General features: G+C 32.5%; 4 protein-coding genes across 4 annotated transcripts; all 4 read left to right on the top strand.

Moving 5' to 3' along the window:
* The first annotated feature begins 27,100 nt into the window (after window positions 1-27,100).
* Window positions 27,101-30,764, top strand: LOC131634501 (SWR1-complex protein 4-like). The gene is made up of 11 exons (XM_058905170.1): window positions 27,101-27,139; window positions 27,244-27,321; window positions 27,736-27,801; window positions 28,441-28,500; window positions 28,617-28,673; window positions 28,940-29,069; window positions 29,204-29,271; window positions 29,423-29,515; window positions 29,623-29,664; window positions 30,413-30,562; window positions 30,744-30,764. The coding sequence occupies exons 1-11, from the start codon at window positions 27,101-27,103 to the stop codon at window positions 30,762-30,764; spliced, it is 804 nt and encodes a 267-aa protein (XP_058761153.1).
* Window positions 30,765-30,871: 107 nt separating this feature from the next.
* Window positions 30,872-32,677, top strand: LOC131634524 (SWR1-complex protein 4-like). The gene is made up of 7 exons (XM_058905193.1): window positions 30,872-30,968; window positions 31,321-31,416; window positions 31,561-31,647; window positions 31,787-31,841; window positions 31,945-31,979; window positions 32,104-32,187; window positions 32,313-32,677. Exons 1-6 carry the CDS (start codon window positions 30,903-30,905, stop codon window positions 32,158-32,160), a joined length of 396 nt encoding a protein of 131 aa, XP_058761176.1. The 5' UTR covers window positions 30,872-30,902; the 3' UTR covers window positions 32,161-32,187; window positions 32,313-32,677.
* A 7,207-nt stretch (window positions 32,678-39,884) lies between these two features.
* LOC131634522 (uncharacterized) lies at window positions 39,885-45,764 on the top strand. Its single transcript, XM_058905192.1, has 5 exons — window positions 39,885-40,310; window positions 40,452-40,570; window positions 40,648-40,836; window positions 40,914-40,965; window positions 45,493-45,764. The coding sequence occupies exons 1-5, from the start codon at window positions 40,014-40,016 to the stop codon at window positions 45,604-45,606; spliced, it is 771 nt and encodes a 256-aa protein (XP_058761175.1). The 5' UTR covers window positions 39,885-40,013; the 3' UTR covers window positions 45,607-45,764.
* A 1,188-nt stretch (window positions 45,765-46,952) lies between these two features.
* On the top strand, window positions 46,953-51,563 carry LOC131634500 (uncharacterized). The gene is made up of 2 exons (XM_058905169.1): window positions 46,953-47,918; window positions 49,802-51,563. The coding sequence occupies exon 2, from the start codon at window positions 50,952-50,954 to the stop codon at window positions 51,561-51,563; it is 612 nt and encodes a 203-aa protein (XP_058761152.1). The 5' UTR covers window positions 46,953-47,918; window positions 49,802-50,951.
* Window positions 51,564-72,089: the final 20,526 nt, after the last annotated feature.

Here is a 72,089-nt window from a genome sequence, read left to right as displayed (position 1 = left end):
TCTCTTGTAATCCCTTTTGCAAATTAACCATTCAAACACCCTCTATATAGCATATAGACACTTATGTATGCATTAGAACCTAACTGAAACACATAAATCAAAATCTCCATATCTCACTTGTTCATCTCTGCAAGTCGAGGTCTCCAGAAAGATTGAACCACTTTCAGTCCAAACTAAGCATTGCTAAAGCTTCTTGGGAACTCAGGGAAGCTAACTGGATCATTGAAACACTCCCAGAACTGCTTTAAGTCCATCCTTGATTTCCAGTTGCAGAGGTAAGTAGCTCATCCTTGATACCAGATTGTTAGTTTTGATGTGCTGAATAAAAGCCCCAAGGTTTTAGGGATTGATTGTACATATTAGTCATTTAATTTTAGTTTGAAGTTTTAGGGTTCATCACGTTTTTCTTGAAATTAGTGAGCTACAATTAAAATCAATGAATGAATGATACATGGTTAGATTCGTATTGAAAAAATGAACAACTTCCATGTTTGTATCTTTGAAAATGGTTGAGCTTTGATGATGTTGATTTTCCAGAAAAATGGTGAACGTGAGGTTGAAGATGAAGTTGGTTTTCAAACTTCATGAACTTAGTTTCTTTTAATTTTAATGATATGCGTTTCTTAACTGACTTCATCGTTTGATCCAATGGCAAGAATATGTGTGTTAGGGCGTTAGTATATGAGGGCGTGAGTTCAAATCCCCCCTTTTACACTTTTGTTGTTTTATTTTCATTTTAACCAATTACCACTCATTTTACTATTTTATGAACTGATTGGGCCTTATGATCAAATGCAAGCACCTGGCCCAATGGCTAAGGTTTTGAGTTGCAACCTTGAGGGCACAAGTTCAAGTGCCACCAAATGCAAACCTTAATTTTTATCACTAGTTTATTTCACTTTTATTTCAACTTTAAATCATTAAAAATAGCAAAAATATTTATTTTTACTTAATTTTTTTGCACACTTCTCATTTATCTTGTCTATTTTGAGAATATATTTTAAAATCCCGAAAATATTTATTATTTGGTCATTCAAAAATCCTTTTAAAATCAAATTCCTTTTAATATTTTCACCAAGTAAAATTGTATATACCTTTGTGTGAATTAATTAAGACTAGGTTTAAGTCTATCTTGATGACACCATGTTCCCTTAAGTCAACCCTCTATTAGGGTGTAGCTTTAATCTACTTTTAAAATTAATTAGGTTTAGGAATCAACTAAAACCCTAATTTTGACTTGTGATCTTCAAGCTTCACCATGTTAATATAAGTTATAGCTTTGATCCCCTCACTTATATACTTGTTCATGTACTTGTTGATTTACATCCTTGTACATTTATACTTTGTTTTTGTTATTATCTTTGTATATATACATTGTTTACTAACCCACATGCATTGAGACATTTATTCATCATCACATCATATTCATACATACATGAAATGATATTGAGGTATGTCATCTTTTTATTCATTCAACTTTTATCTTTGAGTTTATACCTTGATATATTGTTGAAATCACCCCTTGATTGTATCCATAATACACATATTATCACACACACACTTGAGATATTCATCATGAATGATTACTTGAGGTGTTGCCTAAAACTCCAAAGGAATGAGAATGGTATTGACTAAAATTGTCAAGGTACTCAATCTCTTTTTCAAACTCTTTTACTTTGTGCTTAGTATTGTTAAAGCTTTGCACCCCACTTGTTTTGAAAATGATTTTGTATTGTTAAATTTCAACCCTTTTAAACTCAACTCTTGGTTTTGTATTGTTAAAGCTCAACCAACCTCTTTTATTAAACCTTAGCCTTGTATTGCTAAAACTTGGCCTCCTTTTAAAACTTGTTAAGTATTGTCAAAGCTTAACATTTTAAAAAAACCTGTTGAGTATTGTTAAAGCTCAGCACCCAAAAAGATTTTGTCACTTGGCCTTTTATTTTTCTTTTAAGGGGAACTACAAAAGCTCTGACTTCCCTATTGCACTTAAAGGGTATGTAGGCCTAAGATGCGATGTCTTATCAAGCTCACTTATAAAACCTTCTTTTCTCATCCTCCCACTCTATTTAAACAAAAAACACAAAGGCATTTTATGACAATAATAAACAATAAAAAGGTTCATATGGAGTAACGTAGATGTGAGGGGTGCTTAAAACCTTCCCCTTGCATAACAAACCCCCGTACCTAAATCTATGATAAGTTTATTAGTTTTGATTTTAAAAACTTCTCTGGGTTTTATTTTTCTCTTTCTCCTATTTCATTTGGAAACAATAAAGCTCGGTGGAGACTCTGTTTAAAATATATGAGCTAAGTCAATCAATGGCTTTAGTCTCACAAATTTCACCGCTACAGAAAAGTGGTGACTCTGCTGGGGAATATCATTATTCATAAGAAGGGTTAACCCCATTTTTATTGTTACTATTATTATTGTCAATAAACTGCATATGTGAATACTTGTTACTTTTTGTGGCTTGTATTGGGAAAGGGCTTGATTCCCCATTGTGGTGAGATAAATCCTAACCCGAATTTGAGTGCACTTATGATAGAAGATGGTAAAGTCATTTTGATATCAAGGGAGTAATCCTAAAGAAGTCAATTTGAGATCCATCGCTCAGTGGAGACCTCTTTGAAAGTCATCTTTGTTGACCAAGTAATTGGAAATACATCGTTACGTTCAACCTGGGAGCTCTAAAAGCTAGGGACCTAGAAACATTTTAACCAATCTTGGCCATTAGGACGTGGTGTGGAAACTATATTTGGATTCAATTCTAGAATGGTTGTTACACGATACTACACTCGGATGAGGTTCTCTTGGAATATTATCAAAACAAGCAAGTGAATTGCAACATTTATAATATCCAAGTTGAACTGCTTGAGACTGAGAACTTTTTAGAACCTTGTTCCGTAGGTACAAAAATAACTATAGTACACACCTTTGGGATGGGTAGACCTCTGGCTCCATGCTCGTGACTTTAAACCTTTAAACCCCATGTTTTTACTATGTTTGCATTGCATCCCTTCATGCATCCATGCATTTTTAAAACCAAAATATCTTTCAAGGAATTAAAAGAAATCATTTTTGTAAACATTATAGGAATGGAACTTCAAAGAAGAAAAACCATGAGGTACACTTTCAAGAGTTTAAAGGTAGAAGAGTTGAAAGAAACCTTTGCATTTCTTGCCCTCCAAATCTCATATGTAGTTTCAGCTATCGCAATTTTTAGCATGCTTCTTTTCCAGCCGTTCCTTCTCGTTTCTTGTATAAGCCACCTCTTTTTAGAACTCCAACAAATAGGGTTCCTGTTATAACCAAGTCACGCCATAATTTTTTGCCAATGTTCCTTGTTTTAATACAGTCAAAGAACATGTGCTCCATATATTTTACTTGGTCATAGAACACGCATATGCCATTAGTCATTATCCCAATTTTCATCAGCCTATCCTTTATTGCAATTTTACACCTATGAGGATTAACCAGAGATTAAATATCTCTCTTGGCCTATCATAGTAGCTGAATAACATTTTCTTCCACTCTACTTGCTCTATGTCACCTCTCAACGCTTTATACATGGTTAAAGTGTTGTACATTCCTGTTTGAAGGACTTCTTCCCAGTATTGTGTTCGTTCCACTTTCTCTCTACATTTTAGAATACACTTTAAAATCCACGAGCATTTTTGTGTAGGTTTCCATGTATTTACCTCTTGGTTCTTGATGTAGTATGCATTGATCCATTTTACCCAGAGCTTATCAGCTTTTCCTTGAATGTTCCAGAGGAGTTTTCCCATAGTTTCCTGATTCCACTCCATGACTTATGCTATGTTTAATCCCGCTACATTCTTTGGGTTGCAGACTTTGTCCCATGCCACAGATGATTTTCTCGATATCTCATCTTTTCCACTATAGAGAAAACTTCTACAAATAGCCTCAATTTGTTTTATGACTTTTTTAGGAATGGGAAATACCTGCATCTAGTAGTTTTCTACAGCAAATAGCACACGTCTAATCAGGTAATGTCTATATGCATAGCTTAACAACTTTGTAGTCCAGTGTCTAATCTTTGCAACCATCATAACAATTAAGGGCCTACACTGATGGATAGTCAGTTTTCTACTTGATAGTGGGACCCCAAAATATTTGAAAGGTAGTTTACCATTAGAGAACTTTGCGACTTCTAAAATTTTCTTCTACTCTACTTCTGAAACACCTCCAAAATATACATTGCATTTTATAGGGTTTGCTGTTAAACAATGGATTCAGAGAAGTTTTAAAACTCCTTCATCATGAGCTGTACCGATATGTCATCTCCTATAGCAAAAAGGATTAAATCATCTGCAAAAAAATATGAATTAGTTGTAATCTCTCACATTTTGGATGGAAATTGAAGTCTAGTTTGTTCTGAATATTCCTGAGGCATATATGCAAATATTCCATGATTAATACATATAACATAGAGGATATGAGGCCCCCTTGTCTAATACCCCACTTAAATTTCAAGACTCTAATATGTTGATCATTGATAGGATACTTGTAGGATATTATGGTGACACATATCATAATCGATTTAATGAACTTTAATAGGAAGCTCATTTCTCTCATAATTGTTTCCAATGTTGGCCATTATACTATATCATATCCCTTTTGCAAGTCCATTTGGATGGAAAATCTGGGAGATATATGTCTCCTATTATACCCTCTTAAAAGCTCATGTGCCATGATGATATTATCATGGATTACATTGTCTGGTACAAATGTTGCCTAACTATCAACCACCACATCATTAATCACCTTATTTAGTCTAGAAGTCAGAATTTTTGAGATTATCTTATATAAAGTGGTGCTGTAAGCAATTGGTTTCATCTTCTTCATGGTTGTTGCAGTGGTATTCTTTAGTATAAGGGTTGTTAAAGCACAATTGACTGCAGTGTAGAGTCTGTTATGTTCGAAAAAAACTCCTGAACAACTGCTCTAATATCCTTTTTTATCACATTCTAGGAAGATTTGAAAAATTTTGCATTAAAACCATCCACTCCTGGTGCCTTGAAGTCACCTCTTCCCTTGAAGGCGTCCCATATTTCTTGGTTTGTGACTGGTTAAACCAACCTTTCTCTATGGGCCTCTTGTAATTGGGGTCCATGTGTGAGAGCTGCAATGTCTACCTGTTTTAATCTTATGGAGGATTGTCCCACTAGGTGTCCATAAAATCTTTGCACTTCATTCTCAATTCCATTTGGATCAATGATCACATGTCCATCCTAGGTTTCTAGCTTTTGAATTCCTATCTATTTGTTTTTCCCTCTTACAATGGCATGAAAATAAGCATTGTTTCCGTCTTCCATATTCAGTCAGTTGATATTGGGTTTTTGTACAAGGATTTGTTCTTCCATGTAAGTAACTCTAACTAATTTTTTAGACTAGTGCTTGACACTTTCCATTTAGTTCTGATTGAATAGGTCTCTAGCCAAAAGTTGTTCTGCTTGTGATAACTTTTCTCTATTCTCTTGGATTCTCTTAATCCCTGCATTTGTTTGTCTAATCATACTACTCAAGAGTGGTTGTAGTCTCTTGAGTTTTCTCCAGACAATATACACTGGTCTACCTCTCTCTTATACGTTCAAGCTATTAGTAATTATTGGTAGATAATCCTGATTATCTACAATACAATTCAAACATTTAAAGTGATGTTTGTACCTGGTTCCTACAGCGTTTTGCCCAATTATTTGCACTTTGATGAGAGCATGGTCATATATATATGGGTGGTGAGTACTTCAATAACACAATGAGGGTATTTGAAGAACCATTCTCTGTTGCAAGTGGCTACATCAATTATGGAGTAAATCATCCCATTTGTTTGTCTTTTGGACCAAGTAAAATGATTGTGTGTTGTCTCATTTTCATAAAGTTCCACTTCTTCCATCATGTGCTCCAAGTCAGAATGCTTAGCTTCTTGAACATTGTTGCCCCCAATCATGTCCCCTTACCTTAAGCATATTGTTGAAATCTCCCAATACAATCCAAGGCCCCTAAATTCCCCTAGCACATTTCTTGATATCCATCCAAAGTTTTTTCCTATTGTGAAGTTGATTCTGAGCATAGATTATTGTCACCCAATTGGTGATCTTTCCCTCTGCATTATGAACTTCATAGTGAATAAATTGATCTGAGCAATCAATCATTCTCACTTCCATGTTATTTCTTTTCCATATTATCCAAATCCTACCATTAGGGTGGTGTATGTAGTTGTCTAACCAATTCCAATCACTCTAAAATCTCATTCTTACTCTATTAACATTGTTGATTTTTACTCTAGTTTCCAGTAGGGAAGCACAAGACACTTGACATTTTTTGATATGTGCTAATACTTCCACATGTCTTGCCTTTTTATTCAGACCTCTAATATTCCATGCTTAGAATTAAGGCACTTTTTCATCATTAGACTCCGAGCTCTCACCTATTCTCAATATTTCAAAACCACTTTTACATCCAAGAAAGATATTTACTATCTTCATTGGATTGTTCCCCTCTATTTTCCTTTCTTTACTCTTTTGTTTTGATCCTATTATTGTGAACTCTGGTTTTCTTGCATCAGCATTATTTTCTTTGTTTTCTCCTTGTGTCTCAGTTGCACTTGTGTTGTCATGTTGTATGGCCTTGGCTGTTTTTTCCATCCATATTTTCTTATTATGCTCTTGTTATTTCTTTATCTGCTTGATCTTTTCTTTGCATTCAAACCCAACCTTTTCTTAAGTTGTACAAAATCACTACTACAAATAACACATCTAACATCAGTTGTGAAATGCATTTAACCTCGACTACCCAGGCGAGGTAACGAAGGGCAACATGAAAAGCTATAACTTTACACGTCAGTGTTTTTAAAACCGAGATTATCAATTAAAAGGTCATTGGTTCGATCCCTAGAAACTGCATATTTTTATTTTCTAAATTTTGTTGTGTGCTACATACATCTCTCAGTTGTATTTAAAGACCGAGGTAATAAGGTATTCATTTACCTCGGTTTTAAGTAATAACCAAGGGGTTAAATCTCATTTTTGCCTGTATTATTTTCACTGGCCTGTATCATATTTTACCTGTAATATTTTCACTAACAAGTATTATTTTTTGTTTGTATCATTTTCACTGTCCACTATCATATCATTATAAATATATTAACCAATGAATACCTAAATTGGAATATATCATATCATTTTAAACCAAATGTACAAATTTACATTTTCTCATCAAGACAAAATACACACATTTACATATTTGCACATAAAAGTTAAAAAACCCTTGTACATATACAAATTAATTAAGATTATAACAACCAAGAAAAACTATTGTTGTCAAGATTCATAACAAGATAAAAAGACATTGGCCCAACGTTATTGGATGTCATTCATATCTTCTTTTGAGTATGGTGTTTTCTTGTTAAACTCTTATAATTAGAACAAAATTTAAATTATGATAAGATAACAACAACAACAACATGAACTTACGAAATATAAATATGTGTATATATGGATTAATTTAATACCTTATGTTTCATCCATTCATTTGTAATGCCTCCGGAGACAATACGTAGCATATATTTTATTACATAGTACCCACAAGAACGGTCGTCAAGTTGTTTTCGCCACAACAAATAATTTTCATATATTTATATCACACTAATACAAATAAATAATATAATGTACAAAACCACAAGTAATATACTTACTTGGGTAAACATTGCTTGACTTTTTACCAAGTAAATATTTTTTCATTGCAATATTTCCCTCTGTCGCTCTACACATGTCAGCTAAAATTAAACATGAATAAAAAAAATTTTAATTCAAAATTTAAAATTTGAGTATTAAAAATAATACCACTTACTTATTCAAAGTGTTAACCACAACATCGGGCAGTCCAGAGTGCAATGAGCAAAACACAACTATACTATTTTTCTTGGGACATATAATAATTACTCCCTCCATTTCTTTTTAAGTGTCGTTTTAGCAAAAAGCTCTTCAACCAAGATAGTGGATTGTTGTATTTATTTTTCCTATTATACCCTCTTTTATTTTCTCTTTCCAAATAAATTCAATCATACACTCTTTTTTTTTTCCAATAACTAATTGAGAAAATAATTATTTTTTTGGAAAATGTGAAGTGAAGTTATTGAAAAAGTAAGGGTATAATTGATAAATTATAACATTAAACTATAAAAACGACACTTAAATAAAAACAAAAAATTTCTTCTAAAACGACACTTAAAAAGAAACAGAGAGAGTAGTTATCAATGTTCACTGCATAAACATTTAGAATAATTAATAATATGTATAAAATTGATTTATAAATGAAAACACAAATTAATATATACTTACTCGCGGTAAAACGAGACTAAAAAAAATCTTTGATGTTCCCTTTCAACTTGTCTTGTATGTAAACAAAGATATTGTGTCTTGGCAAACCGCGAGTAAGAGAAATCTGCGATGGATCTAAGATACAATACTTGTTTAGAATATTCCTTTCGTCACAGAACTCATGGATGTACGTGTAAAATCAAATCTTTATGTTAAAGTACAAGAACGTATGAATATAAATAGAAATCAACATAAAAACTATACTTATGAGCACCAAATTTGTATTATGGAATTGTCTAGGTACACATATCCCTTTAAAAATTCATGTACAGAAATCTTAGAAAGTACAAATAATGATATGGATCATGACTTAATTTAATATCTAAGCATGGGTTTTCAATACTCTCAATCATCATTTCTAGTTTTTAAGCGCTATCTTGTTTTGGTGGTGTGGGTTCAATACTGCCTTGGTTGGTAGAAAAACTTTCTTTCACGCTCCTACCACACGTAACTTTCTCAACTACATTCTCGTGCATTTCCAATTGATTTGAGTTTGTGTGGCTGAGTTGACCATACGAATTCAATTTCTGCATCATAAAACAACATAAATACAATACAAAATTAATATACGCAAACAATAATAACAACAGCATACAACTTATACCTCAAGCACATCGCGGGTACACTTCTCGGACATCTTGATCATGAAATGAATACACCTCATTTGGAGGCAGTTCTTTATCTTTTTCATGTTTAATATAATCGTGGGTGAGCTATGTCTTAAAACCCCTCCAATACTCACCATAATATGTAAGCAATTTTTTTTCATGCTCTTATCATCTAGACTAACAATGAACACATCTTATGTTTACACAATAGAGATGTTATTAGTATCAAACAAAAAATCCATTCCATATATACTCAATGCATAAAATTCAAAATAAACACCATAATATCTTGCCATATAGTATCTTTCAAGTCATCATCAACGTCGTGCCAACTATCTAGCAAAATAATCCCTTTACTTCTACCTAGGTAACGCAATGTAAATCATAAAATCTTCAGCATGTTCACCAAAAACCTTGTCGGTTTCTATATCAACTCTAACCGGGTAGCGAACACCAGTTTTCTGGGCTTTTTTCACCTTGGTATACATCATGGCACCTCTACTTTTTCTTTTATGTTTTGTATTAATAGAGGTTGCAGCATATGTTGTATGGGAGGTGATTGTCGAATCGACCATGACTATCAAGAGAGAAACTAATGTTTCAGTGAAAAACAAAATGATCACGAGAAACTATTTCAGTGAATCAAAAAACCTGAATCAAATAACGTTTCAGTGAAAAACAAATGAAAAATTAAAATGATCAAGAAAAACTATTTCAGTGATATAAACCTCAAACGTGATAACGAAGAACAAACGTACAAGTGATATAAACTATTTCAGTGATATAAACCTTAAACGTGATAAAGAAGAACAAACATACCTCAAACAACTTTTTGTTGGAATATAGATGATGTTCGAGTTTTGATGAATATCTATAAGAAGAGTTTTGATGAGAGTGACGATGAAAATCGCCTAGGGTTTTTGTGAAGAGAATGACGAAATAACGTTAGAGCGTTGATAGGTAAATGAAAAGTTAGAAATTAGCTATTTCTATGAAGTATTTCATGCAAAATAAGTGTCACGTCGGTTTTATAAAAAAACGACGTGACAGTATTAATTAAAAATATAAAATATAAAAAACACAATAGCGTCATATTTTGGGAATTCATTTAAAAGATATATCATGTCGATTTTTGATGGAAACCGAGGGGTTTGAATATATCAAATAAAATATCAAAATAAGATTTTGAAAATAGTATTTTGAAATTGTTTATGCAAAATATATTACCTCTCAGTTGGAACATGTAGCCGAGGTAAATACTAATAAAAACTAAAAAAAATAACAAAGATAAAAATGAAATTTGGAAAGGCGCCAAGTGAAAAATACTAATTAAACAATTGAAAAAATACATAAAACGCAGCAACTGGGTGTCGATACGAGCTCCCTTATAGATATATTCTCTCAGCTTTCTTAAAACCAAGCGAAAAGGTTGTTTATTTTTATAAAAAAATTAAAACATGACGCTCTCAGGACCTATACCCTTGTTTTTCTATTGTTCGAGGTGTAATCTTCGTCATAAAAGTGTTATTTGTAGTAGTGAATGGTGGCTTCCACTCATATTCTACTTGCTGCATAATTTTATTCCCTTTTGCGTCCCTGATGGCTATGTAATCTTTCAGATCATGTGTTATATCTACTTCAATAAGCACTCTAGCATATGATACCTTTTTTTTTATTGTACACTCATCAGTCATCATTGGTTTCCCAATTGCACTAGCAGTTTTTCCTATGGGTTTCTCCACCTAGAAGACGAATGGCAGTTGGGGAAACATCACCCAAATTGGTAGGACTTTTAGCAAATCATTTTCAGGCTAAATTCAAGTGTTTATTCCTGTAAAAACATAGGCTTATGGTGTATAGTATAGGGCCTTTCATCAGAATTGCATCCCTAACTACTTTTGATCTAAACCTTATAATAAAGTATTTATCTTCTTTGTAGTATAGTTCAGGTAAAGATACAAAATTCCATACATTCACCATGATTTTCTTAACTGCATTCATTAAAAGTACTTCTCCTAGGGTATACATTATCAACGTATTTTCCCAATATTTCAACTCCGAGACTATATATATAGGGGATGTATCAAGTAGGAGGGTTTTTAAATAAGAGATAAGAGGATTCAATGCTAACCATTAGATTAATCAAGAGAGAGAAATAATAATTATAATAATATTTTAATAAATAATTTAATTCTCTCTCTTGATTAATACAATGGTTAGCATTGAATCCTCTTATCTCTTATTTAAAAATTCCTCCTACTTGATACATCCCCTATATATATATATATATATATATATATATATATATATATATATATATATATATATATATATATACACTCAAAGAGTAAGTTATTATAACTTACTCCACATCTTGACCATTTATTCTTTTTAATCTAATGGTTAAATATATGAAAGATATTCTTACTCCAAGAGTCTTACTCCACATTTTAATAATTAATTCTACTCAATCTAATGGCTAAAAATAATAAACAATTAAATGTAAAGAGAGACAATAATACTCATTAATTTTAACCATTAGATTGAAAAGAATTAATGGTCAAGATGTGGAATAAGGATTGACAACTTACTTTTGGAGTAAGAATATCCCTCGTCATATATATATATATATATATATATATATATATATATATATATATATATATATATATATATATATATATATATATATATATATATATATATATATATGACGAGTGATGTTCTTACTCCAAGATTAAGTTATGAAGACTTACTCCTCATCATGACCATTGATTCTTCTCAATCTAATGGTAAAAATTAATAAGTATTATTTTTCTCTCTCCATATTTAATTACTTATTAATTTTAACCGTTAAATTCAAAAGAATCAATTGTCATGATGAGGAGTAAGTCTTGATAACTTACTCTTGGAGTAAGAATATCCCTCATATGTGTGTGTGTGTGTGTATATATATATATATATATATATATATATATATATATATATATATATATATATATATATATATCAGGGCCGGTCCTGGCTTTTTAGATGCCCGAGGCTAATAATAAAAGCGGACCCTATTAAAAAATTAATCAAATAACCTTTGATTTTTATCATATAATAACTTTTTTAAATATTCAATTATGAAAACAAATACTAATTTAAATTTGACTTTAAAGAGAGTTTATTCTCATACAGTTTGGAGTCCTTGTTCCAGTTTAAAAAACGAGTTTCGAAAAGTAGAATGGAAAGAATTTAAAAAGAGATATTTCACTTAAAGCGTAAATAATATTAAAAATTATAAGAATGTTTAAAGTTCTATCAAAAATATTTAATGATAAATGAAAATGAACATATAATAAATATTTAAATATAGAATTATAAAATATTAATATATCTAAAATTTATGTTTAAAAAAATTATTAAGAGATTTAAATAAAATATTATGAGAGAATTGATGTTAAGAAGTAGATGGAAAAGATTGATATTGCTTGAATGGTGGAATGATGCTAGAGGAATAATGCTCCTTTTATGATATAGTAAATATTATATATCTTAATTTGAAGAAAAAAAAAGTTAACGAGTGGGAAGGAAGTATTGTTTTTTTTTTTAATTTTAAAAATATCAGTTTTGGTAAAAAACTACATATATTAACATTATGTATGGCTGCTTCAAGTATCGAACACGTGACCAACCTAGCACATCTCAAACGCTGTTGCTGCTTGGACAATGCAATTTAAGTATCCAAAACCTGAACAATTATATATACTATATTTATTATATTATTACTTAAAGCCCATAATCCAAATTTGAGGCCCTAATTTTTTTGAGGCCCTGGCCTGTGGGCCTGCTTGCCCTGGCCCAGGACCGGCCTTGATATATATATATATATATATATATATATATATATATATATATATATATATATATATATATATATATATATATATATATATATATATATATATATATATATATATATATATATATATATATATATATATATATATATATATATATATATATATATATATATATATATATAAAACAAGGGTAGTGCTAACGAGTGTCTCCGGAGCACTGGTTAAGAGATTAAAAAGGTAATTTGGGCATTATTTAATAGATTAAAAAGATTTTTTTTTACCTAATCTATATATATATATATATATATATATATATATATATATATATATATATATATATATATATATATATTCAATGCATTGAAAACACAAATAATTAACTTTTCTAAAAAATATTGTGTATTCAATGCATTGAATCTAGAATATTTTCTTTATTTGGAATGTTTAACCAGTGTCCCGGGGGCACTCGTTAGCATGACCCTGTAAACAAATATATTAAGTAGTGACAATTTTTTGGAAGCCACGGCGGCCGTCCTTTCTTGCAAGTCGGAATCCTATAAGTTCAAGTTTCTCGGGATTGCGATTGGAGCCAATCTATGGAAATATTGCACTTGGGTTCCCCTTTTGAACAAGATGAAGAAGCGTTTATCGGGTTAGAAAAACCAATTTCTTAATCTCGGGGGAATGATTACCTATTGAAATCCGTTTTTTGTTCTCTTTTTATCTTCACTATGTCTTTCTACAAAATATCGATGAAGGTGATTAAAGATTTTACTAGTATCCAAGGCAACTTTTTATGGGGCGGTTTGGAGGGAGCGAGAAAGATCCATTGGGTGAGTTAAAAGGTGTGTTTACCGTTGGAATTTGGTGGCTAGGAATAAAAAAAAATTGGATTTTAATTTGGCTCTTTTTAACAAATGGAGATGGAGGATTTTGCAAGGCTATGGCAACCTTTGGTACGATTTATTGAAAGCTCGATACGACGATATTTCCTTGAAGACTTTTTATGGTGATGGTAGTGGTTTTGCTCCACTTTCTCAATCTATTTGGTGGAAGGATATTATCAAGATAGGTGCTTCACCTAGTAAGGATCTGATGATGGCTTTGTGTAAGTTTGGGTTGGGTAATGGCTTTCATATTCCCTTTTGGGAAGCTAATTGGTTGCAGGAGACTAGTTTTTGTGAGGAGTTTTCGGATCCTTTTGCAATATCTTGCTTGAAAAAAGTGTCGGTAGTTGGTATTGGGGGTCGGCGCGACAATGTGTGGTTTTGGAGAAATTTTGGCATTAGGGATCTCTTGTTGAATCCGGTTGAATGAGCGTCGCTCACATCTCTATATGCAAAATTAGGAAGTAACGGGGTGGTGGAGTCCTATCATGACAAGGTGTTTTGGACCGTAGACTCGGCCGGAGCTTTTTTGGTATCTTCTTGTTATGACTTTTATGCTACTTTTCGTACTCCTTTTGGGCCCCGGAATAGGTATGATGATGTGATGTGCAAGGTTTGAAATTTGGAGGTTCCTTACAAAATCAAGGTTTTTGGTTGGAGGCTTTTTATGAATAGCCTTCCAACAAAGGATCTTTTGAAGACTAGAGGTATTGTCTTTCCTTTAAATAGTTTAAAGTGCATTTTTTTGTGGTATAGATTTGGAGAGTATGAATCACTCTTTTTTCAATTATAAAGTGGTGAAGATTATTTGGAATGAGATAGCTCTTTGGATAGGTAAACCGGTTGTAGTGGCAGAAGAGTGCTTCTCGAATTTTATGGATTGATACTCTTTTTGTAAAGGAAAGAAAGTTAAGGAGGACAAATTGGAAGTTGTTTGGCTTGCTACTTCTTGGTTTATTTAGCTATTACGTAATGGTATATGCTTTCGGAATGATGGTTGAAATGTCGATAATACAGTCTGAAATATTAAGATTTTGGTTTGGAAATGGACGGTTCTAGGAGAAATTATTAATTCCAACTTTAGCTTTTACGAATTTAACAAAGAGCTTTTACTATTTCTTTCGTAATTTATTTGGTTGATTATTTCTGTCTTTTTTGTAAGATTTTTTTTTTGACAGAAAATAAATGATATTCATTCATTCAAATCGATAGAGTACATCGTTGCAATACAAATTCAAAATCGCCAAAAACAAAAAGGATGAATCTGCGAACAAATCCACAGCATCCATGTTAATAGCATAAAACGGCAAATTGCATATGCCTACAAATATTAATGTATTGACTGTATTGAGATGTCCGAAATATTCATGCTTCCGGATATGTAGCGTTGACGGCACCAAAGTCATTGATTGAATCTGCACTAGATCGAAACTAATCTTTCAACCTGAAACAAATGAACACCGCACAAAAACGGAAAAACAAAATACCCGCACAAAGACGAGAAATCAAAATACACCACAAGAATATGGGAAATCAAAACAAACGATGACCCACGAAATCACAAAAAAGACAAAAAGAAAAGGTGTGAAAATCACTCATTTAAGTAATTGATAAACAAAAACGATTTGGAGGGGTGATTTTGGATCAAAATTGATCCTAAATCACCCCTCTTTGAGAGAGAGGAAGGAAAAAGAAGAAAAGTGACGGCTAGGGTATAAATAGGTTAGAGAATTTTTAGTTCTCCCATTTATATCATCTTAAATCACCCCTCTTTTTTGTAAGATTATTTTTCCGTTTTATTGTATAAATAGGTTGTAGAATTTTTAGTTCTCCCATTTATATCATCTTACTTAAAAAAAAAACTTGATCCGCATTATATTAAGTTGAAAACAATTTTAATTTTTTTAATAATTATATCAATTAATGTTATAAGATTTTAATATTTTAAATAAATAGCATGTCAAATTTTACATTATTAAAACCATTGACAATAGCACGTCAATGTCACTTCGTAAATGAAAACATCAATTACATGAAATGGTTGGAAGACTAAAAAAATCTTAAAAATGGTTAAGTTAGTGAATTAAAAGATTGAGATTTAAAATTTAAAAATCAAAACGTTAAACAAATTGAAATAAAATACCGAAACATGTTCTTAAGCCTTTTTAAAAGTACTTAGTATTTATTCTTTTTATTATTTTATCTTACTTTAAACTTCTTTTTTTTGGTTACAATCTTACTTTAAACTTTTGAATCGAAACAAATAATAATTTTTAAACAAAATCTAATACTGCAAAAATAGAGAAAAACCAGTAAACAATATTGATGTACGTTCCATTGGATTTGACTTCTATAGAATGATGTCTAACATAACACATACAGACATTAGTGCACCAAAACAAGTTATTCATATTAATGTGAGACGACGTCAGCTTATGCAGAATAATTTGCAGTAAACGTTTACATTTAATGACGTCCAGTCACAGTCACATCCATAATCATTAATTTCTCTTAATCACATCGGTGCAGTTATTTGTTTGTAGTAATATACTGGTACTGTAGTTAGGTGCATTGGCGGTGGTTGAATCTTAATGGCATAACAGAACCGATATTGAGTTATTACTATATTGGAAAATTTCTTTGGCCACCTCCCTATGGGGGTCACCCCCAGCGAAAATTCCAAAATACCTCTGCTTCGGAAGTTTATTTCCGAAAGCGTCTTTTTTTGAAAAAATTGACTTATTTCGGAAGTTCACTTCCGAAATACTGCGATTTCTGCAGATTTATCAAAACACTCCCCCTCCCCCAATCATTTACCCTAAATCAAAACAAAAAGTGGCAAAGGCGAAAATTTGTGCAAACAGAATTCCAAAGCTGCATCAAGGCTCCAATCACACTGCTAAACAACATTCAAAAGCCCTCAATCCTAACACTTTGTAAGTTTTGAAATTTTTAGAACTATTATTCAAATGCATGTTATTTAGGGTTTTAATTGCATAAATGATATATGGTTAGGTTGTTAGTAGTATTCAGGTTGTTTAGAAGCATTTTGATTTGGTTTGAAGTTTGGTTTAGGGGTCTGCCATGGAAGTTGCAGAAAACTCCATCGCAGGGGTGTTTCGGAAGTTCATTTCCGAAAACACCTCCATCCCAGTTTTCGGAAATGAACTTCCGAAATGTATCAGAAGTTCAAATTTTTTTGTTTTTTATTTTGTCTATGCATATTAATCGTTTTCAATTGTTTACAGGAACATGTCAGGCAACCAACCAGCACGCAGGACTGCGTCTTCTAAAGAGGGCGCTAAGGGAAGAAAGGGTTCTTCAAAGAAGGAGGTGAAAGAGGTGAAGGAGGTGAAGGAGAAGAAGAAGCTTTTGACTGGTTCTGCTTCTCGTCCCCTGGGGGTCCATGGCTCGGACGTGCAGGCTCAGCCTTCAGGCGTGATCAACGCTGATGGTTCTGATACTGAGTGGGATGAGGATTGGTATAATTATCTTCATTCGGAGGAGTTCGCTCGTCGGGAAGAATAACGTGTTTTTATTTTGTTTGATGTGTATTTTGTAACGCTCGTCGGGCAGAATAACATGTTTTTGTTTTGTTTGACGTGTTTTGTTTTGTTTTGTTCTGATTTCGGATTGTATCGCACAGTGTTTTTTTATTGGATTTATCATGTTAGATTTTGGAAGTGGTAACCGGGGTCGGAACATATGACGGAGGAGGTGGATGTTCGGAGGAAGAAAAATCGGAGGTACGTCCACCGCGAGACAAAGGAGCCAATCAATGTAAGCTATAGTTTATCATTATCATCTGGGGACGTCATTTCTAAAAAATCAAGATTAAAAATAATAAGATTTTTTTCCCAATTTTTTGTAATGACGTCCCCTGATGATAATGATAAACTATAGCTTACATTGATTGGCTCCTTTGTCTCGCGGTGGACGTACCTCCGATTCTTCTTCCTCCAGACATCCACCTCCTCCGTCATATGTTCCGGCCCCGGTTACACCTCCTCCGTCATTTGTTACTTACAGTAGTACGTATTTTTATTAAAAGAATAAAAGAACCTTTTGAAATTTGGAAGCCTTTTTTTCTCCCCACCACTCTCTCATCCCCCCCCTACCCGTGTTCAACAATATGTAACTTTAATTTTATGTAATATTATCGTTGTAATCTTCACCCGATTAAATAAAGCGAATTGTTGTTGTTTTTCATTTTATTCTGTCCAGACATATTTTCGGAGGTTCATTTCCGAATTCTCCAAGGGGGGTGCGTTCGGAGATGAACTTCCGAAACACCACATTTTCTGAAAAGTAACTTTATTTCGGAGATGCATCTCCGAAATCAATATTTTATATTAAAAAAAACGCGTTTTCGGAGATACATTTCCGAAAACACCTTTTTTAAGGAAAAAAGTACAGTTTCGAAAATGAACTTCCGAAACAAGGGGTATTGTGGTAAATTCACCAGGGGTGGGCAAGAAGGTTAGGAGGTGGGTGAAGAAATTTTCTTATATTGACATTATGGCTGCCCAATATGTCGATTTAGGTCTCTAATTTGAATTCAAAACTTAAATTCAACTTAAATTGTAGTTTTATTTTTAATTTTAATGGATAAAATTTCAGTTTTGAAGATTTCGATTAAATCGATTTAGTGAATAAATTGAATCAGTTTAATCGATTTAGTGAAGATCTATTTTAGTTTCTCACAAAAATTACACAATCCAAATTAATAAAATGACTCTAATTTAATATCTTTCAAAATTTAACCAGACCATAAATTATTTCATATAATTAAATGTCAGTCAATTGATTACGGTAGAAATTGATTTGTCTATTTGTAAATGATAGGGCAGACTCCTTCTGGTAAAGAGTGTGATTTTGGCTACTACTCAATACTGGATGACTTGTTTCCCACTCCCAAAATTTGTTCTAAAAAAGATAGACAGTATCTGCTGATATTTCGTCTGGTCAGGTACTGATAGTAATACATCCAAGAGTCCTGTGACTTGGAAAACGGACAGCAAACCCATTACCCAGGGTGGCCTAGATGTGATAAACCTTGATGTTTGGAATGATGTTTGTATGTTGAAATGTTTATGGAATATTTATAGAAAAGCTGACAATTTGTGGGTTCAATGGGTGCATATGCACTTTATAAAAAAACAAAGATCCATTCCTTGTTGACATTAGATCCCATTGGTCCTGGTTGATTAAAACTATTCTGGGATATCGCGAGCTTGCTTATCATTTTCATCATGATTGGGAAAAACAAATGCAAGAGAGAAAGTTTGTGACGAAGAAGATGTATTTGAATAGTTTGGAGGATACAGGTACCGTCCCGTGGTGTAGTCTGCTTCAGCGTAATCGAGCAAGGACAAGGGCAGTGATGAATCTTTGGCTGATCTGTCATGGTCGTTTGCCCACGAAGGATAGGTTAATAAGATTTGGATTTATCCAAGAATCGCAATGCAGTCTGTGTGAGACAAGTAATGAAACTCTTGATCACCTTTTCTTTCAATGTGTGGTCACAAAGCAGGTTTGGATTCAGGTTTTTGATTGGCTTAATATTCACCATAATCCAACAAATTGGGATGCGGAAGTCCTTTGGTTGATTCATAATACTGACAGGAAAGGGTGGAAGGCTATGCTTCTCAAAATGGCCTACACAGAAATACTATACGAAATATGGTCCTTTAGAAATGAAGTCGTATTTCGTCAAAATGTTCATAGAAATATAGTTGATACTATAAAGGAAATTATAGTTTATAGGGGCAGGTATACGAATAAGCTGAAAAAGCATATAGCTACTTTACTGATGTAGTTTACCCTATATTTGTTATTTGTTTGGTTGGATCCAAGCGATCACCATGTACTTTATTGTTTTTGAATTAATACAATTCCCTTTTGATTAAAAAAACAATAAAAATTGATTTGTCTAGTTGTTATTGATAGTCACTTTACTAATTGTAGAAATTGATTTGTCTAGTTGAAAATGAGAATCATTGTATTAACAATAAAAATTTAATTCTAAATGATAGTCACTTTACTAACATAAAAAATAATTTGTCTCGATGTAAATGATAATCATTTAATTAACAATAGAATTTGTTAATATTAGTATAAAATCATGAAAATTATTTGTCATGAATATATACCGGCCTAGTGGTAAAGACACCTAAATGTCTTTTAAAGACCCTTGATTCGATGATTGGGAGAGACAAAAATGGGTCTTCACCCTTTAAGTAAATCCATAAAAACCACTCTTTCTTTTATAAAATTCATAAACTTTTTTTTAATTAAAAAAAAATCAAATTTTAGAAGAACGTAAAGAAAAATTATTTTTAATCAATGAAAAAAATTATTATTACGTGATAATATTTCAAATACCATTTGATAATAATTTTATCATTATCTTACTTTAAACCACAAATTAAATAATATTCAAATTTTCATATTACGTATGTATTCTCGTGAGTATACAATACCACAATTAAATTATAAAAATAATAATATGACAACATTATGAACTCCTTTTTTACATTAAGTCAGTCATATAGTAATAGAAATAAATAAAATAAATAATAATTAGATTTTGTTGGTTTCGATTTTTAAGAGAGACGGACCTGAGGTGGTGGCCATCATGGAGAGAGTGGTTAGCGAGGCAACGAATGCGGTGAGATACATGAGGTAGAGGAGGAACCAGGAGTGAGTATTAGACATATGCATTATTAGACTATGCTTTTTTTTTCAAAACAATTTATGTATTATATGTTACTATTTTTAGAACAACATTTTCCTGCTTATTATTCTTTGATATTTCTTATCATTTGCAGTTCATGTTTCTATCATCGGAGTAGACTTTGATGAATTTTTTAAAAAAAAAACCACCTCTTTTGCTGAATTTTAAAAAAATATCATTGTCAGGATGATTTTGGAGATGAATACCCGAAACACTTTTCAAACGCTTGAAAGGTGCTTTCGGAGATGTATCTCCGAAAACACTTTTTGTGGTGCGTTTGGAGATACATCTTAGAAAGACATTTTGGAGTTGACATTTTGGAGTTTTCGGGAGTTTTTTCTTCCCTACAAGGTGAAAAAAGAAATTCTCACTTCACATTTTCGTTAAATTAATAATATATCTTATATTTAGAAATGATATATTTTAAAGGAATTTTTAATGCATCTCATAATCTTCTAGCCACTACTTGAAATTTCAAAAATCCTTCCAGATTTCAAAAATGTATTTTCAGACGCATTAAAAACACACATAATCTATTTATTTTTGAGATACTTTAAATTTATAATTTAATTTATTTCAAAAATATATTTCCAAATTTTTTCCAAAAATACATAGTTTATCAGAACACCTTGGCCTGAAGCAACACTAATCCACTTGACATTGTTGGTGTACAAGGTGATGAAATTAAAGAGGAATAAAGAGAGAAAGCAAATGGCGGCTGCTATTCATTAAAGAAAGAAGAAAATGATTGGTACATTTATGACAACTACCACTAGTCTATTTATATACAAACAAAAAGTGCCACATAGGCTATAGTAGAATAAACTTAACAACTAAGTTATCACTATAATAGTAAATATTAAATTACCCTCTAATACCATCCCTTAATTTAGAATTTCTAAAAAACTAACTACACCAATTTCATTCCTTAGGCGAAGAAATTGATCTGTCTTGATTGTCTTCGTCAAAACATCAGCTAGTTGCTTCAGGGTTACAGTGCACAACTTCTTATACTCCCTTCTGTACTTGACTTCTGAGAAAATGATACTTTGTCTCAATATGCTTTCTTCTCCCATGCAACACTGGGTTCTTGGCAAGATTGATTGCAAACTTGTTATCAATCATCAGCTTTAGAGGTTTATCTATCTTAACCTTCAGATCTTCTAATAGGTTCAGAAGCCAAACAGCTTGACATGCAGCTACAGCGCCTGCAATGTACTCAGCTTCACATGTTGACAAAGAAACAACAGGTTGCTTCTTCGAACTCCAAGAAATAGGACCTCCCAGAAACTTAAACAAGTATCCAGAAGTACTTCTTCTGTCAACTCTATCTCCACACCAATCAGAATCAAAGTAACTCACAAACTCTGAGTCTGTTTTCTTTCTAGAAGGAAATAACACACCATACTTCAGCGTTCCCTTAATATACCTCAGAATCCTGACAGCAGAATGGTAATGGGACCACTTTGGTTTACTCATAAATCTGCAGACCATTCCAATTGCATAACAAATATCAGGTCTGGTATTACACAAATACCTTAGAGAACCAACTAGCTGTTTGAAGGTTGTAGCATCCACAAAATCACCATCAGAATCAGAATCCAGTTTATGATTAGTTCCTGATGGTGTAACAACAACCTTACAGTTCTGCAGCTTAAATCTCTTCAGAAGTTCAAGTTCATACTTCAACTGATGCAAAAAGATACCCTTCTAGGAGTACAAAATCTCCATCCCTAGAAAATATACCATATTTCGCAGATCTGTCATCTTAAACTCATTCATCAGAACTTCCAGAATGTTGCACATAAACTCCATATTCAATTTCACATTTCTGAAACTTCTGCTTCTTGAAAAATGAATCAATATTCAGATTCCAAGCTTTGGGCACTTGTTTCAATCCATACAAGGCTTTATGCAACTTGTATACCATCCCTTCCTGATTCTTTTTCACAAATCCAGGAGGCTGTGAGACATATACCTATTCTTGTAATGGACCATTCAGAAATGCAGAATTTACATCCAGATGCATCAAAGGCCAACTTCTGTTTGCAGCAAGAGCAATCACCAATATGATTGTTTCATTTTTATTTACAATTGCAATTACTTCAAATTAATCTACCCAAATTTTTTAAGAAAACCTCTAGCCACTAGCCTTGCTTTGTATTTGCCAATAGATCCATCTGGCTTCAATTTCACCTTGAAAACCCATATAACGCTGATGGCTTTCTTCTCCTTCAGAAGTTTAGTCAACTTCCAAGTCTTGTTTCTTTCTATAGCCTCAATTTCTTCTTTCATGGCATTCAGCCAGACTTTCTTCTTGAGCGCTTCTTCAATACCCAATGGTTCAGAATCTACTAACATGGCACAGTGAATGACTTCTCCCTCTGACTCAACTTCAGTGTCTTGCAACATGTCAAAATCTGCAAACCTTCTAGGTATAGTTCTGATTCTTTGTGGCCTCTAAACTTGTTCTGAATATTCTCCAGAACTTGGAACAACATTAACTTCTGGACATTGTCTAAAAACACTATTTTCAAAATTACGACCTTCAGTAACATGATCATCTCCAGAAGCTTGTCCTTCAAAACCTAGGTCTTTAGAGTTTTCCCTTCCAAAAGTATGACCACCACCAGATTCTGGATCATCATCAGAATCTGGATTAGAATCAGATTCATCATCTTCATCTTCAGAGTCTTCAAAATTATCTTCTGACTCTGACTCTTCTTCAGAACTTTCAACTTCTGACTCGTCTTCGTAAGTTAGCTCTACACTAGAAATGGGCTGAGACTTACTCCAATCACAAGCTTCTGATTCTTTCACAATAACGTCTCTGCTGACTTCAGCTTTGTTAGTTTTTGGACAATAAAGCTTGTAAGCAATTGTACTGTGATACCCCACCAGTAACATTACTTTGCTTCTATCATCTAACTTCTGTCTCCTAGCTTTTGGAACGTGTTTGTAACATATAGAACCAAACACTTTCAGATGACTAACACTTTGCTTATCTCCAATCCATTTATCTAAAGGAACAATTTCTTTCAACTTCTTAGTTGGACACCTGTTTAGAACATATGCTGACGCGGTAACAACTTCTCCCCACTGAGTATGAGGTAGCTTCTTCTCTTTCAGCATACTTCTGGACATATCAAGCAAAGTTCTGTTTCTTCTTTCAGCAAGACCATTGTGCTGAGGAGTATATGGAGCAATAACCTCATGTTCTATTCCATTCTCCTTACAGAACTTCTGGAATTCTGTAGAGTTATACTCTCCTCCACCATCCGTTCTGAGAATTTTCAGCTTCTGACCACTCTGCTTCTCAGCCTTTATCTTGAACTTCTGGAACTCAGTAAACACTTCATTCTTGAACTTGATGAGTGTTACCCATGTCATCCTTTTGAATTTATCCACAAAAGATACAAAATATTTGTTTCCTCCAAGTGAAGGTACTGGAAATGGTCCACATACATCAAAATGTACAACTACCAAAGCATGCTTTGCTCTTGGAACAACTTCTGATGTGAATGGTAATCTGGATTGCTTGCCTTTCATGCATATCTCACATGACTTCTCAGGCTTCACAATCTTCGAAATACCATATACAAGCTTCTTATAACTCAGATGTCCTAGGCTTATGTAGTTTAAATGTCCCATCCTCTTGTGCCACAACTTACTATCACCTTCAATGCCTTCTGCACTAAGACACTCTGCTTCAGCTGTTTCTACATTCACTTTGAATGTTTTGTTGCTTCCCTGTTCAGACTTCATAATCAGCTTCTGATTAGAATCATACAGCGTCAGAAGATTATCCTTCATAATAACTGAGAAACCTTTCTCAATGAGCAGACCCACACTTATTAGATTGCTCTTAATGCCAGGAACATACCAAACGTCTTTGATCAGAAGATTCTTCCCATTCTTCACTCTGACTTTGACATTTCCCATACCTTATGCATTAAGATACTTATCATCATCACATCTGATCTTTGTTCTCCTTCTGGAGTCAAAATCTATCAGCCATTATTTGTTTCCAGTCAAGTGACTTGAACAGCCAGTGTCCATATACCACCAGTCTGCTAAACACTTCTCATCAGACTCAGAAGCCATCAGTAACACAGGTTCATCATCAGAATCTCCTCTGACTATATTTGCTTCTTCTGATTTCCTTCCCTTGTTTGACCTACAATCTCTAGCAAAGTGGCCAAACTGTTTACAACAGTAACATTGAACCTTCTTCTTGTCATACTTCTCCTTTCCCTTATGATATTTATTTTCATCAAAAGTTGAGGTTTCTGACTTCTAGAATCTATCACCACGTCTATTCTGCTTCTGGTCCTTCTTGACAAAAGAAGCTTTCAGAGCTTGCTCAACTTCCCTCTCAGAAGTTCTTTCAGTCAGACGCAACTCTTGTGCTTCTAAACTGATTTGCAACTCTTCTATTCTCATGGTTTCCAGATCTTTAGAATGTTCAATGGATACCACAATGTAATCAAATTGAGGAGTAAGCGGCCTCAATACCTTCTCTATGATTACTTGTTTAGAAAGGGTTTCTCTACAAGCCTTGATCTTATTAGTGATCGGAATCACCCTGGAGATGTACTCAGAAACCTTCTCATTGTTCTTCATGTTGAGATTTTCATATTGCTTTCTGAGGGACTGAAGCTTCACCTTCTTCACTGATGCGTCACCATCGTAACATCTGACTAGTATATCCCACGTCTCCTTCGACGTCGTCGAATCAGCAATCTTCTCAAACACATTCGCATCCACACACTGATGGATGTAGAACAATGCTTTCTGATCTCTCTTCCTTGTAGCTCTTTGCGCCTCTTTCTCCTGTTCTGTTGCATCTGCTGCAACCTGAACGTATCCTTCAGTGACAAGATCTAGAAAATCTCGAGCACCAAATAATACAGACATATGAATCATCCAACAATTCCAGTTTTTGCCATCAAACACTGGAAGTTTGGTATTCAAACTACTTTCTCCACTCATCTTAAACCTTGTACAGTTCACTCAGATCTTCACTCACAGAGTGTTTCCCAACCCCACAGAATCATAAAATGTGATTCTGTCACAATTTTGTTCAAAGATTCAACACGAATCCAGAAACAAAATCAGTCACACAACACAAACTCACGTTCATTCGTGTTTCCCTGTATTTTTAACCGGAGCTCTAGATACCAATTGTTGGTGTACAAGGTGATGAAATCAAAGAGGAATAAAGAGAGAAAGCAAATGGCGGCTGCTATTCATTAAAGAAAGAAGGAAATGATTGGTACATTTATGACAACTACCACTAGTCTATTTATATACAAACAAAAAGTGCCACATAAGCTCTAGTAGAATAAACTTAACAACTAAATAATCACTGAAATAGTAAATACTAATTATCCTCTAATATGCATTTGCAATGCAGGTAAAGATTTTTTCATAGTAGAAAAACCACTTGTGTTGTGATAATGGTACATCATATGAATCATTTTTAAACTAAAACATACGAAAAAAGGGAAAAAAAAATTATCTAGATAAAGTTGTTTGAGTTGCAAACTTTAGAAGTCTTCTATGCTTGTATATATTACAAGATTCGGTACTTTTGTGATCTCAGGTAGCGTGAGTATTACTATGATATGCTAGGAAGATAAAATCAAAGAACAATAGCATTAATAGCTCATTGTTTAAGAAGATACTTTAGAAAGTTCAAAACCCTTTTTCAGCAAGTTTCGAAAATAAAATTTCAAAATTATTTAAAGGGTAATGCTAACGAGTGTCCCAAGGGCACTGGTTAAGAGATTAAAAAGGTAAATAGAACATTGTTTAATAGATTAAAAATATAAGGTTTTTACCTAAAATATATGTATATTGAAAGGGAAAAGCTATTTCTACACCATTTTATGACATCTACACCGTAAATGTAGATATATGGTCTACTAATTTTAGTTTTTTATTAATTAATTGTACTTGATTTCTGTGCCAAACAAAATTTTGCCTTAAAGTCCTATACGGTGTAAATACAGTGTACCAATTTGATTGTACAAATAGCACAGCTCATATTGAAAACATAACTAATTAACTTTTCTAAAGAATACTGTGTTTATTCAATGCATTGATCTAAAATAATTTCTTTATTTGAAATGTTTAACCAGTGTCCCGGGGCACTCGTTAGCATGACCCTTATTTAAATTTAGTCTTAAAATTGAGGTGTGTTTTAAAACGTATGAATGAATTGAATGTGTATAAGATATTTTTAGAATCTGAAAGACATTTTCGAATTTTATAGGATATAAAGTGCATAAATTGTCAATTTTAAATTGTGTATTTATGCAGAATTTGAATTATAATTATTACTATAGATATTTATTACATATGATTATTTTAATTTAATCAATAATTAATACATATTTTAATTCTATATAGATTAACATTTTAATTAAAATAAAGGCACGCAAGAACTGTAACTAACTGTCATTAGCTGTTTTTCCCGGTTTAAAATTTTGGCGCTCGTATTCAACAAGAAGACCTTCAAATAAAAAACCCCCAATTCAATAGAACAAAACACCGAGTTCGTGATTAGAAAGAGTGATTGTGAAATCTTGGAATTGAGTTGAATAAAGAAACACTATGGAGAAGAACTCTCTACCTCACAATGAGTCTCAGAAGGCACTGTTTAATTTTTCAAGAAAGCACCTTCCATTTATTTTTCTGCACCTTAGGGTTTTAGCAATGTAACGTTTTTGTTTTTCTTGCGTTGTTTAATTTGTTAGGTTGATGAAATTGCGGGTGGATTGGCACCTCTTATGCCTGCGGTTGATTGGAAAAAAAAGACTCCATCAGATAAAAAGGTTCTGTTTATTTTTTTCTATATGGATTTTGTTAAGTTGTTTTGTTAGTGCTGTGATTAGTGTGAATAGTGATGCAGCATGATGATGTTATTGGTTTTGATCAAAATTAGTGTTGAAAAATGTACAATTTTGGTTCATTTCTTTTAAGACAGTTAATCATTGAGACATTGATATGACGTTGGATTGTCTCTAACCAAGTTTTCTAGAGTTTGATCCTTGTTGATCCCATTATTCTAAATAAGAAAAGCTGAATTTCAGCAATATGTTGGGTGGGCCTGGACATTGTCTAGGCTCAAGACCAAATGGCTCTTGTATGAGGTGTGTTAGATATAAAACAAGTATGTGCTTTTGCATAACACCTTAAGTTTTTATGATACTTGATATCATCACACATTTTAGTTTTTTCTCATTCAGGTGACTTGGCAATGGCGTCCTTTCAAACATTCTGCTCGTAAAGATGATCTTCAGCTTAGCCATTGGGTAAGTCTATCCGTCTGTTTCAGCGTAATTTGTGTTATCTAAGAGCCTGGAAATATTGTCATGTCTTTTCCTTGATAGTAAAATCCAAACAGAATGCATGAACTGTTCCTTTTGTTGCCAGAATTATGTGTCAGATTCATGAGAACCTCAGCTCTGCTGCTTTTTCAATAATGCAGATATTGGGGGAATGGGAGAGGGCTGAACAATAAATGTGGCATAGGGAATCAATATGGTGATGAACGGGTTTTGTCAGAAACCCGGTGAAAACATGTTATGAACAAAAACGATGCGTCATCACGTGCTGGGGCATGTCAATGATCTTAAAATGGCAAGCTTCCGTTTGGTAAGGACACTCAGGCCCCAGTAGTGAGGGTGACCTGTTTAATTGGAGGTGAAACACACCTCAAATATTTAGCTATGGTAGGGAGAATTGCTGGGAGCAGGAGACTAAGCATCTGTTTGGTAGGAGGATTTTAGAGGGATAGATCTTTTATTTGTTTGACATTTTCATTGTTAAAAATATAATAGATTTTTTAAATAATATTAAAAATATGCTTCGACTCATTCATTTGAAAATAGGCTTTCCTGTTCATGATTTGATTTCCAATTTGATAATCACAGCAGCTTTTATTGCAACAGGTTAAAGTTGTAAATGGTGTTCCACCAACAGGAGACTATTCTTTTGCCAAGTATAACAAGGTAAATGCTGGTTCAGTCTTTAACTTCATGATGCCTGCTCTGCATTTTTCTTTATTGACTCAAGTAAATACCTTATACTTACATGACTTAATGTTTGTTTGCATGCTATGATGCAGTCTGTTGACATAACAAGCTACACAGATGAGGAGTATGAGAAATATTTGACAAATCCTGTAGGTATCATGTCTAGATTGCATGTCTAAAATTGTGTTGACCTTCGCTTTTGAGTTTGCTCAAACAACACCTTTTTCGATTTTTAATGCTACAAAGAACTAAATTCTACATGATGTATCATGTTAAGGTTACCGCCGCGTCTTCAATGACCTGTATTGTTAGTATGTATATTGATATCGAAAGGCCTTTTTTGTGTATATAACCTAAATTTTTTTGTGTATATTGTTTAATGTGTTTATCTCTTCCATGACTTAAATTTATGTAGAACTGGACCAAGGAGGAAACAGATCAACTGTTTGACTTGTGTGATAGGTTTAATCTCAAATTTATTGTTATAGCTGATAGGTTTCCTTCATCTCGAACTGTTGAAGAATTAAAGGATCGATATTATAGTGGTATGGGTATTATTTTCACCAAACCATATATGCTGCATTCAGTTTTCATTTCCTTTTATTCCTAGTTTGACTAATTCGAGACTACATGAGAAAATGACATTTAAAATTCTTGTCATATTTTCCTTGCCATGTAGTATCTCAGGCTATATTAATTGCTAGGAATCCATCTTCTGGGGACGATACTTTGGATCCACTTGTTAAGGTGTGGTAATTTTTTTGAACAAGCTATGCATTGTTCTCAAGCAAACTCTCTTGTTTTTTTGAGCATACTGTGCTTTGTAAAATTATTTTTTTTTTCAACATTAGGATGTTGCAATGTGGTGGTACTTGCTTATTCTTCCTCCCTAGTGTAGGAACCATATAACATTTCACAAGAGATGAAGCGGAAACGAGCTCTGTCCCTAATCCTCTCTCAAACAAAACAACAAGAACGTAGAGATGAAGAGGTTTTTTCTCTTTTCCCTTTTAACCAGTAATATTTATATGGCTGCTATAATTGTACATTCAGAGGAAATGATATAAATATAGGTATTCACTACTGTATTATATGCAGGTGCTTGCTGAAGCAAAAAGAATTTCTGAATTACGCATAAAGGTAATTTGTATCGGTTGTTTTTGTACGAAACTTATATTTACAGGTGGAGAGGAAGAGGAGGATTTTCTTATGAAAATAGTGATAATGTTTATGCTGTCAATAGCACCACTGCTCTAGCATAGTGGTGGTAGGGTTCTGTGCGAGCTTTTGACCTGCAACCCGCCATTAGCAATAGCAGTTGTTGCATTACTGTTTTGGGGAAAAATTCCTCAAATCCTTTTTTAAAACCATTGGTATAAATATCAATTCAGACTCTTTTAAGGACAAACAATCATTTTTCTTCTTCCTCTACTTTTAGTTACTTTTTTCTCTGTTTAAGTTGTATGGCTCAATACTTAAGGCTCTTTAATTATCAAGTATGATGGTCTATTTAATTTTTCTCTCATATTCCTGCTAGTGAACCTCAAATACCTATATATTCATTTGTTCAGGGGATGTTTCATAGTAAACAATTTCTTTTTACATAAAGTTTTTTTAACTTGTTCAGGGGCCTGGGAATGAAGTTAGAACTTAGAACTGTTTATTCATGTAAATTTATGCCTATATATTCACCAAGAATGGGTTATATGATAGTTTCATTGGATCACATCATGTAAATCAATGCCTATATATTCACTAAGAGTGGGTTATATGATAGTTTCATTGGATCAATTGGGGAAACAAAGTTTGTTGAATATATTAAATGTTTACACCCAAACTTTGGATGAACTTGTGCTAGTAATTAATGATATTGTGTTTCTTCGTTTAGGTTGCCGGAGAGTCTAAGTCGGTTGCTGCTTCAAATTCTAGTGTAGATGTTACAGAGAGGGCCAGCCCCAATGAAACTGTATCTCCATCAAATATGCAACGTCCATCGACAGTATTGCCTTCCATAATAACGAGTGATAATCTTGGCACGGTAAATTAAATATAAGGCTACCAATTATTCATACTGTCTCTTTTCTGTTGACACTTGTTAACACCTTCCCTGCCTCCACTCCACCTGTTCCCCCAGGACAAAAAAAGAAAGAACAGAAGCAAGAAATATAGAATAACAAGGATTTTTTTTTTGATCAAGTTTTATGAAAATTTGGCTGTAGAGTGCTAGAGGCTTACATTGAACAAAATATCTGAAATAACTTTTTCTTTTCCCTTATGACACAATTGTCAAGAATATGTTTTCTATACGTCAAAACATTATCTGATAGTGAGATATATTTCAGAGTCATGTATATTTAAGAACCGACGGACTTGCTTACATGATGAACAAAAACTCAACAGTTGAGTATCAGACTGTCCTCCAACAAGCATTTTGGAGACTTGGGGTTTGTCTTTTCTCCTCTTTAATGCAATCCATAGATTTTCCACTGATCAATATTAATGACATATTGCCCTTGCATTTCATTTCAAGATGTCTGGAGATTTTTCAATGTTTTTGTTCAACTATTAATTTGGACTTTTTTATTTTTGTTTTACCAATGAAATCAACATAACTAATCATTTTCAAAGAAGTGTGCACAACCCAAATAAGACACTTATAATGAGATAGAAGAATATATTTTATTGACCAAGTTGAGCTGCTTTTTCTGTCAATGAATGTAGTCCAATCACCCAATCACCCTAGCAAACTATGCGCTACCAGATAATAATTTTAATTTCTTTGGACTATGGTTGCAGGTCAATTTGCAACCAAGGGTTCCAACAAAAGCTGTATGTTTTGAGCAACTTCAACTAAGAAATGAAATAGTAACTTTCATGAATCTTAGAAGTCAGGTATGTTGAAATTCCTACCTATGCTTTTTTAAAGGAATGCTTTTTTAATATACTTCAAATTCCTACGCTTTTGAACTTTATAAAGCAATACATATGTTGGCTGAAATATTAGTCGGGACATGCGACCCCATACCTATGCTGTAGATCCATCGCTGGGAGATGCAGAATGAGGCGGCCAACGGTTCATCTTTTCATGATGGTTCACACCGCGAAACAACAGGAACATCTAAGGTTAGAATATTTTGGATACTATTTTTTTAATTTGATACTTTCTCTTCAATAGTTTTCAATGTTTTAGACTAGTGATTGTCTAAGCATATACTATTATTTTTCTGAAAACATGAGCTTGTGATTCTTAAACTACTGACAGCGTTTGCATTGTGAAGAAGATCTGGATTGGATTCCGGGTAAAACAGATTCTGGAGGTAATAATGGATTAGTTTTGTTTTCACCTGCTATTTGATTTTCTTATTTTGGTAATGTCATATACATATCATTAAATGCATGCATGTAATTAACTGATTTTAGGGGCAAGAACTAGTAAAAAGGATCGAAAGAGCAAGGTACACATATCTGTTTCTTAGTTTTATTTTTATGTACTCTCTTTTTTCCCACATGCTTTTAGAATTTAGACCAATGCCAAAGCACATAAGTTTTCTTGTAATCTTGGAAATGGTACTTGTAAAGGCGTCAGGACAATGTAAAAAAGCTTCATCAACAGCTCAATCAAAAAGAAAGAGATAATAAAGGCCTCAGATCTGTAGCTCCCTAGTAAGAGTTTAAATTCACTACAGATCTTTTGTTCCATTCTGTGTAACCTATTGTGCTTCAAAGTCGTTGTGTTGCCGTGTTAGTCCAATCTAGTCACTGAATGAGTTTTGTATGCTTTCTGTTAGGTGGCAACCGGAATGAATGTTAAGATCTCTAGTGCTCTTTTGATAGGAATAATGCATCTTGTGGTGATCAGCACTGAACTCAACTTCTAGCAAAATTCTGATTGTGGTTACTTTAGTTTGGAAAATTATTGCTAGTTTTTCTTTCATGTTCAGTGCTAAATGGAGCAATGAGGTTTGCATCTTCAACAAATACCGGTCACCAGGTGTTAGTGACTAACCAAGCTTATTAAGATTTGTGTATAATTAGGTTTAGGAGTTGTGAATATTCCAGAAGTTTGCAGATGCTTATGTTATCTGTCAAAATACCTTAAATCTCAAAGCGATTATTGGTTTGTTTAGAGAAGCTGACAGAACAATTGACAAGTCTAGGGGAATATTACATGAGAATGAAAAATAGAACTCGCAAAAGAAAAACAACATTCATTTTGTTCCTCATATCATGATCAATAGGTAAATATAAGATAATTTCGCAATACGCCCCTAAAACACGGGGATTTATCAGTAAATTCGAGCATATATGGATGATTGAGAATCTCTCAAACAAATCATGGAAGGATGAAGTTTTTTCTTAATCATCAAAGATTAACGACGGTGTTTATTTTGAATTGTGAAAGCTGTAATAAATTAATGGGGGATCACAATAAATGAAGTTTGGAATATGAACTGATTTGATAAAGCTCATTTCTTTTCCTGTCACATAATTTTAGCACAATGCTTATGCAAATATTTTTTTTTTTAATAAGCAATGATTTTAGAAATCGCACTAGGGGTGCAACCCTTACATCGAAAAAACTCTAAGAAGAGTTGAACTAATTCAAAGGTAATTTATACCAATCATAAAAAATAGCCTAGGATCATAAACACTATTACACATCCATCTCCAGGAGTAAAACATTATGTTGAATATTACTGCTTCGAAACTAAAAGTGGCATTATCAAAGATAATAGCATTCCTCATTAACCATATGCTCCGAATTAAAGCCAACCAAATTAAATTAAGTTTAGCTCTAGTCTTGGCTTCTTTCACCTTGTCTTGAATGCAACCGAAGTTCTTGAATTCTTCAAAAGAAATCTCCACTTCGTTTCCCAACCAAAGGAAGATTCTTTCCCAAACCCCTTTCGATACTAAACATTGGAAGAAGAGATGTTCCAAAGTTTCCGAATGATTAGTACAAAACAAGCAATCAAGAGAAGTAGTAATAGGCAAGTCTCTATTGGCCAAAAGGTCTTTTAGAGGAAGTCTATTGATAAAAAATCTCCAACCGAAAATCTTAATCTTTTTCGGTATGTTCAGCTTCCAAATGACTTCTAACAATTTGATAGAAGAAGTTTGCCAAGTTAAATCCTTTGCATATGACACCAAATTGGATACACTAGCTACCGAAAAACAACCATTAGTAGTTAGTTTCCAATAGAAGTCGTCACTAGCCGAAGTGTCCGGAACAATGTCGCTCAAAGTCTCCTTTAACCTCCTCATATGAAATTCGAAAACCGAACCCCTCCCGTGAATGGCCAAGTCGCTTCCGAAGAGAACTTCAAAATTCCAAAAATGGGCGCCATTGTTCCAAGAGAGCACGTCACTAATCGCACAAAGTTTATTGGTTGAGAGATCGAACAAATACGGAAAAGAGGCGCAAAGAGTTTGATCACCCAACCAACTACTATGCCAAAAAAAAATACTATTACCTTTCTTAAAGTCACAAACGACCCAATCGGAGAAACCTTCAACGATGTTTTCCTCTTTATGTTTAATCGTTTTTATCTCGTGCTTAATTTTATGTCTATTTGTTTTTATCTTGTGTTTAATTTGATTTCTAATTATTTTATTTTTGTTTAAACAGATACATGGCTGATTCAACCAAGAAGTCCTCTTCATTTGGTAATCCTAATAAAAAAAGAGTTAGAGGTCCAACTATGATGACACAAATTAACAAAGTTCATCAAACGGGTGAAAAGATAAAGGTCGAGTTTGATCAAAGAACTTATGAATGTACTGGTGTTGGTAAAAATGCTGCAAATTTTAAGAGTTACATAGCATCTCTTGCTCGGCAGAAATGTTCTATTTTGAAAGATGAGTGGAAAGACATAGAAAATGGAATAAAAGACGCTATATGGGTTGATGTTCAGGTATTTTAAATTCAACACTTTATTATATTTTATAATCACATATATACTAACATATGCCATATACTGTATGTGTAGATTCATTTCACTATTCCAGATTGGGGTGTTAAAGACAAGGATGGTAAAATCAAGGATCCGTTGAAGAAGGAATGGATTAAATATGCAGGAGAGAGATGGAAAGGTTTTAAGACACAACTCACAGACGAGTATGTTAATAATCCCAAAAAAGATCTTGCTCCTGCATATGTCAGGTATAATTTTATTAATAAAGAAGTATGAGAAGAGTTTCTAAAGTCTCGAGATACCCAAGAATTTAAGGTTAGTAGGAGTTATATTTGAGTTTTTTTTAATAGCATTTTTATTATGTTTAGTGGTAACTGTTTGATTTTATAATTAATAGGAAAAAAGTCGAAAGGGTAGAGAGAATGTGGCTAAGAATGTATACCCACATGTATTATCTCGTGGAGGGTATCGCATGCTCGTGGAGACAATTAAAAATGAAAGGATATCATCAAGAGATGATTCTACATTAGATGATAATGGTAGTCCATCTCCACCGTCACGCCATGAGTTATGGAAGAGAGCACGACAAAAGAAAGGAGGAGAATACACATCAAAGTCTACACAAGCTGTTGCGGAGAAAATTGTAAGTAAAACTTGAATTTGAAATATATTTGCGGATTGTCATGTGAGCTTGCGTAGTCGTTGTGAATTGACATGTTTGTGATGACTACCATTATCATCTACATTAGATGATAATGGTAGTCCATCTCCACCGTCACGCCATGAGTTATGGAAGAGAGCACGACAAAAGAAAGGAGGAGAATACACATCAAAGTCTACACAAGCTGTTGCGGAGAAAATTGTAAGTAAAACTTGAATTTGAAATATATTTGGGGATTGTCATGTGAGCTTGCGTAGTCGTTGTGAATTGACATGTTTGTGATGACTAATTGATGCGCAAAACTTGGAATTAAATTGATTGTCATATGTCATACATACTTGAAGTCATGTCTCTATGTACCAAACTTCGATGTCTTGCTTGCTTACTCTTGTGCTAATTGTCATGAACCAAATTCTTGTGATGATGTATAATTTTATGGACTAAAATGTGGATTTTGGTGACTTTCTCTTGATTGTTTCGTGGCTGTACCATGGCTGTTAGAGTCATAATTTTTGTTGCCTAATTTCGTTTCGTATCCATCCTTGCTTGCATGTTCTTAAAGTGTTGATTCATATGATAAAATTTCAAAATTGAAGCATGTTTCCATGAATTTCTACACAAGTGTGCATTGCTGTCCCATATTGAATTTAGTTGTGTTTTTTGCATTTTGTAGGATTCTCTGGTTGAAGAAGCTGGAAAAGGTGACTTTGTTCCACATGGACGTAACGATATCCTAACAGCAGCCCTTGGAAGATCTGAGCATGGCGGCCGTGTTCGTGGTGTTGGAAAACACCATAAACAAAGCACTTACTTTGGACGGTCTTATTCACGTCAAGGACAACACATAGATGTGAATGAACAACTTGAACAACTTTCATCAAAATTGGAAGCAAAACTTAGAGCTGATTTTGATCAAAAGTGCAAGGCGTTGGAACAATCTTTTATGGAGACACTTAAGTCTATGGGTTTGTCGCAAAGTACTGATAATGCTAAATGCGTTGAAAAAATGGAATTAGTCGAAGCAAGCGGAAAAGGAAGTTGTTCAGCTGCAAAAGGAAGCACCAAAGAGGTTGAAGTTGACGATGTTCAGAGATTGTTACTCATGGTTCTGAAAATGACTGACAACCACTTGGAAATGGATTTAAGTCATTGTAACTCTGTCATTCATTTTTATATGTCAGCTAAGTGTATCAGAGAGTTGTTGATGGGTTTTCATTGCCTTGACGTGTCTACTCTACAAGTTTGGAGCACGTAAGTACATTTTCTTCTTTTATTACTTTCAATAGGTTATATCTCCATCACTTTGAATCTAATGTTTATTTTAAAATTATTCAGGTATATTCATCGTCTATGTATTGATAATTCCACATCAGAAGTGAATGAAATTATGGATCCTGCTAGGTGTATATATAATGATGATGTGCCGAGATCTTTAGTAGATGTTAGGAAATACGTACAAGAAAAGTTGATGTCGCAAAACAAAGTTTGCTACTTACTACCACTTGTTCATGGGTAAGTTTTTATGAAATTCTGTTTTCTATTTTTTAATTTTGATAACATAGATATTTTATTTGACTTTTGTATTTCCATACACATGTACAAAGAACATTGGCAATTATTTGTCTTGTGTCCAAGAGAGAATACTGTGGTCTTCTTTTGTTCACTTAATTGGGATGTTGATAAAAACACGAAGAAAATTATTTCAACGTAAGTTTATCTTTTATGTGAATTTTGTTATAATATAGTATATATCATATATATGTGGCTGAATATGTGGCTGAATATGGATTTTTATTTGAATAAGTGCTTTTGAGGTTCATCAAATTTCAAATGGCAATAGAAAAAAGACTATTACATGGCTTAAGCCCGATGTAAGTGTGATGTAAATTATAATTCTATATTTAATTTTAGAGAAAAGGGGTCATACACTGACAGTGTAAAATATTTTTACACTGTCAACCAATCACCACCATGCATCCAATTAAAACATTCTTTTATTTAAAAAAAACTTTAATGACATGGCACATTCATGACTCCCTATTGAATGACAGTGTAAAACTATTTTACACTGTCAGTGCACTACCTTTTAACTCTTAATTTTATGATAATTATTCATTAATTATATATGTCTTTCATTTTGTAGCCAAGGAAACAACATAACAATACTGATTGTGGATACTATGTGATGAAAAATATGTTGGATATTGTCTCTGCAAATATAACTGAATCTTGGATGCAGGTAATAAAATAACTCTAATTTGTTATTTACTTTGCGTTTTGCAACTTAATATGAATTTTCAAAGAATAACTCTATATTGTTATTTACGTATTGTAGGTATTTAATGATCCTACAGAATTGACACAAGAAGATTTGTATGATTTGCGACTCCGTTGGGCAAAATGTTTCTTTGAGTTATATAAAGGATAACTTTATGTTTCTCGTGGATGCGTGTTGGTTTTTCAAGTGCGCGAAAGTACTTTATGTTTCTTTGAGATAATTATCTTGTAGTAGAAAATCGTGTGTAAACCTTTCTTATCATTTTGAACACTTGTTTATTCTAGATTAATATTTTTGTATATTTTGACGAATATATATATATATATATATATATATATATATATATATATATGTATATATATATATATGTATGTATATATATATGTATGTATATATATATATATGTATATATATATATATATATATATGTATATATATATATATATATATATATATATCTTAGCTATTTGGTCAGTGTGCTGTGAGTAAAAAATATATAGCGACCTCTTTGGTCTGTGTGGTATATGAATCTTATATTGAAAATTAGGTACAGAAAAAATTAGAGGTTAAAACAGGAAAATAGGAAAAACAGACATAAAACATTTTACATCGGGCTTTACTAAAACCGATGTAAAAATCAGTCTATTACATCGGTGTAGAATTATATCCGATGTAAAATGTGGCTTATGTTTTTCAAATAAAAAATTTCGATATTTTTCACATCGGACATTTTCCCTAAACCGATGTGAAAAGCTGTCTATTACATCGGCCACGTTTAGAAACCGATGTAAAAGGTTGCGTATTTTTTTTAATAATTTTTTTTATTGTTTTTCACATCAGACCTATGAAATCAACCGATGTGGTATGATGACTTTCACATCGGGCTCTGACCCGATGTAAAATGTCTCAGACTTTTTACATCATCTGTGTTTACATCGGGCCTAGAACCGATGTAAAAAGTCTTTTTCGCCCGATGTAAAAACTATTTTCTGTACTAGTGACCTATTGAAATATTTCTTCCCTTCCAAGTTGATAATCTTGATTTGATATTGTCCACGACTTCCTTCCACACTCTCTTCTTTCTAGCGCCTTCTCCAATCCAAATGCGGAGGAATTTAAAAAGGAAAGTTTCCTTTCTTACATGAGAGAAAAGAGGTAGCTGAGTTTAATAACCACTCGCCAATGTGGACTCCAAAAATGTTGCTTTTGTGAAAGTTGATTTTTAAACCGGATACAAGCTCAAAGCCTCGCAACAACACTTTCATGTTCCAAAGATTATCACAAGTGGGCTATCCAATAATAACAGTGTCATCTGCAAATTGGAGAATATCCACATGATCTTCTACACCATATTTGAACGGCTTAAAATCACCCACCTCCACCGATTTTCTAGGGAGAGCGGTTAGACCTTCCATAGCAAGAACGAAAAGAAAAGGAGAAATTCGATCACCTTGACGTAATCCTCTTTGAACCTTAAAATCTTTGGTGGCACTACCGTTTACCAAAACGGACATATGGCTAGTGAAAATGCAAGAATCCATCCATTTCAACCATTTCTTCCCAAACCCCATTCTCCCTAGTACCCATCTAAGATAATTTCAAGAAATAGAATCATACGCCTTTTCAAAGTCAACTTTAAGTAAAAGACACCCGCTCTTCTTTTTCTTAGCCCAATCTAGCAATTCGTTCACCAATAAAACTCCATCCATCATACTTCTACCCGGAACAAAAGCGGTTTGATTAGACGAAACCAACTTGTCCAAAACACCTCTCATTCTCTCGGCTAAGATCTTCGCTAAAATCTTATATATGCTTCCCACCAAACAAATAGGCCGATACGCAAACAAGTCTTGCGGATTCTTGTTTTTAGGAATAAGCGCAAGGAAAGAAGAAGTAATGACTTTAACGAGCGTACCTTTGGAGTAGAAGTCGTTGCATAACTTCATCAAGTCTTCTTTAATAAGGGACCAAAACCTTTTGAAAAAATCTAAGGAGAAACCATCCGGCCCCGGACTTTTGCTCCCATCACACGACCAAATGGCATTCTTGATTTCCTCTCTGGAGAAAGGAACTTCAAGCTCCAAAGATTCTTCAATCGATAATAAGTTCAACTTAATTCCATGAGGTTCCGGTCTATTATGAACTTTTCCTTAAAAAAATCTTCAAAGTGCTTAAAGATAAAATCGTTAACTTCTTTAGCCTCTTCCACTCTTCCCGTCCTAATGCCAATGGAGCATAAAGATGCTTATGCGAAATTATTTATGCATAATACCGTTTTTCGAAGAAATATTTTATCAAAATTGTGAAAGATAGACAAAGCAAAACTGACCACAAGTAAAAGTGGATTGTGGTTAATAATATTGAATGGTTAATTTAATAAAAATCTTTGACTTTTCAAAATTTATTATAGATTTTTCAAAATTACTCATTAAAAAAATAATTTGAATGAAAAGAGGTGTAAAGAGACAATCTCTTAATCAGTAGGAGTAAGTTAGTACCACAAGTTGGGCCAAAAACACCTGTGGACGTAGTTGAACAGGTTTTTGATAAAATTGAATTTATCATCCAACGCACTCATGTTTCAGAAACCAATCATTTTCTCCGTTTGATTCAATGCTCACACAAAAGGAGTAATATGCAAAACCTTCTTTCATCTGTTTCCCCTTCATCTCTTCAGGCTTATACACTCCTTACTCAAACTCACACTTATCTTCGCTACAGAGTACGCAAGCATGGTCTGCTTAAGCCTAACCGTGCTGTCAAACAGCAAAGCCAAACTAGTGTAAGAACTTCATGGCCTAGCGTATCACTTTCGCTTTTTGGTGCAGGCTTCTTATTTGGTCCACTGCTCGATGGACTCCATTCAAGAGTCGAGCTTGTCGTGTACAAGTCCGGGTCTATTGACATTGGTCCACTCCATACAAATATATGGGTAGGTTTCAACTTCAGTTTCTTGTACAATTACAATGCACCCTTGTTCATATTATACAGCCCTTATTTCTGGAAATATGCATTCCCAAAAACCACCTAAATTATGCGGTTTTATATGTCTTCTCCAAATTGATATTGATAGGTACCTCCATTGCTGGGATTGTTTTACTGCTCAGTTGGTTTGCTTCAACTCTACCTCGACGAGAAGGTCTTAAACAAGGTTCAAGAGGGAAGTTTATCAAAAACAATTACCTCCCTGATGTAAGTACTCACTGCAATATAGATACAATTTATACATAAACACTTATTATGATAATCGTATGATTCTCTTGCCTTAGATTACTGGCGCTGTTCATAGAATTGAGTGCTGAACTATACAAAGCGGGAATAGCAGACAACATTGAGGCCTATATATTGTTTGCTGCAGCAGAGTTCCTATGGTTTTTGTTGGATAGAACACAGCCAGGCTTCACCCTAGCATGCCTTGTTGGATTTGCTTGTCCAATAGCTGAGATACCCTTGATGAAGTAAAGCGTTACTCTTTTCTCTGCCTGTTAATTTTGTTTGGCTATTGATGGCTGCTACCTCTCTTTTCTTCTTTCAGGTTCCTTCACCTTTGGTACTATCCTCAAGCCAATATTGAAATCTCTGGCCAGGTAGTTCATGTTACAAACACTTTCACCAATAATAAGTATTCAAGAGTTATGATTTTGTGAACCACAACACTAACATAGACATGACTAACATGTCGATATGGATAATAATAAATAGAGAAAATGAATTAATTGGATATACTCATTATCTTGGTTTGGTATCGGGGTCCTAGATAATTACGTACTACCACATACTGTACACGACATATTCTTTGTTGTATAATCTTGTTAAACTTTGTTAGTTAGATGTTAAGCTTTGTTAGTTTGTTGGTTGTGAGTTAGTTACAACATTACATGTTCCACAAGTAATGATCACAACTATGTGCATAGCTGTCTAACCATTGAATGAGAATAAGTAATACCAATTTGATCCAACAAGTGGCATCATCACCTTAGTTCGGATCCTAATCCCATCCAACTGAAAATCGTAACTTTTCAGTTATAACTGCCAATCATTTCTTCTTCTTGTGCCATTGCTTCTACTTCTTTCTTTCTTTCTTTCTTGAACTCTACTTGTTTTCCATCCTTTACCCTTAATCCGCCTCACCATGACTGAATCCTTACAAGATAGGTTCATTCAACTTGCAGTTCCAAAATTTGATGGTTTCTATGATCATTGGTCCATGTTAATGGAGAATACGAGGTTCTTGCAATACGAGAGAATGAAACAACTAATAAGTACTTTGCAAGAACACTTGTGATTGCCAATCGAATGACTCCACGTGGAGAAAAATTGGAGCAAGTTTTGGTTGTTTAGAAGATTATAAGGTCGATGTCAGCAACATTCAGCTATGTTGGGAGCTCCATTGAATATTCCAATGATGTGACAACTCTTTCCATTGATGAGCCGTAAAGTAGCTTATTTGTGCATGAGCAAAGAATGAAGGATCAAAGAGATTTCATTGAAGAACAAGCCTGAAAGTGTCCAATGAAGGAAGAGGTGCCAGAGAGGTAGATGATAATTCTCAGTTAGAGGTCGTGTTCTCAGTTAGAGGTCGTGGCAGAGGTAGTCAAAGTAGAGAATCTCTAGAATGCTTCAAGTTCCATTCCATAAGCTAGGTTACTATCAAAGTGAGTGTTCTATCTGGGAAGAAAATGACAACCATGTTGAATTCAATGAAGAAGAAGAGATGATTTTGATGGCCAAAAGTGATTCAAGAAGTTGTGCTAAGGGGGAAATATTGTATCTTGACTTTGGTTGCAACAATCATATGGTTGAAGTTAAAACTTGGTTCTTTGAATTTGATGGAAGCTTAGGGAAACTCTCATATTAGAAGATAACTAAAAAATGTATGTCGCGGAGAAAGAGAATGTGAAACTAAGCATTGGTAGCAAGACACTCATGATTACTGATGTATACTACCTACATGGGCTTGAGAAATAATCTCCTTAGCATTAGACAACTTTCGTAGAAGAATCTAAGTATTGTGTTTAAGCATGATTCTTGCCAAATATTTCATGAAGAGAAATGTTTGATCTTAACTACTCAAATGTCTCATAATAGGATGTATGCGATTCATGCACCAGTCATCATGCCAATGTGTTTTCAGACAATTAAGCAATTGGAATCTCAGTTGTGGTATATCTGATATGCACACTTGAGCATTAAGGGTCAAAACAGACTTATGAATAAGGAAATGGTGAGGGGTTTGTCAAGTCTGGTGAACAACAAAAGAAAGATGCATTGATTACTTGGAAGGAAAGCAACACAGAGATCTCATTCTTAAACAAGCAACATGGAGAGCTAGTGTAAAACTAGAGCTTGTTTACTCTAATATTTGTGGGCCAACCAAACTCGAGTCACTTGGAAAACTTTTATCTATTTTTTGAAAGAAAAGTATAGTGCATTTGATGTTTTCAAAAGATTCAAGGCATTGGTTTAAAGAGAATCTAGTTTTTTGACTCATTGTTTCAAAACTGATAGAGGAAGAGAATTTACATTAAATGCTTTCAATGAATTTTGTAGCTTGCAAGGGATCAAAAGGAAGTTGACCACTACATATATTCCATAGAAAAATTGAGTATCTGAAAGGAAGAACTTAACTCTCATGAATATGGTCAGAAGTAAGCTATGCAAAAATGTTCCTGGCCTGATGCAGTGAGATAAGCCACCTATGTCATGAATAGAAGTCTTACCCTTGCAGTCATGAACATGACCTCTAAAGAAGCATGGAGTGGAGTAAAGCCATAAATACATCACTTCAGAGTGTTTGGTTGGGTTGGTCATGCTCATGTTCTTGACACACAAAGAAAAAAATTGGATGGAAAAAGTGTGCAATGTGTGATTCTTGGAGTTAGTGAAGCATCTAAAGCCTACAATTTGTATGAACCAATTGAAAGAAAAGTCATTATACGCTGGGATGTGTTCGACGAATCAAAATTCTGGGACTGGAATAAGAAGGATCAAGTAAGTCTTGAAGAATCACAAGTCCAAGTAGATGATGAAAGTGAAGCTAAACCATACGAAAATTTAGATGTAGCAGAAAATGTAAGTAAAGACCTTGTTGATGGCTATGCAAATAAAGGCAATGATGGAAAAGCAGGGAACATAAGTCAAGAAAACATTGATAAATCTAATGAGCCAACTCATAAAATTAGAAGACACCCAAAATATATTACTGGCTATGTCACTGGTTTAGGAAATAGAGAAGAAGAACAACTGCATAATCTTGAAGTTTTCATTTCAAATAAAGACCCTATACTAGCTATAAGGAAGTTGTCAAATCTGAGATTTTGAGAAGTGCAATGGATCTTGAAATAGAATCCATAGAGAACAAATATACTTGGTAATTGACCACACTCCATAAAGACCTAAAAACTATTGGAGTAAAAGGGATTTACAAAACAAAGTACAATGAAAGAGGAGAAGCGGAGAAACACAGCTCTATATTGGTAGCAAAAGGATACTCTCAAAGGAAATGGCATTGATTATACTGAAGTGTTTGTACCTGGGGCTAGGTGGAACACCATCAGGACCATTCTAGCAGTTGCAGCAAATCAAAGATGACGTGTGTTTCTGCTAGATGTAAAGAGTGCTCTCTTGCATGATGAGTAAGCTGAAGATGTCTACATAAGCCGACCTGAAGGATATCACAAAGGCAAACCTGGAATGGTTTACAAGTTGAGAAAAGTATTATATGGCTTAAGACAAGCTCCAAGGACGTGGTATAGCAAGATAGATTCATACTTTTGTTTTGCCAAGTTTCAGAAATGTCCATATGAGCATACTTTCTTTGTTAAACATGGAACTAAAGGAAAGATTCTCATTGTCAGTTTATATGTGAATGACCTCATCTACACTGTAAATGATCTTCAAATGATGTATGAACTCAAGCAGTAAAAGAAGGGAGAGTTTTCCATGACTAACTTGGGAAGGATGAGGTACTTCTTGAGAATAGAGGTGATGCAGAGCAATAATGGAATCTTTATTCATCAACAAGAGTATGCATCTGAGATTGTATCAAGGTTTGGAGTGAGGGATGCAACAAAGTATGCAACCCTATTGTTCCTGGTTGTAAATTGATGAAAAATGAAAGTGGCAAGGCTTCTAATGAAAGTGGTTGTAAATTCAGACGGTAGGAAGCTTGATGTACCTGCTAGCTACCATACGTGACATGGACTTTTTAGTATGCTTGGTGGCCACATACATGGAAAGACCTATATAAATGCATGTTGCTGCAATTTAAAGAATCTTGAGTAACCTGCAAGGCCCATTAGATTTTGGCATCCTATACAAGCATGAAGGTACAATGAGTCTGCAACTACTGGGTTGGGCTGAATCATATTATGCAGGAGATAAAGATGATAGGAAGAGTATCTCAGGGCTTGTTTTAAATTTTTTTGTTCAGGGTCAATCTCACGGATCTCAAAGAAACAATCAATAATTGCATTGTCTACAATAGAAGTATAATTTATAATTGTTGCTTCATGTGCTTGCCAAGGGGTTGTTTAAGAAATGTGTTGACTCATTTGAAGACACCTCAAAAGCAAGGGTCAATCATCTTGTGTGACCACAACTCCTCAATCAATCCGTCGAAAACTGGATTATGCATGGAATGTCTAAGCACATAGATGTCAGACTTCATTTTTTAAGAGATCTGACAAAGCATGGAGAAATTGAATTGAAGCATTGCAACACTCAAGACTAGTTGGTTGATATTCTCGCTAAACCTTTAAAGTTTGAGTTCCGTTGTCAAGTTAAGGGAGGGCTTAGGAATGGAAAGCTGTCTAGTGTTACTTAATTTTTTTTATGATAGAAGTCAAAGTAAGGGACAGAATGTTGTATAATCTTGTTAAGTTTTGTTATTTAGATGTTAAGGTTTGTTAGTTAGTTGGTTGTGAGATAGTTACAATATTACTTGTTCCACAAGTATTGATCACACCTGTTACTATATACATATATATGTATAAATAGTTGTCTAACCATTAAATGAGAATAAAGAATACCATTTTGATCCAACAATCTTAAGTGTAAGACTTGCCGGGTTCTAAAACAAATTGTAATGAACTCTATTCTATTTCTATGTGTAGGGGCTAGTTACTTGGACACTCACTTGCTACTTTGTGTACACGCTGTTCTTAATTAATTTGTCAAGGTGGTTCAGAACAGTTTACACCACTCAAACAGAGGAGTCTGATGCATAAAACATTACAATGTGACATTACCGTTATTCTATTATAATGAATATGACCAAATAACAGATATTAATCATACATTATCCAAAGGCATTCTAGTCTAACTTAAACGAGGGAAGTAATGTTTTGGTTTAGATGCACTTCTAACTTCCCTATTTATTTTAAAATGTGTTTTTATAGTCTTATGTCACCATTAAAACTCATTCACACAAATGTGAGATTCTATCTTTGACTCTTTTTTAGTAAATGATGCTACATCAACAAAATTGGTAGACCAAAAAAAAATAATCCAAAAATCATAAATAGAAGGATAAAAAGTTAGTTTAGAAGGATTAGGGCTATTAAAAAAAACTATCAACCTAACTGAATTGTCCGAATTAAATTAAACTGGAGTAAAAATAATTGTACTGTTATATTTGGTTAGTAAACCGAATCATATTGCACAAACAATTTTAGAATCAAATTATATGGTAAGTAAACCGAATTGAAATTGAAACCGACTTATATGATAAGTAAACCGAATCAAACTATAGTAAAAAATGACTTGAACCGAATCGAACTGTTTCAATTTACTTAAAACCATACCGGACCAAAATTATTAGTCTGGTACACCGTTTCAAAATTCCAAAACATTAAATTAAAAGACAATTTTTCCAAAATCAAAATATTTGTTAAAGAACTGAACTGTTAAACTATTTTTTAATTTAAAAATAAAATTTACATTTGTTTTTAGTATTTTTCATTTTCAATTTTGATTCGATTCAGTTTCAGTTTTGTTTCAGTTTACTTGCCATAAGATTCGGTTTCAGTTTTGCCTCGGTGTACTTGTCATATAATTCGGTTCTAGAATTATTTGTATAATATGATTCAGTTCACTAACTAAATATAATAGTTCGATTAATTTAACTTTTTTTTAGTCCAAATAGAAATGGGGTTCTCTCGTGTAGTTGAAATATGTATGAGTTATAGTTTGATATAAGACAATTTAATAAAACATAAAGTATAAAATTGTTTTATAATTTAAAATATCAAATTTGAACAGTATAAAATTGTTTTATAATTAAAAATATCAAATTTGAATTTGAACCGTTTGATTTTGATTAAATGACCCTAATATTCTTAAAATTTAATTGTGTTTTGTATAAAAATTTGATCATTAAAATGACCTTGTCTACAAGAATAGCCAACATCATATAAAATATAGACAACTTCTTTATCCACCTTCTTAAGGTTGGAAATTCCAAAATTGCTCCACCCTTCTTATACTTTCAAGTGGCTTCTTAACATAAATAATTGAATTGACACAATTGGTAAGGAGGTAATCTTTCCATGTATAAGGTCACATGTTCAAACCTTATTGGCTATATTTTAATATTATTTCTTTTATTTTGTAATAACTTTATTTTTATTTTTAAGATCATAAAATTGAATTTTTTAATAATTTAATAATGATTTTTCGTATTTTTTTAATCATTTTTTAAAATATTATTATTTTCATTAAAATCATGATTTTATACTTTAAATACTAAAAAAAATCACAAACATTTATAAATCTCGAAAAATAGAAAGTTTTAATTATAATTTGGTATTTCTAGTATGTTATTTGTCTTAAGGAGCAAGAAATAACATATTAGGATTTCTTTTTTCAATCAATTTTAATCAAGTCGTTTATGATAATTGTTTTTACCATTTCTAGTTTTAGGTCTAATTTTTTCCACTTATAAATACCACATCAAAGTTCATATAAGAGGAGGCCAATTCACAAGCACAACACGACAACACACACGTACACAAACTTTTTCCAACTTTCTTTTACTAACAATTCACCCTATATTGTAAATACACTGAGAAAAAAGGCCACTTTTATGTAACAATTACACATTGCTATTCACACAACGCAATCTTTCTTTCATGTTCATTTTTCAGAAAAAAATATTGATCCTTTTTATTTTCAATAACACTCGCACACTAATCTTCAACCATTATCAAGATCCATGTACCAAAATTTCTCCTGCAAAAGTCAGTCCTCTTTCACATGAAAGTAAAACCTCTGACACATAAATTTAAACCAATTTGAAATCATCCAAATCAAAACTACAACTCCACACAAAACAGCAAACTCACAACTCAAAACAGGGAAAAAAAGAAAAGAAATCACGACTCAAACCACCGCGAACCCCCGAAGCTCCGACGAAGACCGACTGCTCCGAGCACTCCGTCAACCGCACCACCGCGCGCATCCCTCCGACTGCGACGCCGGACAAACTCCCTCGATCTCACCACAGAGCAATCTTCAACGCCGCCGTCGCCCGCTCTGAGAGGTATGTGGTGTCTAATTTTTATCAATTGGTTGGCCATGTGTCAAGCATTTATTGGCTATTAGTTTCATTTTTTTTCATTATTTAAAAATTATTTAAAAATGGATCTTACTTGCTAAAAATCTGATAAATATAAAAAACACGGTAAACAATATGATGCGCCCCTCCTCCCATTATGTTGTTGTTTTTTTTCTTCTTCTTTTGTTTTCAATTTTTAATTCATGTAGTTTATTTTAGCATTACCATTTTGGGGAGTTTAGCCTATTTAATTGGTTAAAATGATTGTCCACTAAAAAATACAAAAAAAACCAAAACGAATTATCTTTTATTCTCTTAAATTAAATCAATTAGACTATTCAATTATATAATTAGGTTAGTTTAATTAGGTTAGTTAAGCCATTAATATGTATATAAATATTAGAACTCCCTATTAGCCATGTCCATTAAATATAAAAATATCCTTTTTCTTAGCATTATTAAATTAATTAAAAATGACACATTATGAAATTTGTACATACTTAGGATTTTCTGACTAATTTAAATATTTTTTTAATCAAATTAATTCAATATTCCACAAATAATATGACGAGTGAATGGTAATTTTACTACGTCTTCGAATTGGTCGACTCTTTATGTCGCACTTATCTAATATCCAAAACACAATTAAAAATTCAACTATTCTAATTCAATTAAAACATTACATTAAACTTATATTTGCACATAATCACTTTTTTGTGTTTTTATATTAAATAATTAAAGATGTGTTAAATAATTAATATTAATTATTTAACACATCTTTAATTATTTAATATAAAAACACAAAAAAGTGATTATGTGCAAATATAAGTTTAACTTAACTATGAACTGTGAACTATGACATCTAATAAAACACTTCAATAATTCAAATTTAATAAATAAATATATATAATCCTATAAAAAACACCAATAAACATTCAAAATACGCTGACTCTGATCCTTCAATAAGAAAATACGCATACATTAGGTTTAAGTTTTTATTCTTTACCATACTATTTACTACAATTTTTAACCACGAACTATTTACCATAAACCTTACCAAGAGACATTTTAAACCTTAAGGAAGGATTAAGGGTGCCTAACACCTCCCCTTAATCATAATTTCTCGACTTGACGACTCTGTAATTTAGGCAAGTAACTTAAAATTTAAAGCCGATCGTAACAGCTGACGACTCTGTTGGAGAAGGTTTGAGGCGTGTCTCTTTTGGTTTAGAATTTTTGGGATTATCTTTTCTTTTTTGGTTTTTTATTTATTGGCAAAAAATAATTATATTTTTATTATATTTTTTTGTTATATATTTATTTTGCTTTTAATATATTATCATGTGTTTATTTATATATTTGTTTTTTACTTCTTGTTGGGAAAAAATATATATTCTGTTATAAACCTAAGTGTGAGAATTGTCATTAGGCCAAGGGAGACTTGAATCGCCTACGAGTTTTAGTGACAATTCTACTTAGAGTGGGTCGAATTACGTGAAATATCTTAGATGAGGCTAGACTTTGTTGAGGGTAAGACCTTGAATACAACTGATCTCTTTGAGAACCTACCCCTAAAATCCGAACCTCATGGACAAAAGAGCCTTTCTAAAAGTCCAAAGAAACAAAAAGTTTCGGAGGATACGAAAAGGCCCCATGAGACCCTTAGAATCAAAACCACCTTTGGGAAGGGTAGAATACCTATACCTTTTTCACGAACTTATGAACCTAGGATTATTTTCATTTCTATAATATTTACATCTTGCATGAACATTACTTATTCATTATTTTTGCATTTTTTATGTCTTATCCACATGAATAAAAATAATAATAAATTTTTTGGTGAGTATTTTTTGTTGATTGCTATGTAGATATTCTGGATTTATTGAAGGTTAATATCCAAGAAGAAGCCATCACTGCCCTTGTTCAGTTCTATGATCTTTCGCTCAAGTGTTTTACCTTCCAGGATTTCCAACTAACACCTACTTTGGAAGAGTTCGACAAGATTATGGGTTTTTCCAAAATTAAGAAAGAACCCTATACAGGAATTGGGAAGGTAGTTAAGGTCGTTGACTTAGCCAAAGCATTGAGAATACCCTTCATAGATCTAATTTTAAATTACAAATCTGATGGTGATGTCCTAGGGATTAAAATATCCTTCTTAGAATCACAAGCTCTGCCTTATGCTAAAAAAACAATGGGAGATCTGCGGAAATCTTTTGGCTCTTTTAATGCTTGGGATGGTTTTGTTTTCTAGATTTATTGATTATGTGGACCCTGCTGCTATCCATGTGTTTTTGTCTGTGAAAGTTTTTAAAGCGGACCCAACTCCTACTATACTAGCTAACATTTATTATGCTATTCATACCTGTTGTGAGAAAAAGAAAGGAGTGATGTTTTGTTGCGTTCATATACTATTTTCTTGGTTGGTGTTTCACCTATATAAGCTATTTGGTGAAGGACCTTACTAGGCATGAATGGTCACAAAAATTGAGGGCTCTCAATGCCGATTCCATATTGTGGTATGCAAGGAAGCTCAATTTTGAAAGAATTGTTTATATGTGTGGGAATTTTCCTAATGTTCCTTTGATAGACCTTCCGAAGATCAAATCAAAGAGTTAGTTCCCCATGATATGGGGAAAGGAGATCCAAGAACGCTAAAGAATGTAATTCATGCTTGGAGTTATGTTTAAAAGAAAAATTTTGGGCAAGAGAATGTTATAGCAAGGGAACCTTATATTAAAGGGATTCTTGAAAAAGTTAAGAAGAATCATCTACCATTTGTTGTGGATCCTGCGTATAAGCCCGACACTCCTGATCCAATTCTTTTATCTGTAGAAGAGAGAAGAACTTAGGGCAGCCCTAGAGGCCTCCCAAAAAGAAAAGGAAGGTTTAGAGCTTAAAATGCAACAACTAACTAATGAAAGGAGTCAACTACGCCTTGATTTCAAGGATAAAAATAAGGAACTTCAAGCTACTTAGGAAGAAGGGGAGAAAGAAAGGAATAAAAGGAAACGCACAATGGATGGCATGTTAAGTGCCAAATTCAATTTGGTTTCGAATAATGAAAGGTTGGAGGAAGCAAATATGAAGGCCGCAAAGTGGAAAAAATACTATGACCAAGCTCTTAAGGATAAGAGGGAAGCTGAAGAGGTTTTAGAGTCTTTAGTCCCAGAGCTTGAGGACAAAACTCGAGAGCAAGAGGGGCAGATAAAAGGCCTTGCATTTGACCTTCAAGAAAGCCGTAATTCAGAACAAGGGGAATGGCTAAGAAGAATGGCTATTGAAGAGCTACTCTTAAGTCGTACCACTGAATATGAAAGGGCTCTCCAAGCCTTGACTGCACTTAGGGAGACTTTCATGTGCCAGAGAGATCTCGTTGATGAGGTATGGGCTGAAAGAGAACATTGGAAAAAGCAATACACGATCATTTCTACTGCAAATGAGCATGTTAGCATTGTTCCCGAACTTCTCAAGGACTACCTAAAGTATCAAGAAAAGTACGAGAAGATGGTGTTTTTATGCAACAATCTCATCCAAGACATTCCCAAGAGTTTGGAGCGTGCAGTCTTCACCATTTTCCTAAAAAGCTTGAGGAAATTTTCAACAACTTCAGGAAGAGGAATAAGTTAAGACTCTGCACGCTCCAAGGAATGTCATGGATGAGATTGTTGCATAAAAACACCATCTTCTCGTACTTTTCTTGATACTTTAGGTAGTCCTTGAGAAGTTCGGGAATCATGCTAACATGCTCATTTGCAGTAGAAATGTCGTATATTGCTTTTTCCAATGTTCTCTTTCAGCCCATGCCTCCTCAAAGATATCCCTTTGGCGCATGAAAGTCTCCCTAAGTGCAATCAAGGCTTGGAGAGCCCTTTCATATTCAATGGTACGACTTAAGAGTAGCTCTTCAGCAGCTATTTTTCCTAGACGTTCCCTTTGTTCTGAATTGCGGCTTTCTTGAAGGTCAAAAGCATGGCCCTTTATCTGCCCCTCTTGTTCTCGAGACTTGTCTTCAAGCTCTAAGACCTCTTCAGCTTCCCTCTTATCCTGAATAGCTTGGTCATAGTATCTTTTCCATTTTGTAGCCTCCATATTTGCTTCCTCCAACCTCTCATTATTCGAAACCAAATTGAAATTGGCACTTAACATGCCATCCATTGTACGTTTCCTTTTATTCCTTTCTTTATCCCCTTCTTCCTTAGTAGCTTGAAGTTCCTTATTTTTATCCTTGAGATCAAGGTGTAGCTGACTCCTTTCATTAGTTAGTTGTTGCATTTTAAGCTCTAAACCTTCCTTTTCTTTTAGGGAGGCCTCTAGGGCTGCCCTAAGTTCTTCTATCTCTTCTACGGATAAAAGAACTGGATCAGGAGTGTCGGGCTTATACGCATGATCCACAACAAATGGTAAATGATTCTTCTCAACTCTTTCAAGAACCCATTTAGTATAATGATCCCTTGCTATAACATTCTTTTGCCCAAAATTGTTCGTTTGAACAAAACTCCAAGCTTGAATAACCTTCTTTAGTGTTCTTGGATCTCATTTCCCCAATTATACATAATTAACTCTTTGATTTGATCTTCGGAAGACTTATCATTCATAGGATATCCCAACTGGCGTAGAGCTAACATAAGGAAAATCCCCACATTTGTAAACAACCCTTTCAAAATTAAGCTTCCTTGTATACCAGAATATAATATCAGCGTTGAGAGCCCTCAATTTTTGTGACCATTCGTGCCTAGCCAAGTCCTTAACCAAATAGCTTGCCTTATACAGATGAAACATCAACCAAGAAAATAGTATATGGACACAACAAAACAATATTCCTTTCTTTTTCTCACAACGGGTATGAATAGCATAATAAATGTTAGCTAGTATAGTAGGAGTTGGATTCGCTTCAAAAACCTTCACAGACAAAAACACATGGATAGCAGCAGGGTCCACATAATCAATAAATCTTGGAAACAAAACCACCCCAAACATTAAAAGAGCCAAAAGATTTCCGCAGATCTCCTTTTTTTTTTCTGAGCATAAGACATAGCTTGTGATTCTAAGAATGATCTTTTAATCCCTCGGACATCACCATCATATTTGTAATTTAGAATTAGATCTGTGAAGGGTATTTCCAATGTTTGGGCTAAGTCAACGACCTTAACTACCTTTCCGATTCCCGTATAGGGTTCTTTTTTTTATTTTAGAAAATCCCAGAATCTTGTCGAACTCTTCCAGAGTAGGTGCTAACTGGAAATCTTAGAAGGTGAAACACCTGAGCGGAGGATCATAGAACTGAACAAAGGCAGTGATGGCTTCTTTTTGGATATTGACATTCAATAAATCTAGAATATCCCCATAGCAATCAACAAATCTGTCCAAAACTTTGGCTGACATTTTCAATAAAATCAATCTGTTAGCCACCTTGTTGTCATTGAAAGAAGAAATGGTGATGACCATGGAGTCATTGATGATATCTTTAGTGCATCAAGTGATAATTCTGGTGGACTGTACGATCAATTATATAATTTACAAATGCTCGAGGCACCACATTTTAAAGTTCCACTAGCTAAAAACTCATAACATCCTAGAACTTAGACCACTAGGTATCCAACAATTACACCTCCTAGCTATCCAAGAGTACAAGCACCTATAGTTAACAACCATGCCTTTTGAGAGTGATTAGTTATTTATAATTTAACTTTTAATCTGTAATATATGCACTATATATGTATATATTATAAATTAAAAAAAGTTAAGCATACATTCTTATTCTATTAATACAAATGAAACCCATATTTGTTTCTTTATGAAAAGAAAATTACTTCATTGATTGCCTGCACACGGGCCTTAGCTATCATTAAATAAGTAAAAAATAAGTAAAAAGTATGTTATCTTTATGCATTGAAAATGAAATGAATAGGAAAGATTCTACATATATCTGATGGTTAATTGACAGGGTGTATAGTTTAATAAGAAAAATTTCCATAACTTCTTAATTTCATAATGCATAATAATATTAATAAATTATAGCATGCAAATTCTTTTACTAAAATCAAGACCAAAATCTCCTACTCTCTAATAACTGCTATGTTTCCACTCTTCTAAAGTAATATTAATGTAATGACATGTCATCAAGCTTATAATCTTTTCTAAATTTGTTTGTAAAGTCAAGTTCTAAGAATAGAATGAATTTAGTGTTTGGGTATTTAAGTAATTTGATCATACTTTTGTTTTGGCTAGAGTATTTAAAATAATTGAACCATGCATTAGATATGTCTTGCAAGTCCGATGTTCAATTCAACATTAATTTTCATAATTTACTAAAATGTTACTTTTTTTTGTAACTTTGAGCATAATCACAATTTAAAAGACTAATCAAATACTTAATTTTGTGATATCTTAGACACCTCACTTCTTATACTTTTAATTTACTTATGTATTATATGTTCAAAACATATGTAGAGAAGATAAAACTTGGTGGAGATTTTTATTAACATTTTTTATAGCACTGATAATGAATTTGGCTTTGTGAAGCTCCTTACTCTTATTAAGTTTAGTTGTTTATTTTTGAAGGCTAGACAAAATATGACTATATGCAGTGGGAGCTGGATTATTTTTGTGTTACAGTGGCACTCTACCATGTCTCTCTTGTGAAGACTAAGATGCTAAAAATTGGTTTAAAGCATACTGTTAAAGCAAATTGGCTTGCCTCATAAATTCAACCATTGTGTTGTTTATTTGTGTGTGAGAGGTCTGCATTTTTTTTTCTTCTTTTCTATTCTAGTAGCATGTGATGGATAAGTTTTGGTTTTTTAGGATAATATGACTCAATTGTTATTAAATTTTAGATTGATATAAATTGATTGACCATGTAATTTCTTGTCACCTGCAAGGTTAATATTCATATTTTGAGAAGAATGGATATGTTAGTTTTGTAAAAATACTGAGTTACAAAAGTTGTATTACTTTTTAATAGAATAAAAAAATATTAAAACAATGACATTTAATAGCAGTTTTTTGAAACATGCTATTAAAGATAGCGACTACAATAAAAAAGTGATATTAAATACTGGTACAAAAATAAGGGTTATGATAACACTTTTTCTAAAACGCTATTTAAGACTATGCTTTTAATAATACATGAAAGCGCTATTATAGGTTTCTAATCTATAAGAGCGGGGCATTAATAGTGCTTAAAAGCGCTATTAAATCCTTTAAAAGGCGCTATTAAATTTTTTTTTTTTTGCGTAGTAATATTAACTGAATCAAAGAAATATATTTTATGAATACAATTTGTTTTGACTTCTTTATGAATACAATTTGTCAAAATAAAAAGAAATATATTGTTAAAAAATATTACAATGAACTTCATTAGGACTTTATTTTTGTAAGTAAATTTTTTTTGGTAATAAAATATATATATATATATATATATATATATATATATATATATATATTAAATTTCATATATTTTTAAGGATTAAATAGGTTTAAAGTCTCTCTAAAGTTAGACATTTTTACTTTTTGTCTCTCTAAAAAATTTTGTTAAAGAATTGTTCCTCTAAAGTTAGGAACTTTAATTTTTGGTCTCTCCTTCCTCTAAAGAATGAACATAAGTTTGAAAATCTCATTCACATCTAAAATACTAGAAGAAGAATAATTAACATGCACAAATAAAAATAAATTCTCTTTCTCTGTTGCTTCTCGTTAGATCAGCCACTGTTGGAAGGCTGGAGGTTCATGCTTCTGAATTGGCCAGTTAGGGATGCCACATTGATTTCCATTGCATTGTATTCTCCTCGGTCTCGCTGAAGTGCTTGATATATCCTTTTCGCTCGTTCGAGATCGACATTGATTGTAACCAACTCTTCTTAAAGATTATGATATTTGAGCTTGAGATGGACCAGTGAGGCTATAACGTCCCAGGTAGATGCAGACAGGTTTTAAAGAATGCAATTGTAAACACTTATGCAGAAAACTACAAGGAACAAGGAGCTGATGGACCGAGTCTCATTCCCCTCTCATACAAATATCATTAATTTGATGTACCCCTACAATCGGATTGTCATATCATTGAACACCTGCGTAAAGAAGATATGTTATCATTCTTAGCTTGATTTTGATGAAGACAGAAGGCTATCTTAAGAAGAAATATCAAAGAAAAAATAACATTGAATCAAATATCAAGTTTGTGCCAAGATTTGAATTTCAATGTTATTGAATCATAAACAAAATACAATGTTTAAATAAATGGTTATACACATTAAATGCTCAAAGTAAAAAGATTAAAAATAATTTTATGCATTATTTTCAAAATAAAAAATGTGGCATTGTTAAACTTTTAATTTCTCTAAGTCCACAAAAGGCTAATCGATTAACTCCATTGCAAGGGAGACCATGTTTATTGATTAACCATGCCATTATTTGAAGAAAAATTGATGTATTAACCAAGGCTAATCAATTAACCCATTGTATGGAGAGTAAGGTAATTGATTAAGCATTCCTTTTTTCATGTTATGAACTTTTGTTCTCCCAAGCTTTTGTCTGAAAGAGCTATCTCGTAGTAGCCTGTTCTTGAATTTATAGTACTTGAGACCTTCTACAACTCATTCTACTTCCACGGTCACTTGCGTGAATCGGTCAATGTAAGCTCCGAGGCTCTCCTTCTTTCCTTAAGTGATCTCGCTCAAGGAAACTACTATCATTGGCTGCCTTTTTTAGGAAGTGAAGTCAGTGGTGAATCTCTCACAGAAGTTCGTCCAAGACTTAATGCTCTCGTCTGGTAGAGCGTTGAACCATAGCCTGGCTAGTTCGATCAAAATTAACGCAAACAATTTACACTTGGAGGCTTCATTAGCATGGAATTAATTCAACTGTTTGTTGACGAGTTGCACGTGCTCGTCCAAGTTTCCCTTTCTCTTGTTTTCACCCAGCTTAAGAGGCTTCTCCAATGATTTTGGTATTCTACTATCCAAAATGCAGGCGCATACAAGATACTTAAACAGATTCTTTGGCGGATGTTTTTCTACTTGGTCATATAGAGGAGCATGGATATCTCTGCCTCCCCCACGACTCTAAGGAGAACTCTAGCGCTTGTTGCTCCTTTGGTGATTTTGAGATTTCAAAGCTCCGTCTTTTATCGACACGGTCGACTCAAGGATGGTGATTTGACTTCTTTATTAAATAGCTTCTTGGACGATATTCCCCCATGGAAGAGAATTGTGCAGGCTTTCTTCGAGTCAAAGCAATCTCCCCTTTATTGCTTTGTGAATTTTGCTGCCGAACAATGTTGTACATGCTATTCAGCAATTCATTGGTACCTTGTATCCTGTTATGTGCTAGGCAAATGCTCTAGAGAGTCATTGAATGTATCTAAGACTTGGATCACCATTATTCTTCTATAAGGTAGTTCTTCTTTATTGAGAACGTTTTAGATGAACTACAACTCCTTCTGAGTGATCAATTAATCATAATTATGGGATATGCACTGATAGTGTAAAATAATTTTACATTGTCAATCAATCACCATCATGTATCCCACCATATCATACTGTAATTTTTAAGTTAATGTTATGACATGGCTGAATGATGAATTCCGATTAGATGATAATGTAAAACTAATTTACACAGTCCGTGCATACTCATTGACTTCTTATATATATAACAAATATTTAAGTCTATGCTTCAATGTTTTAAGCTTAAAAAGATTTAATTTAATTATATATTTAATATACCAAATTAATTATAAATGCTTATCTAATTTATTTGGTCAATTTAGGACTTCAAATGTTCTTTGACAGAAGTTCTTATAAATACTTTTGCTAGATATTTTATTGTTTAATAAAAATATTTGTGGTCATTCAAACTTCACGGTATAGTTTGAATAATTCAACAACATACATGGTATACTTTGAATATATTTGTATTTTTATAAAAAAAATATCTTGAATAAGTTGTCTCTAGACTCATTTATTCTCTCTTTCACAACCCAAAAATAAAAAACTATAAACAAGTGTCATTTAAAATAGGAGTGTCAGTTCAATTTAATAATCCCCCCTTATTCAAATATAAATTCATCCATAAAATAAACTACTCTTGAATTGAAATAGAATTGAACTCATTTGATATTAATAATGTTAGTGGTGTATTTAATTTTAAGAATGATTATTATGCATAGTATAAAATATTTTACACAATATGTGTATCACAACCATTCACCAATGATATTTTAAATATAATTTACAAAGAAATATATATTTATAGAAATTTAACAGTTATAATTCACTGATAATATAAAATTATTTTATACTATTAGTTTATTATTTAATTTTTTAAATAGATATTATTGAGTCATATTTTCTTTATGAAATCCAATGGCAATCTACCATCGTTGGTTATGGGGAACAACTAGCTGTCATAAAATTCACCCTTGAAGTAATTCAACTGATAGTTAACGAGTTGCACGTGCTCATCCATGTTTCCCATTTCTATGTTTTCGCCCAGTTTAAGAGGCTTCTTTATTGATTTTGGTATTCTGCTATCCAAAATTCTGGCGCATACAAATACTTCACTAGATTCTTTGTCGATTGTTTTTCTACTTGGTCTTGTGGAGCAGTATGAATATCTCTACCTCCCCCGAGACTCTAAGGAGGACTCTAACGCTTATTGCTCCATTGGTGATTTTGAGATTTCAGAGCTTCGTCTTTTCTCGACACGGTCGGCTCAAGGATGGAGACTTGACTTCTTTATTATATAGCTTCATGCACGGTGTTCCCCCATTGAAGAGCGTCGTGCAGGCTTTCTTCGAGACAAAGCAATCTCCTCTTTATTCCTTGTGAATTTTGCAGTTGAACAATGTTGTACATGTTATTCAGCAATTCATTGGCGCCTTGTATCATGTTATTTGGGCGAGTGATGCAGAGAGTCATTGAATGTATCAGAGACTTGGATCACCGGTATTCTTCTGTAGGGTAGTTCTCCTTCATTGAGAACGTTCTAAATGAATGACAACTCCTTCTGAGTGATCGGTTGATGATAATTTCTATCAGTCTGAATATATATATATATATATATATATATATATATATATATATATAGAGAGAGAGAGAGAGAGAGAGAGAGAGAGAGAGAGAGAGAGAGAGAGAGAGAGAGAGAGAGAGAGAGAGAGAGAGAGAGAGAGAGAGAGAGAGAGAGAGAGAGAGAGAGAGAGAGAGAGAGAGAGAGAATATCAGATATGTATCGACGGTGTAAAATAATTTTACACTATCAATCAATAACCATCATGTATCCTGCTACATCATACTGTAATTTTTAAGTTAATGATATGACATAACTAAATGATAAAGTTTGATTAGGTGATAATGTAAAACTATATTTTACAGTCTCATTCAATTCAATGCAGTATATTTGGTCAATTTAAGACTTCAAATGTTCTTTGACACATGTTCTTATAAATACTTTTCTTAGATATATTTATTGTTTAGTAAAAATATTTGTGGTCATTCAAACTTCACGATATAGTTTGAATAATTCAACAAAATACATGGTATACTTTGAATAATATTTGTTTTTTTATATAAATATCTTGAATAAGTTGTCTCTAAACTCAACTATTCTCTCTTTTCACAACTCAAAAGTAAAAAACTATAAACAAGTGTCATTTAAAATAGGAGTGTCAATTCAATTAATTATCCACCATTATTTAACTATAGATTCATCCATCTGCTGGAGCATTTGATCCATGAGAAACAATATTCAACTTATTCGATCATATATGCTTTTTAAAAAAATAAGTCTTAATTAATTCCTTTAATATCTCTAAAATTTTTATCTATTTTGCAGGCTTCAAGAATTATTTAACACAATAATAAAATGTTCTAGTGCCGGAGATGATGCCGCAAATTTCACTGTCCATTGCTCTTGACCTATACAAATATGGCACTGAAGTTCATTCAATAAGACACAACAGCAAACCTCCAACACACTTGAGTCATATTTGTCATATATATTCCTAATCTCAATAAGACATAACAGAAAGCCTCCAACAAGCTTCTCTTTTCAATTGAATGACAGAATATTCTAGAGATATCATATTTTTTTATTATTTTTTATATTAATTTGTAAAATGTAACCCAAACCATCCTTTTCATATATTAAATTACTTATATCCATTTTTGATAACTATATTCAGCTTTCTAACAAACAGAGATGCCACCAACACATATATGCTGGTGTAAAATTGTTGAATATTATGAAAATAATCTCAGATATGTTCTTTTTTATAGAAACATAGTAGTATTGGATTGACCAAATACAACCCCAGTATTGGATTGACCAAACACGTCTCTTGTTTCTAGAAGATTTTACATTTAACCTAGTAACTCCACTTTTTTTTTTTTAAACAATATTTAATTTTATTATTATAGAAATCGTGTTATCTATGTCATATATATATATATATATATATATATATATATATATATATATATATATATATATATATATATATATATATATATATATATATATATATATAAGGGATATTCTTACTCCAAGAATAAATTATCAAGACTTACTCTTTATCATGACCATTGATTTTTTTTCGATCTAATGGTTAAAATTAATAAGTAATTAAATATGGAGAGATAATATATATATATATATATATATATATATATATATATATATATATATATATATATATATATATATATATACGAGTTTGCTAACGTAGACCCACTTGTTTTTATGAAGGTTTATTTTAGCAAGCATTAACTACTAAATAGTTAAATACACCTTAAGGTGCATGTTGCTAAAACCTTCATAAAAAATAAGTGGGTGTATTTTAGCAAAACTCGGCGGGGTTTGCTAAAATACACCAACGTATTTTTATGAATGTGTGTTTTAGCAAGATTTAACTAAAAAATAATTAAAAGCATCATAAGGTGCATGTTGTTAAAATAGACCTCCATAAAATCAAATGGGTCTATGTTAGCAAATGCTATATAATATTAATATATACTCCCTCCGGCCGAAATTATAAGCAAATATTTTCTTTTTAGATTCATTGAATAATAAATGTATCTAGTCTACATAAAAGATGAGATACATTTATTATGAAACTAAAAAGAGAATAATTGTTGAGTTAAAAGGTAGTGCACTGACAGTGTAAAATTATTTTACATTGTCATCCAATAGAAAATCATAAATGTGTCATGTCATTAAGTTTTTTTTAATAAAAAAATAATTTAATTGAATACATGGGTGGTGATTGGTTGACAGTGTAAAAATATTTTACACTGTCACTGCATCACCCCTTTTCTCATAATTGTTTATAGAATTTTGCTAACCAATGCCCTCACGGCAATGGTTAAGCATCCCAAAAAAAAAGAAAATATGTTATAGAAAATTTAATATTTCAATTTTCAAGACAACGTAGATTACCAAGATAAATTTACTATTTTAGAATGCTTAATCATTGTCCTAAGAGCGCTGATTAATATTTTTCTTGTTTATAATAATGGGTAGAGGGAGTATATATATACCATAATAAATAAAAAACATAATAGAACGCATCATAACAAATCTTAAACTAGATACACTCTTAGTTATTGTCTTTTTGTAGATCATTCTTCTTTTGTCCTTCTATAAACCAAGAAACTAACAAACATTGGCGAAAAGAGAAACCACCAAATATAAACATATCTGCGTTTGCTCTAACTAAAAATTTCCATAGAGATATACCAAAATCGCTACTGTGGAGACAGTATGCCATTGCCAATAGAGTTTGCCAACAAATCTGTGCTAGAATATAAACTTTAGTGCCGACGAATAATGCCATAGAAAAATATGAATGATCGATGATCTTACACATAGAACCAATAATTTTCACAAATGTCTCATCCAACTATTAACGGTATCCAAAAAAAATGTTGTCTGGCTCTCACATCCATCTACCAAATTCCACAAATTGTACTTCTGTGGAAGGAATCAAATCAACCAAACTTTTTGATAATAGAAATTCATAGAGATAAATAGAGAAGATAATGAACAAAAGAGACCAATTCAATTAATACACTGTGGTTTGTCCATAAACAACTGTTTACACTTGTTTTTCATATAGTAATTCTTTTGACAAAAGGAAAAGTATTATACTTTATATATGGTGAATTCTTATTTACCCACCTCAAAAAGGTGGGTAAGGTTACCTTTAGTGTAAAATGCATTGAAAACATCAAACAATTATTTTATATGATAAATAATTAAATACATAAAAATTAAATGGTGTCATCTGATTGGTGGAATGTACACTACCCATCTTTTTGTGATGGGTAGAGAAGTTGTCCCCTTATATATACTAGTGTGTAAACCCGTGCGAGGCACGGGATAAAAGGGAAAAGGAGCACTAAGGAGATTCTAAAATGTTTGATTATTATTTTATTATTATTTTTAAATAATTTAATTAGCTTAATTAGCTTAAAAAACAAAGACCAAATTAAAATACACATGTTATTTTATTAAATTCTAACAATTTCCTATTTTTATAGTTAATTGGTGTATGTGGTAATCATATTAATCAGCTTAGGTAATTGGTGTATGCAATAATGATATTACTTGTGTGTTTCTGTAAATCTAATTTATCAGCTTAGGTAATTGGTGTATGCAATAATGATATTACTTGTGTGTTTATGTGAATCTAATTTATTTATATTTTTTGAAATGAAGAGAGATTGTGTGAGTTACATTTTGGAAAAATAAAATATGAAAAGGAAACAAAATATTGGGAGACATGTAAAATATGTGTATTCACTAATCAGAATTGTCTCATGTGTTTTTCATAAATTAATAAAATAAATCATGCTTAATTGACTGATTTAATTTCACCATTTATAAATATATGGTATTGTTTTTTTCTTCTTCATGTTAAAATACAACCTAAAAATTTTTTTAAGATGATTTTTTTCATTTATCATTATTCAATATTTAACTTTTTTATAAAAAAAATCCCTTCTGATTATTTAATATTTATTTTTAAATATATAATATTTATAAATAATTAAAAATATAAAATTATTTAAATACCTCAATGCATTGGATCACAATATAATTAATATTAAAAAAAACAACACAACAACAATTCACATATTTATTAACTTTATTAGTTTTATTAGTTTTTGAGGTCTGTTTCTCATTCCAGGATTTCTTACATAACACTCCTACGGATTCAAAAACGAAACATTAGTCTTCATGATGATAACTTATGAGCTAAGGTCTCTTCAGGTACACATTGTCCAAAAGGTATTTCTATGAACAATTGTGATATTAACTCATTCACTATGCAATAATCTATCTAGATCATAAGATTTATATTGATTCAATGTTACTTTTATCAGACATTTGTGACAGTTCACCAATATATATAATGGGTATGAACCTTGCAAAGGATGAAAATATGATTCATATATTATAAATTTTCCTTAACTCATACTACACTTTTGTACAAAAGAAAAAACTACAAAGTTATTATCACCTTAAGAATATCGTTCAATACACTCTTTCAATTTTTCTAAACTCGCAGGTTTTGACATACTAATATGGATTTACTGCACTATAGCACTATAGAAATTAAGAATGAACTTCTTTTTGTTAAAGATGCAATTATTCAATCCAAATATTCAAACATTAACAAAAACGATAACCATGCACAAATATCTTGCAAATCTTCTTACTTTAAATTCGAAATTAATGACTGAGAAGAAGCAATACTTCTAAAAATAACTTGTAGCTTATATAAAAATTGCTCGACTTTATGTATCTTTTGTTATAGAAATAGCATATATAAAACGCTTATGTAAAAACAGACCAACAAAGCTACACATTTGAAGAAAATTGTAATTGTAACTAAACACAAATCTCTTTCAAATCGGTCTGCTTTAATTTCAAACAGACAAGCAAATATACATATTTGAAAACAATCAAATCGAGGAGAAGCAATATATTGATCACTTTTTGTTCTATATCGATAGTAACACCTAATTTGATATTCCTAAAACTTCTAACATGTGCAGCCTGAACAAATAACAGGAAAGCTTTTTTCTCTTGCCAATTAGTGTCTATTCTCACCTTTTGCTCTTATGCATAAAGTGAAACCATGAGCAGCAAATAAGTGATGAGAGCCAAAACCACCGTCAAAGAAGTTTTAATGCATCCGCTCACATATTCGCTAGGTCCCAATCCAGCAGATAGTGATGATATTGATCCAGTCGAACTTTCCATTGATTGCCGCCAAACTGCATCACCATAAAAATGGGGCTCCGGTTAAACCTTCACAATCAACAATCTCCATACACTAAGATCCAAACCTTCAAGTTCCATTATATGAAAACTTAAAATTCCATCTTAATTCACAATATGTACCAGCTCAAGTTTTGTTGTCAAATAATGGACTATATTTTACAGATTTTGCAATGAAAAAATTTTATAAGCCAATAAAAACCAGTCAATACAATTCAGTATACTCAAATGTGACATTGTGATTTTGTAGAAACTCCAAATTGTAACAATTAAAATAAAAAAATCAGTAAAGCAAAGAACATGAAAATACTATTTAGTGAAAAAATTAAGGCAAAACAAAGCTTTGTAGATCAAAATGTGTACCATATCTCCTCTCCACATCCATGAGTGAGGTGAGTTCGGTTCTACCAACTGTCCACTCTTCTACTGAAGCACATAAATTTTCAACCTAATCAAAGTATCATAGCAAATTCAATCAAATTGATGGGTTCAGTATATACTTGAAATTACCTAAAAAATGAACAAAGAAACATCCAATAACACAGTTATAGATAAAGAACTTGACCGTTCAAAACACCAAACTAACAAATAATTTGCAGTCACAGATATTCTTCAAAAATCTCATTCTTAAATTTGCATAGCAGATACGGTAGAGAGAGAGAGATGGGTTGTGTTTACCTAATGCCGGATATTAAATTTTTCCGGCGGTATCTCCGACCGGCGAGGCAACATGCCGTCGATGTGCATTCGAAAGTTGTGTTGGCTTCGTGGTTGAGGTATAAAAGGAGAGAGGATGAGAATTGAAGGGTTTGCATTGAGAAAAGAAATTGGATGTTAATTGGAAAAAGATGTCGAAGCTGAACCGTTTCGTGTATTTTTGCAGCGTAAAACGTTTCCCCATGTAAAGAGAAACAAAATTGAATGTGAATTGGCACAACATTAAATATAATAAATTTAAACAATTTGAAAATAATAATTAAAATATTAATTAATTATAATATTAATAATAATAGAAACATTTCCATAAATAGGAAATATAAATATAGTAAGCGCTCTATTTTTTTGACAAATGGCAAACTTGCCAAAATACTCATCTAGCTTTATTCTATTGTATGATATATATATATATATATATATATATATATATATATATATATATATATATATATATATATATATATATATATATATATATATATATATATATATATATATATATATATATATATATATATATATATATATATATATATAGGGCATATTATATGAGAATGACTTTTTTATATGAGAATATGAGAATGAATCTGAACCATTTAATTTTAAAATAAATGGTGGAGATTATGGGTGAATCTTTTTTTTTCTCTCTCCTACATCATTTATTTCAAAATATAGGAGAGAGAAAAAAAAGATTCACCCATAATCTCCACCATTTATTTTAAAATTCAATGGTTCAGATTCATTCTCACATTCTCATATAAAAAAGTCATTCTCATATGATATGCCCTATATATATATATATATATATATATATATATATATATATATATATATATATATATATATATATATATATATATATATATATATATATTTGTGTACACAAATAAATAAACTTTCATTCATAATGTATTGTTTTTTTTTATTAATTAGGGATGACAACGAGTCGGGTCGGTGCAGATTTCACACTACTCAAACCCGCATCCGAAATCAACACCCAAATCCAAAAGCTGTTCGAGTGGCAAAATAACACCCACGTCCACACCCGTCTGATTCCGATTTTTACACCCAAATCCGAACCCGCAACAAAATACATTTTTCCTACAGCTTTCCACAAAATATTTATATATATATATATATATATATATATATATATATATATATATATATATATATATATATATATATATATTATATATATATATATATATATATATATATATATATATATATATATATATATATATATATATATATATATATATATATATATATATATATATATATATATATATAACGGATGTGATTTCGGGTGCGAGTTTCACATTATTCAAATCTGCACCTAAAATATCGGGTGACACCCAAACCCAGTCAACTCGGGTTTTCACCCGTTGACTCGGGTTCAGGTGCGGATAAGCCCTGCAGTTTTGGGTCTGCTTGTCATCCCTATTATTAATTAATTGTCGTCATGACGAAGTATATGGGACAAGAAATATATACTTTATGAACAAATCATAAACGGATGTGATTTCGGGTGCGAGTTTCACATTATCCAAATCCGCACCCAAAATATTGGGTGACACCCGAACTCAAACCCAGTCAACTCGGATTTTTACCCGCTGACTCGGGTTCAGGTGCTCATAAGCCCTGCAATTTTGAGTCTGCTTGCCATCCCTATTATTAATTAATTGCCGTCATGACGAAGTATATGGGATGAGAAATATATACTTTATGAACAAATCATTGATAAAATTATTTAAAAAAATCATTGATAAATAATTGATAAAATGAACTATTCTTTGATAGGCTTGTCATGTATTTTGATCATTATAGGAAGGTATCAACGTTTCATGATAATGTTGCGATTCTTCCCATCAAATCCTATTCTTTCAGAGATAACTGCTCCACTTCCTTTACGAAAATCTGTGATTATCTAACACTTACCTAAGTTTGCCTCAAATTCTCCTTATGAAGTCCAAAAAATTTCTAGCTTATAGCCTAAACAAGCATTTGTTTGGGTTCAAACACATTATATTTCCTCTCATATGTCTGAAGTTTCTCTCAAATATTCGCTGTGTCGCCCGTCATATAAGGTTTTGACCACTACATCATTGATGTAAACCTCTAACTTTAGACTTATTTACTCGGAGAAAATAATATCCATCACTATGGTTCATTAATTCTTATCTGACTATACCCGAATATGCATCGATAAAGCCAAATACCTAGAAATCGGAGGCACTGTCACTGTCAATTAGTTAACACAATAATAAAATGTTCATTAATCTTTATCTAAAGTCTTTATATATTTTGCAGGCTTCAAGAATTATTTAACTCAATAATAAAATGTTTTATTGCGGGAGATGATGCCACAAAATTGCCATGTCCATTGCTCTTGACTTATACAAATATGGCACTAAAGTTCATTCAATGAGACACAACAGCAAACCTCCAACACACTTGACTCATTTTTTTGTCATATATAATTCCTAACCTCAATTAGACATAACACAAAACTTCCAACAAGCTTCTCTTTTCAATTGAATGACAGAATATTCTACAGGGATTATTGTCTTTATTTTCTTATCATAATTAACCTATTAGATGGTGGATTTTGCACATGAAATATAATTAGGCAAAGAATCGTGTATAGTAATAATGTGTTTTTAGAAAGATAAATATTATTTTAAAAGTTAATTTTATTATTTAAAGATGAAGAATGAGTAGATGACACACTTGGTTTAGGGTTTAGGTAAATTTGAGTCATTAATTCAAATTCAAAAGTTAGTATTGAAAGTTCTCAATTCTCATTATAACCAAAGTTCTTATTTGATACGTCTTTTATATATATATATATATATATATATATATATATATATATATATATATATATATATATATATATATATATATATATATAAATTAAAATTAAAAATATAATAAACATACTAAAAAGAATAATTAGAGGTTGAGACAAATCAAGTGTCAATTAATTACATATGAATTAGAGCTGTTAAAATAGACTATCCGGCTCTAAATCGGACAGTCCTGACGGGCCTTGTGCTTTTTAGTGCTAGGTCAAAAAGGCCCTGTGTAATATGGGCTCTAGAATTACTACCCGAGCCCGACCCTAGATGGACTTCGGGCTACCCGGCCCTAAATGAGCTTTTTTATTTAAAAAAATTAAAATAAAAACTCCATAATATTTATTATAAATTAAATTAAAAATTATATTATTTTAAACATATACCTTTTTAAGTACTATATTATCTCTTATAAAGACTAATGTGTTTCTAAATACAATATATGTCTAAATTGTATAAAATAATACTTGAATAGTTAACATAAGAGAAATACTAATATAATACGATGAAATAATGTTGATTATTTTAATGTATGATATTTAAAAGAGAAAGATTGAATAGAGTATAGATAAAATTTAGTGAGGTGAGAAAAATGAATGCGCTATTCGGAGTAAGACAATATAAATATTAATATATATTTTTTAAGTTTTTTAATTATGCGGGCCTAATGGACTACACATGGCCCATATGGGTTAACCTAAATGGGTAGCGGGCTTTTCAGGGCTGCGCTAAAAAGGTCCTGAAAAATATAGGCTCTAATTTTAAAGCCCAAGGCCTATGATTTTTCGGGTCTTACGGGCGACCCATATCGGCTAGTCCATTTTGACAGCTCTAATATGAATTGACACACCTTATTGCCTGTTAGGGGTGGAAATAGGCTGGGCCGAGTTAGGCTTTACCAAGCCTAAGCCTGGCCTGTAAAAAAAAATAAGCCTAAGCATGGCCTGTGGCCTTCCGTAGGCTTATTTTTTAGGCCCGAGTCTGGCATTTTCGAAGGCCAGGTTAGCCTGTTAGCCTATATAAAAGCCTATTTGTTTTAGACATATGTATATAAGCAATTAAAATAATGTTTAAATAGACTAAATAACTAAAAGACCAAAAGACTAAAAATTTATTTGCATTGATTTATTTTAACTTACCTCTTAGCATAAGTTCTATGAGACTATTTGTTTAAGAGAACTTATGAAAACATTGTTCATCAGATATTTTCATCTTATTTTCACAAGTTCTTCAAGATAACCAAATTTTATTTATGTATTTTAATTCAAAGTATAAAACATATCATAATGATAATAAAAAATATTCATATTTATTTAAATAGGGCGGCCTCATAGGCTTAAAAAGCTTCTTTTACGGCATGAGGCCTAGCCTATATAGGCTAGCTTGTAGGCCCCTGTTATCGGTTTGGCCTATTTCCACCCCTATTGTCTGTTTGTTATATATATATATATATATATATATATATATATATATATATATATATATATATATATATATATATATATATATAAGGAGCGTATCCCGTTAGAATTTATATCTTTGACGAGAAACGAGAACTGTCAATATCAAAATAAGGAGCATATCCGGTGAGAATTTATATCTTTTATGAGAGTCGAGAATTGTCAATATCAACCATTTGATTTAATTAACGCATAAGATTTAATAATTCCGTATATAGAGCACTTTATTGAATCTTTTCAATTATATTTAATATTTAAAATTTTCATAAAAATAGAATCTTACCAAATTTTTATGAAAACGGTGTCAAGAACGGAGTATAATAGGGAACATGATGGGAATCAAGAAGAATAAAAAGAAATTGATTATAAATGTTATTGTTTACTTTCTCTTTGAATCAAGATTACAAGTGTTACAAGAATAACAAATAACTCTCTCACCCTAAATTAGAATTTGCAGTATGCAATTACGAGAGACACGTATGCTATTTATAATAAACCTAACATACTAAATTAATGGGTTTTTTCACAAATACCCATTACAAGTTAACTTAGGTTACAAGCTAACTTAAATAATTTGACATTACAAACAGACTCAATTTGAAATACTAAAATCCTATCATTTCAACACCCACATACTAGAACACATATCGACTACAGTATGTAAGTCATCGACAGCAGCATGCAAACAAGCTTCGACCTCATGCATATTCTTTGTCAAACCAAAATCTATCCTTCGACATAATAGAGTTTGATCCAATTCTCATAGATATATTAATAATTATAAAAACATTTAGATAGATTCAAAGAGAAAGTTTTTTAACCAATGACAATGGTAATTCTGAAACACAAATTTTTTGAGATAAATGATTAGCACTTGTTGTTTTGTGAATCTTCCTCAACTGGTATTTCTAATGCCTTGAAACTCTTCAGAAGAGGAGAAGAGATAATATGCTTGTTGTAAGTATATTGGTGACTATAGTCTATATATATATAGAGAGTGATGGCCAATTAGAATTCTCAATATTCTGAAATGGGTCATCAATCATCATAGCATCCACTCATATTTGAGCTCATATCCAACTAATTAATTGATTAATTGATTACTAAATAAAAATTTAATTAACCTTTTAAACTTTATTTGATCAATTAATCAATTAAGGCTCTTAATTTGATAAGTGATCAAATAAAGTTAAAAAAGATAATTATATTTTTATTTAGTAGTAATTAATTAATCAATTAATTAGTTAGATATCAACTCAAATATAAGTGGATGTCAGAGTGTTTCATTTTTTGAATAATGAGAACCCCTATTAGTCATCACTCTATATATAGTTATGGTCCCAATATACCGTGGAGCAAACATATTATTTCTTCTCCACATCTGAAGAGTTTCAAGGCATTAAGAATACCAATTGACGAAGATCCACAAGCCAACAAGTGCTAGTCACTTATCTCTACACTTTTGTGTTTCAGCATTACCATTGTCTCTGCCTAAAATGTTTTTTCTTTGTAGTTGTTCAAATATTTTCTATAATTTTTAATAGATCAACATGTGGTAGATCATGTGGTTGTGCGTATGCATGCTCATGTGCTTGTTTCGCTTCCGCAATCTTAAATTTGTATTCAAGCATACCTTATATCCATTAATTATTAAATTAATTTCAATAATTGGTGTTAGAGTTATGGTTAGGCTCGGTAAGAGGAGCAAAAGTGAGATCCTGGTGTGAATTAAGGTTGGTGAAATGGGTACTCGCACTTATGATAATGATTATTGGTTAAAGTCTCACATCGATTAAAGTTGGAGTAAATGTTGAAGGATAGAAAAACACTTAGAAAGGGGGGGTTTGAATAAGTGTGACTTTAAAAACTCTTAAGATAAAAATAATGAACACAATATTTTTATCCTGGTTCGTAGTTAACGAAACTACTCCAGTCCACCCCCTTAGAGTGATTTACCTCAAATGAGGATTTAATCCACTAATCAATCTTGATTACAATGGTTATCCACTTAGAAACACTCTAAGTCTTCTAGAGTATACTGATCACAACTTGATCACTCTAGGAAATCACCACTTAGAAACTTCTAAGTCTTCTAGAGTCTACTGATCTCACTGATCACTCTAGGAACCTTTTACAATCAATGTAAAATAAATGTTTACAAGAGTATGAATTTGCTTCTTAGAAAGCTATAATCACAACTGTGATATTTCTCTTAAGTTCTAAGCTTAACACTCACTAAATATTACAATAGATTGTGAGGTTGAAGATGAAGTTCTCAAGTTTTGATTTCAACAGCGTCTCAGTATTATTCCAAGAGTTGTTCATAATTGCTTCTGATTAGAACTTCATATTTATAGGAATTTTGAGAAGATGACCATTGAACTGCATTTAATGCGTTGCGTGACTGGACAACTTTGCATTTAACGTTTTCACTGTTTTGTCAACTACCTCGAGCCATGCTTTTCTCTGCTTTTACTGACTTTGCCTTTTGTAGCTTCTAACGTTCCTTTTGTCAGTCAGAGATTAGACTTAATAGCCTGTCATCTAGTACTAACTTCTGATCTTAGATTTATGAATACAATGTTTGAATAATCAGAATCAGAGTTACAGCTTGGTGCAGAGCATCTTCTTGTCTTCTGACTTTGAAGTGCTTTAGCGTGATACCATAAGAACTTCATTGCTTCTGCTTCTGATCTCATGTTCTTCTGATGCTTCATAGACCATATTCTGATTCTGCTTGACCATCTTCTGATGTCTTGCGAGAGCATGTTTTGATGTTGCAATCCTGAACCTTCTGAGTCAGTGCTTCTTAGCGCTGAATTGTGCATACT

Source organism: Vicia villosa, unplaced genomic scaffold (assembly GCF_029867415.1).
Source record: "Vicia villosa cultivar HV-30 ecotype Madison, WI unplaced genomic scaffold, Vvil1.0 ctg.001310F_1_1, whole genome shotgun sequence".
NCBI classification, from domain to species: Eukaryota; Viridiplantae; Streptophyta; class Magnoliopsida; order Fabales; family Fabaceae; genus Vicia; species Vicia villosa.
This window is presented reverse-complemented; position numbering and strand designations above follow the sequence as displayed.

What these genes read in the sequence shown, in the direction of transcription:
- LOC131634501 (XM_058905170.1), top strand. Translation starts at nt 27,101, where the DNA reads ATGGAGAAGAACTCTCTACCTCACAATGAGTCTCAGAAG. An exon ending in AGACTCCATCAGATAAAAAG is followed by an intron (nt 27,322 to 27,735) that starts GTTCTGTTTATT and finishes TTTCTCATTCAG; the next exon opens with GTGACTTGGCAATGGCGTCC. An exon ending in AAGAACGTAGAGATGAAGAG is followed by an intron (nt 29,516 to 29,622) that starts GTTTTTTCTCTT and finishes TATTATATGCAG; the next exon opens with GTGCTTGCTGAAGCAAAAAG.
- LOC131634524 (XM_058905193.1), top strand. Translation starts at nt 30,903, where the DNA reads ATGATGAACAAAAACTCAACAGTTGAGTATCAGACTGTCCTCCAACAA. An exon ending in AAACAACAGGAACATCTAAG is followed by an intron (nt 31,648 to 31,786) that starts GTTAGAATATTT and finishes AACTACTGACAG; the next exon opens with CGTTTGCATTGTGAAGAAGA. An exon ending in GGGTAAAACAGATTCTGGAG is followed by an intron (nt 31,842 to 31,944) that starts GTAATAATGGAT and finishes AACTGATTTTAG; the next exon opens with GGGCAAGAACTAGTAAAAAG.
- LOC131634522 (XM_058905192.1), top strand. Translation starts at nt 40,014, where the DNA reads ATGCAAAACCTTCTTTCATCTGTTTCCCCTTCATCTCTTCAGGCTTAT. An exon ending in CACTCCATACAAATATATGG is followed by an intron (nt 40,311 to 40,451) that starts GTAGGTTTCAAC and finishes TGATATTGATAG; the next exon opens with GTACCTCCATTGCTGGGATT. An exon ending in AAAACAATTACCTCCCTGAT is followed by an intron (nt 40,571 to 40,647) that starts GTAAGTACTCAC and finishes CTCTTGCCTTAG; the next exon opens with ATTACTGGCGCTGTTCATAG.
- LOC131634500 (XM_058905169.1), top strand. Translation starts at nt 50,952, where the DNA reads ATGGATGGCATGTTAAGTGCCAAATTCAATTTGGTTTCGAATAATGAA.